This window comes from Lepisosteus platostomus, chromosome 3 (genome assembly GCF_059453375.1).
Source record: "Lepisosteus platostomus isolate fLepPlt1 chromosome 3, fLepPlt1.hap1, whole genome shotgun sequence".
NCBI classification, from domain to species: Eukaryota; Metazoa; Chordata; class Actinopteri; order Semionotiformes; family Lepisosteidae; genus Lepisosteus; species Lepisosteus platostomus.
The window spans coordinates 38,226,925-38,299,013 of NC_142613.1; positions in this window are offsets into that span (position 1 = coordinate 38,226,925).

The following is a 72,089-nucleotide window of genomic DNA, read 5'->3' on the forward strand; positions in this document are numbered from 1 at the left end:
CATAGGTGACTATTCATTGTTATTAAAATGACTTAAATTCGATCATGTTGTGATATTTAGAAATATAAATTTGTTTGGTGCGAGTGAGGTTTTATTTAATCTCTGACCAAGGGAATCGTTTCATTTTTTCAAAGAAATGTTTGTTAAAAAAAAGTCATGGTTCCACAGTGGGATTTGATCACAGACCGTGTGACATGGGAGTCAGGAACCTAACCCACAGCGCCACCGGCAAGGTCACATGCAGAGTGCTGAAAAAGCACTACAGAAACATTATCAACAGACAATGTACAGCGTGTACTATTCTTGTGTTGTGGTGCATGAATATAATTATATCGTTATTAATTTTTTTTAGATACGCGATTCCATATTATATTCCCTTTTAATCAAATTCTAAAAGTATGCTTGTTGACTCCGGTATCTCTTTAGTTAAAGACTTCGATGCTTAAAATGTTTAGGGAGAAATGGAATACTGGTGTGTATTTTTTCTTTAAAGTACCAAGGCCAGCCATATACTGTATGTTTATGTTCCAAAATTAATATTGTTTATGGCCTTCACACGCGTAACAGTATGCTCCTATTCTTTTATGCTCAGCTACTAAGATTTCCCTTCAGTGGTAAAATTCCATCTGAATATTCAATATTACAATGGGCACAGTAAAGACGTTTACTGTAAATCTTTCTACGACAGACCAATGGACCACGAGTGCCCCTGTCGGTCAACCAATCACGTACCGCGGTACCGCGTGTCATCGTGTGTCACAATTTGCGACGCCGTAGCCAATTACCTCCGGTATGTGTCTGTACCACGCACTTTGAATGGCTGCATCTGTAATACGTGTCAGCTCTTTTGCCAAAGGTAAATAAGGTTCTTCAAAAATAGTGTGGGGCTTACCTGCTTTAGCAATCCGCAAGCTTGCTTTTTTCCCTGTTTCTGTTTCAGAAGTTAAAAAAGCTTTTATTTCATGCGCATGGGAGTGAAACACAGAGACACTCTGTGTATTTTTCTCGAATTAACCTAGAACATTTCTTAAATATTTTTTTGTTATCTATCATGCTTTTCTGTGCTCACAAGATTACCAGTGTTCCTAGCATGCATTTCTATGTATTACTGTGTTTACAACATTGGCATTGTTCCAAAATCTCATACATTCTCCTACCTCTCTATTTGCTGGAGATAAGTTTTTTTTAAATACAATTGGTCACTTCGTAAGACACATTCCTATAGAGTGGTACAGAATTACATTGTAGCTCTGTGTCCACTTAAGTATTAGTACGCACTGTATCGTAGTACGTAGCCTGCATATTTGACATGTCTTAAAATAGAAAATATGAAAACCCATCCCGATTTTTCAGTGCACACAACAAAGTTCCAGGGTCATATGGCGTACCAGCTGGCGGCGCTCTGCGTACCACTGCTGGTACGCGTACCACAGTTTGAGAACCACTGCTCTTTAGAATGTGGATAGTATGGGGGGAGGTTTGCCCTTCTCAGTCGCCGCAGGAAGTGGAGATGTTGTTGTGCTTTTTTAGCTAGGGAGGTGGTGTTGATGGTCCAAGTGAGGTCATCTGTGATACAGATCCAGCCATTCAAAATGCGCGAAGTACGCTGCGTCAAAACGCGGTAGGTATGGCGCATCATAACGTTATGATAATAGTACCTGGAAGCACCTTGTAAAACTGCCAGGTGGAGCTAACAAAGCTTGACGTCTCATATACAGCATTTAAGGTGTCTCCAGAAAATGTCCAGTTTCGAATCCCGGTCACTGCTGAGGGACAATTTTTTTCCAATTAAGAATTTAATTTTAAACTGTGTATTACAGCACATTAATCATTAAACATTACAAAGTTGGTATATTTTATAAAAGCAAGATTGCTCTGTTGGACAAAAGTACACAATCTTCCACCTTCATCATAAATATTTTAATTATGCATGAAAAAAACCAAGGGAGGGGGGGTGCTCCCCTTGACAGCTGACATTCCTCCATACGCTTAAGTGAAAGATTTATAAAAACGCCAATGTAAACGTCATATTTACAATTTGTTGAAAATAAAAATGTAATGTTCTTTAAATCTTTCTCAGTCAAGTATGATAATTCACCTTGAGAGCTGTGTAAGCATGCATAGGCAGCAAAAGATCAGCTAAAGAGAGAAGAGAACACTTTCAAAGAAAACAATGTTTCAGGTGTGAAGGACACAGATCCCTAATTCAATTGCAGCCTAAACCTTTCCCACACACCCTGCCCCCACTGCGATTGGAATATACACAAACAAAGCACTGAAAGCTTTACAGTAGATGATAAGGTGTTTTGCAGTCATAGGGGATAGTATGTAATTCTGGCATTATGAACTCACACCTGGGATTCCATTAATTCAAAATAAGTTTTAAAAAAAACTGCAACAGGTACTAGATCTTGTTTATATTAAAGTCATATCACTGGGCAGTGGTGGTGGACGGTGTGCTATTTTGTCAGCAACCTGCTAATCTGCTTAACACCTGTAGAAAACATGATTTTATTTCTGTACAGAATGCATTTTGGATTTACAAAATTAAAGTGTTTCAAATGTTTAATAAAGAAGTAAAAAGAACTTACAGCTTACACAAAGACTCAAACTACAGTATGGAAAAATGAGTGTTAAGAAAAAACAGGACTTTTGATTGCTGGTTGCCTTATATTTATTTTAAAAAATGAAATAAAAAATAAGATACAATGACGTGTTCCTCCCTAACTCAAACATTGTGTGACTTTAAAAGCTGTAAAAAATGGTTTAGATAGCAGAAAGTCACCTTGCTCTTACAAGCAGATCTGTTAAGAAGAGTTTGTGTTAACTTTGTCAGTTAAAAAAATTACCGCGGGCACTTTTCCTTCCCCCCTATATTCTCATGTATGAGTAGAATAGGCAAACCTTCCAATGAAAGACAGGTTCTTTTCGTCCAAGACTGGCAGGAAACAGTCAAAATTTGCCACAACCAGACTGTTAACTCGATCAACCTTTTTTAATAGCCTTGCAAATGGGCTCACACTGTAGGATATGCACTCAACATGCCACAGGTGTCACATTTACTGTACATGTCAAACCAGTTGCTTTCCATTGAGATTTTTTTTCTCCATAGCCTCTGCTTTATCATTTATACAGTATGCCTATTCCAAAGACATTTTCATTGTCGATAACTATTTAGGGAGAGCATGTAGATTCCAAAACACTGTACGGCAGCAGAAGTGAGCAATTACCTGCTCAAAAACGAATGTGTTCCCAAAAACATATACTGTACAATTATTGCAACATTTGCAAACATTCCCGATACATAACCACGTTTGGTACACTACATTGTTCTATTTTGTCTGTCAGTGAAAAAAATGACCATGGGCACTTTTCCTTCCCCTCAGGTTGTTTTAAAAAAACTGGCTCTTTATTGGCTAATCATTCAGTCATTCTGTCTGATGTAGTACATCAGCTGGTCAGGTGACTGAGTGTGTCTGACATTTTTTGGAAACATTTTGACATGTTCCTTTTGACTACATTCTTGTCGATATTTTAGCAATAGACATAATGAAACACTGTAATATAGGGCGCTCTGAATGAGTTAAACTTCAATGCAAGACAAATAAATGTATTTCCCTCAAGCTATACTGCAGTAGCAGTACAGTAGCAGTTTGAAATTATTCATTGTTAATAATAAATCACTTAGCTTCCACAACATTGTGATATTTAGAAATATCAAAAATGTCAATATAGTGTCCATAATATTTGCTATTTTAGTTTTTCAAAGAAATGTTTACTTGTTAAAAGAAATCTTGTGGTGACAGCTGGGTTTGAACCCCCAACCTCTAGCATGCAAGGCACACGCCTAAGCCATTACACCACACACATAATCACAGGTGAATGAGTTAATCTGATGCAGACATTTACAAGAAAAGTGTACTACTGTGATAATTTGAGCTATATGAATATAATTATATCATTATAAATTTCTTTAGCTATGCAATTCCATATTATATTCCCTATAAATCAAATTCTTAAAAAGTAAGCATTTTTTTACTGCGATAACAAGCGTAAGTATTCACAGAAAAGGTTAAAACATTATAACTTTTTATGAAGTAAATAAACTTAATATAGTCAGAAGGAGCAGATAAAAAACATTTCCAAAATAACCACAGTATGTAACCAAATTAAAGACCTTTTTAGGATGAAAGTGGAATACTTGTGAGTATTTTTTATTTTAACTACCTATACCAGCCATATACATTTTACATAATATGTTTATGTTCCTAAATTAATATCATTTATGACCTTCAGATGTGTTATCCTCCTCTTCTTTTTATTCTCAGCTACTAAAATTTCCCTTTAGTTGTAAAATTCCATATAGATATTCAATATTAAGCGGATGCACAGTAAAGAGATTAAATGATTAAATGGTTTAACTAACAACCACAAGTGCCCCTGTCGGTCATTTAAGCCAGCCAATAATGTAATGCGTTACAATGCGGTGAACTGTAGATATTTTCGTGCACACCAAGAAACTTAATACTTCTAGCTGTCTCCACAGGGGAGCTGTTGATGTTCAGTGGGGAGTGATCAGCGCGGGCCCTCCTGAAGTCAATTATCATCACTTTTGTCTTATTGACATTCAGACAGATTGTTGTTCAAGCACTAGTCTGCTAGTTGCTCCACCTCCTCTCTGTATGGTGCCTCATCGTTGTTACTAATGAGGCCCACCACTGTCATGTCATCAACAAACTTGATGGTGTACTGTAATTTGCACTGTGCTTGGCAGTCATGAGTCATTAGCATGAACAGCAGTGGACTAACTGGATACAGCCCCGGGGGGTTCCAGTGTTCAGTATCATGGTACTAGAGATGTTGTTTCCAATCCGGACTGTCTGTCTCTTGGTCAGAAAGTCCAGAATCCAGTTACAGAGGGAGGTGTTAAGGTTCAGTAAGCTCAGTTCTTCTATGAGTTTCTGGGGGATGATTGTGTTGAATGCTGAACTGAAGTCAATGAACAGCATTCTAACATAAGTGTCCCTCTTATCTAGATGGGACAGGGCAAGGTGAAGAGTGAGGGATACAGCATCATCGGTAGACTAGTTGGGATGATACGCAAACTGGAGGAGGTCCAGAGAGGTGGGGAGTTTGGACTTAATGTGGTCCGTGACTAGCCTTATGAAGCGCACTTAATGACAATTGGTGTGAATGCCATGGGGCGATAGTCATTGAGACAGGACACAGTAGACATCTTCAAGCAATGTACATTAAGGTGTTCAATTAAGAACATTAAATTGCTGCAACAAACATTGCTGCAACTACACCAGTAGGTATGATATTCTTGGGATGAGTGTAGTGTTGCACTTATGCCAAACACAGTGCTAAGCACTGAGGCAAAAATCCTCTTCCAGGTGGTTTCGGATGTAGTCAAGATGTGATATCAGTTTTTTTCACTAATGGCTTTCATGAAGCCCAGATTTCTGAAGTACCCAGGCAATTGTTGTCTTATGGACAGTTTCTCCCTTGTCAGACGTAGAAGACTGCAGTTCCTCTCATAATCCTCTTGACAGACTCCCTGACTAGAGCCTTTCTTGCCCAGATACTCAGTTTTTGAGGATGCTTTGTTCTGCACAGATTCACAGTTGACACATTTTCTCAGTTTTTTTATAATGGACTTTACTGTTTCGTAGATGTTAATATTCCTGAGTAATTAGCCTTTTTGGAGTGTAATTTCTATGCTAGAAATATTTACTGTAAGTACGAGTATTCAGCTTTCAGAGTTTTCAGCTTTTCATCACCATCCACAGTAGGTTGCCTACTTTAAATTATCTTAAGATTCTTGAGCACAACATTTTGTAAAAAGTATTATTTTCTAAAATTGTATCCTCTCCTTATGACTGCCATTCAAAGGTATAGCACATCATTTCACTTTTCATTTTTTAGATAACCTTAAATTGTTTTTTTCTACGGTTATCACATTTATCAGATTGTTTAATTTGCTTATGTCAAAAGATTTTGTTAATAGGAATGTAGTGAAAGCTTCTTTCAAGCCTCATTACCTCTCGGTGTATTGCAGTTTATATTCACATGAAGCAAGTTTTAATTTTGTTTGTCATGAACAATGTACAATTTTTACATCACTTATTATGTGATATACCCAGATTTAGCTTTGAGCTAATTTACTTTGGCATTTAGCAGCTGCTATAGTTTGTTTAGGGTTTATACATCAATAAATTATTTCTAAAGTGACAATATATGATTTGAACAATCTGAAAGGCATTAATGTCTTAATTGGTATTTCACGCCTAATTTCAGTATACATAAGCACTCACTTACTGCACTCAAATCCAAAATGCCTCTTTCAACATTTACATATGTAAAACAAATTACACAGATGAAGCAAAGGTGGTTTAAGCACCTTAGCATTTTGAATATACTATCCAAGGTTTCCTGTGCAGGGATTTGGGAGATCAGACCTAACAGTGACATTGACATTGCCCATGAAACAAAGGATTGTTTCTTTTGCTATTCTTAACACTAGTTGCTAATAAATTATGATAATTTGTATGAAAGATGACTAAAATAAAATTGTAATTCCTGATCTGTTTTATAATAAAACATATTACACTTTAACTCTTTTAACTCACACTCCTTCACACTTCTTTATAAGAATATATAGAAGGTGTGATTGAGTATGGAAGTATTGGTGCCACCAAGGAAAGAAAATTCCCGAGTTGTCATGTAATTACGAGATAGTAAGTCTCATGCACTTTATAGGATCATGAGATAGCAGAATTATCATACAATACCTACATTATGATTATCTTTCGGTTTTAAGCAGTAGTATCGATTCCAGGGCACACTTGTTCTTGTTTGAAAATGTGTGTGAGTGTCCTCATAGTTAAAACTGTGTTTACATGAGGCACGAACTGTAACATTTTGTTATGAATAAACCAGAGGGGAAGGTAAATCTGGGCGCATTTTGCAGTTTTGCACATTGTCAGAAATACTAAGCCCACAGTCCCAGCAAACCTAACCATTGCAAAATGTAACAGGTTGTACAGTGAAATGATCATTGCTATCTCATAATAAAGAGATAATCTGCTATCTCGTAATTAAGAGATAATTTGCTATCTCATAATTTACGAGATGACTCAGAAATTGTCTTTCCTTTATGGTAGCAATGCGCTCCCATAAGAAAGGGTAAAGCGCTATTATAAGTGTAGCGGCAGGCTTATTAATAAGAAAGAATTAAGTGTTCTGAGCCTTCCCAAATGAGGCCCCATTTCTCTGTTCATCTCTGTGGTGCAGCCACAGAGAGACTATTCATGCAGGGTGATTTAAGATGTTTTCTCCTGATAAGGACAGCTCCCAAAGGGGGATGCACTTAGCTAAGCCTGGCTATCATGATCAATGGTCATCCATTGGCGCCTATCTGTCTAGGGAATGCCAGATGGACATCTGGACTGCATTACTAAGTGTCAGGAGTAAGTGACTCATATCTCACCTTGATCAACCAATCAGGGACTGGTAGGGCCGAGAAACCCACGTGGGACTCTGATGCCCATGGAACTTTCAGCCAATCAACGAGCTGAAGTTCCTCCAGGTAAAAACAGGCAACACAGAGAGCCTGAGAGATTCAGTGAGATTCAGTGGACTTTTCTAAAGGGAATTCAAAGGAGAATTCCAGGGCAGGACGGCCCAGGAGCAGAAGGCTCCCAAGGACAGGACATTCTCGCAGCGCGCCTCCTGACCATCCTGAGACTCAGCCCGGACAACCACGGAATGGCCAGTGTGTCCGAGTGCCAGAACTTTCCTTTGTTCTAAGAGTCTAGAGTGGAGGTTGCCAGAGAGTAACCAGCAGCAGGCCTCGTGAACAGGTCGAAACTGTGGACGTGAATCACTATTCAGAACTAGCTCTTCATCAGGAACGAACCGGTCCTCTTCCTGACTTGCTGGGACCCACAGTCATCTTTTCTCCTGTGCGCAACCTTTGCTAGTTAAAGCCAACACTAACTAGCCGGTCAGTGAGCATCTGCAGCGCACCGTCGCAAACCGCACAGCACAGCCTGGCACCGAGCCAGAGAGCGCGGATTGGACAGCAACAGCCTGCAACTGTTTCTTTGTGCCCGCAGGAGATCTGAATCCCCAGAAATTGGATGAGTATTCAACTTCAATGCATTACAGCTCGAGAATTCAATTGTTATCCCAACCAGTTGATATCAATTGAATTCCTAAGAGTTATGTACTTGTTTGAGTATCTAATGTAGAAGTTATAACCAAGTGCATTTACGAAACGGTCTAAATGAATGATATGCTGAACGTATGTCCTCTTGATATGTGTAACACTTTGTAACTGATTGAATATATACCTTTTGTATTCTGATAACCCTCTCGATAAGATCTGTTAGGTTTACATGCATATTCTATGTATTAATAAATGTATCCTCGTGTATTAGTACCTGTGTGTGTGCGTTGTTTGAGTTATGTCACATGGTTGGATTCTAAAGCCATCAAAAGAATCAAATTTGTGATTTACTGCTACAATTAATAATTGTCTCAGTAAATGCCCAAACCCTACAGAACTGGTGCCTTCAGAGAGCCACTACATTACATTTTGGCTATGGCAACGTTACATATTTGGCGTCCCTGAACGGCTATGAATCACTACATAAGTATCAGTAAAGTTTACATACATAAATTCTTTTTAAAAATCATTTAAAATTGTATTTTCTAATTTTGTGGTATACATACGCAACATCCTCATTAATTTTATGAATAATGGAAATTTTAAGGCTGCAGTAATTTATTATAGTACAAATGATTAAACAATATTACTTTATGTGCTCCTGTGCTTCATTTTAAGTCACAAAGCAAATATATGTTCCAACCACCTGTAAAGGTTCAGTATCCTATCCCAAAACAACACTTTTTTATGTAAACTATTTCCTTCTGAAAACTGTCAAGTGTTCTTGATGGCTTGAATGATGAATGGTGAGTGAACTTCTTCATGCTGGGTTTAATGTTGGCAGGTCTGTCTGCACTCTTAGCTCAACGAGAGTTTATGACAGCCAGCAACCTCTGCCTGCAATTGTAGGAGGGTATGTCTACAGCCTAGACCAAGGTCTTGGGGTTCCAATTGCAAAGTATCAATTTAGAATTCACATTTGTTTGGTAAGAACATAAGAAGAAAGATTACAAAGGAGCAGATCATTTGGCACAAATAGCCCATTTGGAAGTTAGTAGCTCCCTGGATCTCATCCACCCATTTCTTGAGAATAGCCAGAGGATCAGCTTTAACAGCACGGTGAGGCATCGTATTCCATACTCCCAGAAACCTTTATGTGAAGAAATGCTTCCTGTACTTTGCACTAAAAGTGCTGTCATGTCAGGTTCAGTAGCAGAGCTAGTGTCGGTGACCGATGTACAGTATAATCCTCCTCGTTCTCAACAGGTGTTTGTGATCTATTGGAGCTGGCATCAGTACTCTTGACGTCTATTCCTTTCAGCCATGATATAATACTTGATTTTTGCGAGGTATTTTCGAATCAATTGTTCTGTTGGCGAATGTGACGCTGTTGGAGAAATTTTTCCCCGTTTCCCCTTAAAAGACAGTCAGGAGTCCATCTCAGAAGTTAAAAGAAGTGAAATGAACAAAGATGCATGGTGTATTTTTCTCAAAGTAATTAACCTTGAACAGTCCTTAAATATTTTTCTGTTATCTATCATGCTTTTTTTTGTGTTTACAAGATTGGCAGTGTTCCAAAATCATGGCCATCCTCCTACCTTCCTATTTGCTAAAGATAACTTCTTTTAATACAATTGGTCACTTAGTAGCAAGCAAGTATTAACCCACGCTGTATCCATGCAGCTACAGTAAGTATGTACGCTGCATATTTGATAGAAAATATGAAAACCTGTCTCAAGCTTTCTGAAACCAATTAAATAAATTACAGATGGAAAATGTACATAATTTTTAATTATTCAATTCCCAATTTTTCAGTGCACACAACAAATTTACAGGGTCATCTGGCATACCACCTGGGGGCGCGTACCACAGTTTGAGAACCACTGCTCTAGATAATTAATTATTGAATCATATCAAGCCCTTTACCATTGTGTGACACTTTACAATTATATTACACATGGTGTTATACTTAACTTCTTGTGGAGTGTGTATGAAAAAGATTCCAAATAAATAAATTAGAAATAATCTAGAATTCTTAAACGTGTGCCATACCTCTGCATGCAAAAATGTATACAACCAAAAAAGACAATGTGTGGTAAATTGACCTAAGCTGTGTACACATTATAATCCATTGTATCATGGGGGTTTCATTTACTTTTGAATGTGCAATTTGGAATTATTCTGGGCATGGGTATAGCATGAGATACTTAATTCTATATTTCACACAGATAACGGTCAATCCATTATCTTGTCTGACTTCTTCAGGCAGTTCTGAGATGGCATCTGTTAATTAAAGGATGGCTTTGGGATTCTGAGGATGAACAAGATTTCACCTATGATTGTTATAGTTGAAGTAGGCTTAGGGTTCTAATTTAGCTAATTTCAGAGATAATGTGTGGTTGTTCATTGTATCATTTCACCATAAGTGCCTCTGAATTAATTCCTGTGAGAGGTTATTACTGAGCAAGCTGTATAAAGCAAGAATATGATTACTTTTTAACTCTTTAGCAGCATTTTGGATTGAAGTAATCAGCTCCTCCATATTTAGATTTTTGTTTCTTATTGGAAAGCTTTATAGTAGGGCCATTAAAATTTTTAGTTGAAAAAGTTGAATAAAATATTCTGTGATTTACTATTATTTTTCTAAAAATGACAAATACATTACATAATAGTGATAATAATGACTATTTATTTATAAAAAATAACCTTATTTATCCAGAGGGATCCCATATAAAGCACTTTACATATACAAAGGGACCTAGTGAAACATCATCTTGGATGATCTTTCTAAACTAGCAGCTCAAAACACATCATGCTTAATTTAGGAGGAAATTTAGATTTCAACATTGAAGATTATATGAAAATGAGATTACAGACTGAAGTGGTATTTAATATAGACACTGCCTGTTTTTACATCCCACCTCCTATTGATACTACCATGAAATCACAAATGACCACAAATAGTCAACTGAAGAATGACAGAACACTGGGACATGGATATTGGATATTTCACTTCTTAATCTCTTTTCCTACAACATGGATTCCCCAAAAGTGAATGGGAATCAATTCCCCTGTTCTATAAATGAAACATCACACTAGGATAGAATGATTTAATTAAATAATTCCACATTAAAAATAAGAATAAGAATAAGAATTTTCTGAAATAAATAACATGGCAAGCTCTTTATAACAATGTTCAGATTTTAAACCCAGCATGCGGTCTTTAAAACTGATCAGAACAAGTGTTTCTCTCAAGCAGCTCAAGACTGGAGGAAGAGAAGAATTTTGTTGATATTTCATTTCTGTCTCCTACTTTGTGTATCCTGTCTATTCTGCTATGGTTGATAACTGTAATAACAATAACAATGGTTATTCTAAAATATGGTGGCCCTAATGATTCACAATAATGAATCAGGCAAATGTTAATTTGCCTGAGTATTGTAGCGGTGAGGCTTATTAATAAGGCAGAATCAAGTGTTTCTGAGCTTCCCAAATGAGGCCCCATTTCTCTGTTCATCTCTGTGGTGCAGCCACAGAGAAACCATTCATGCAAGATGTTTTCTTTTGATAAGGACAGCTCCCAAAGGGGGATGCACTTAGCTAAGCCTGGCTATCATGATCAATGGTCATCCATTGGCGCCTATCTGTTTAGGGAGTGCCAGTTGGACATCTGGACTGCATTCCTAAGTGTTAGGAGTAAGCGACTCATATCTCACCTTGATCAACCAATCAGGGACTGGTAGGGCCGAGTAACCCACGTGGGACTCTGATGCCCATGGAACTTTCAGCCAATCAATGAGCTGAAGTTCCTCCAGGTAAAAACAGGCAACACAGAGAGCCTGTTAGATTCAGACAAGATTCAGAAGGGATTCTGGAGAGGATTCTGTGGACTGTTCTAAAGGGAATTCAAAGGAGAATTCCAGGGCAGGACGGCCCAGGAGCAGAAGGCTCCCAAGGGCAGGACATCCTCGCAGCGCGCCTCCTGACCATCCTGAGACTCAGCCCGGACAACCACGGAACGGCCAGTGTGTCCGAGTGCCAGAACTTTCCTTTGTTCTAAGAGTCTAGAGTGGAGGTTGCCAGAGAGTAACCAGCAGCAGGCCTCGTGAACAGGTCGGAACTGTGGACAGCTGAATCACTATTCAGAACTAGCTCTTCATTAGGAACGAACCGGTCCTCTTCCTGACTTGCTGGGACCCACAGTCATCTTTTCTCCTGTGCACAAACTTTGCTAGTTAAAGCCAACACTAACTAGCCGGTCAGTGAGCATCAGCAGCGCACCGTCGCAAACCGCACAGCACAGCCTGGCACCGAGCCAGAGAGCGCGGATTGGACAGCAACAGCCTGCAACTGTTTCTTTGTGCCCGCAGGAGATCTGAATCCCCAAAGATTGGATGAGTATTCAACTTCAATGCATTACAGCTCGAGAATTCAATTGTTATCCCAACCAGTTGATATCAATTTAATTCCTAAGGGTTATGTACTTGTTTCGAGTATCTAATGTAGAAGTTATAACCAAGTTCATTTACGAAACGGTCTAAATGAATGATATACTGAACGTATGTCCTCTTGATATGTGTAACTCTTTGTAACTGACTGAATATATACCTTTTGTATTCTGATAACCCTCTCGATAAGATCTGTTAGGTTTAATGCATATTCTATGTATTAATAAATGTATCCTCGTGTATTAGTACCTGTGTGTGCGCGTTGTTTGAGTTATGTCGCATGGTTGGATTCTAAAGCCATCAAAAGAATCAACTTTGTGATTTACTGCTACAATTAATAATTGTCTCAGTAAATGCCCAAACCCTACAGAACTGGTGCCTTCAGAGAGCCAGTTTTCTTACATATTTGGCGTCCCTGAACGGCTATGAATCACTACAGTATATAATGAGAAACCTTTTGATCATCTGAGTTTGCTTGATGCAAAGTCTAGAGCTTGTGAATTAGATGCATTGACAATAGAGTAACTACTGTTATACTAAATGTAATATTCACAATTTCCAGTACTAAAATTTCTCTAGCATCTACTGCATTATATTTTTGTGGCAGGGGGAGGCTGGGTTTCAGATGGGATTATCTTGTTTTCACTTCCCAGGTTGAATACTCTATCAATGAAGTTTTGAAAAAAAAAGAATTTTGCTTGCTGTTATTTAAATGTTAGCCAAATGTCAATACAAGTAAACAGAACAAATGTACAGAAAATCAAGATCTTATAATTAAATTATGTTAATTAACTGTACAGTTAATCATTAAGACATTCATATTAAATAATAAGTATTCAACAGTGAATGAACCTTTCAAATGAAGTCATTAAGCCACATGAGCATAAGAGCAGACATACAGGTTAAGAGAAGCAAGAAATGGGAGGAAGGTGATCATTATCATGTATTACCTTATTCACAGTAACTTCTGTGAGCGTTACCTCTTTTGAAATCAGACTTGAAATAAAATTCTGTCCATGTAATCAGAATGCTGAAAGAAAACAGGAGTCTGAAATATAGAAGAAAGGTTGCTGTCTTGTTTATTTTTACAAATTTTGATTTCCTGTTCTGTGGAATACCCGGGAATATCTCTCCAATTTGCTTGTGCTACAGTACCTTTGTATAGAATAATGAAATTAGTTCCCATTCATTTCTGAGTATCTGTTTAGAAAAGGGTTTGGTCCTGGGTTGGGTCCATCACATTTATAAAGATGCAGGCTCTCTTTTTGGCTTCAATTGTATTTTGATTATAATGATAGAATTTTGGGTTTACTATGTCTATAGAAGGAAGGACACTGGAACTAACTGACATTTAATTATTTGTTTATAGTAACTGTTACAGTATATTTTCTGTTATGGAACTAGTAAAGCTTTATTCCATGCTGAAAAGAGAAGAAGGCTGAGGAGCCTTCTTTGGGTGTGAAACGTTGTGTTTCTTTTTTTCTCTTTTCAGCATGAAATAACCCTTTACTTCCTTTGCAGCTACCTACTTGAACTATTTTCTGTTATGTTGCATTAGCATTATTTATTATTGATAAATATTTGTCCTATTTAAGTCTGGGTTTGGTTCCAATTCTATTATCAGGCTGTGTAGGGCATGTGCAATATAATGCTTATTATGCCAAACTTTGTTAAGGGTGAAGTTATTAATCTATATGATTTCCTTGAATAGCAAGCTGCTGTCAAGACCTAATTCTTATATTTTATCATTTTAACACCCCCCTTTTCATAATGAATATGTAACCTACTTAGCATTCATTATCACATCATGCAACATTGTCCTTGATTACTCCATAATAATGCTATCATGCTATGCCACAGTGACAGCACACTATGTAGGCCTTTGATACCCATTTGTGGTTAAGTTGGAAACAAAAAGAAACACACAATGTCCTTATTTAGGTTTGTACCACTGGTGGACCTCAGCCAATGGCAGAAATCACCAAGGGCCTTCATTTTTCAAAATTTCAGATATTATACCACCTGCAATGACATAATTATTTCATGATTTATACAGTAGGTGTCAGCCCTCCTATTGGAGGAAACAGAACATGCTATAAATACCTACTATTTATAGAATAAAAAAGTATTTAAAGAATATTTAAGAATAAAATATGAAATATTTATTAATAAGTAGCACTTAAATAGCAGTATACAGTGTACTGTATATGGTTACAAGTATTATGTATATTATATACATATACTGTAGCATACATCCACAGTAAATACACTGCCATACACTGCCTTTTGAACACTTGCTGCCTGAAATCGTCTGATAAGAGTAGGCCTAAACTCTCACCAGGCATTCCAGCTGTTAGCCCTATTAGGGTTTAAGTTTGCAAGATTTGGCGAGCACTAAAAGTAAAGAATCTGGCTTTCTCATTTGACTCACAACACAGAAAACAAAGTCAGACATCATGCTGCTGCAGCAGTAAGTTGTGGTTTGGTCTGGGCTTAACAGATGTCTATTATGGATGAAGAGGGCACCTTGTGGGATAAAAACGTGACACATAAAGTTAGTGGATCTATTCGTTTTAATATTCTCTCTGTATACGCCATATATGGACCCCTGAATAAGACGCGGGGGTGATGGGCGACCACCGCTTCCTGCTCCCTGCGACGTTGGGGAGCCACGAGGGGGAAATGGTGGAACGGTTGCAGAAGAGAGATGTGAAAGGACGGGTGGATTCTGAAGGTGGGGGGAGGCGCCAGATGATAAGTGACCAGGGTGATCCGAGAGAGAATCCGGAAGGGACCAATGTACCTAGGACCGAGCTTCTTGGAAGACAGGTGTAGAGGTGTAGGTTCCTAGTGGATAACCAGACAAACTGTCCTCTCTGAAAATGGGTCACTGGTCTGCGATGCCGGTTAGTGAATCTGGCCTGACGCTGGGTTGACTTGGGGAGAGCTGTCCTAGCCATTCTCCAGGACCTCAGCTGCTTGGAAATATATTGTTGCACTAAAGGCACAGCTGTATATGGAGGGGTGTTGTGAATGAGAGTGGGTTGATATCCTAATGAACAGAGGAAGGGAGAGAGACCTGTAGAGGAAGTAAGTGAGTTGTGGGCATACTCTGCCCAGGGAAGCAGTGATGACCAGTTATCCTGTGAAGTGGAGGTGAAGGCTCTCAGAAAGGTAAGGAGGCTTTGGTTAGTCCTTTCCACCTGTCCATTGGCCTCAGGATGATATCCAGAAGTTAAAGATACATGGGTCCCATGAGCTTGACAAAAGGCTCATGGGACCCATGCGTTTTCCAAAAGGCAGAGATAAATTGAGGGCCCCTGTTGGAGACCACGCTGAACAAACAGTGACACCATTTCCTGGGCTGTGGGCAGTGCTGGGAGGGGTACAAAATGGACAGATTTGGAAAAGCGATCGGAGACCACCATGATTACTGTATTCCCTTGGCTGTTAGGGAGATCCATGATAAAGTCAACCGCAACATGGGACCAAGGGTGGTGGGGGATCGGAAGGGGGTGAAGGGGGACGACTTTCCTAGCACATGGAGTCTTGGTCCTGGCACAGATTGGATATGCCCGAATATAATCGGCAACATCAACTCTCATGGAAGGCCACCAGAAGTCCCTGGTCAGGAGGTCCAGAGTGCGTCTGACACCGGGATGATTCCCGAACCAGGAGTCGTGAAACCACTGCAAGACCACCGAGTGCAAGTGATCCGCCACAAAAAGTCTATTTGGGTGACAGTGTAGAGGGACCGTAGTTTTGTCCAGGGTGCGTCTGACATGGTCCTCGATGGAGCAGCAAATTGCCGCCACGATTCTGTTGGACGAGATGATTGGTTCAGGTGTGCAGTCCAGGTCCGGGGGGTCATGGAGCCGGGAGAATGCATAAGCCCTCCCACTCTTGGAGCCAGGCCTATAGGTGATAACAAAATTGAAATGGGAAAAGAAAAGGGACCAACGGGCCTGACGCGAGTTGAGGCGTTTGGTTGATTGAATGTAAGACAGACTCCTGTGGTCTGTGATAATAACAAAGGGGTGGTGAGCCCCCTCTAATGGGTGTCTCTATTCCTCGAGGGCCAGCTTAATAGCGAGTTCATAATTACCCACTTCATAATTAATTTCGGCGGGAGAGAGCTTCTTAGAAAAGAAGGCGCAGGGATGTACTGTAGAATGTGCCCTTCTCCATGGCACTGGGAGAGGACTGCATCAACCCCATAGGCAGAAGTGTCAACCTCAACAACGAAAGGCCGGGAGGGATCTGGGTGATGGAGGAGTGTAGTTGAGCTGAAGAGTTGCTTCAGGAGTAAGAATGCCTTGTTAGCCTCCTGGTTCCATTTACCAAGGCCGGGTCTGTTGTGGGTCAAGGCTGTGATGGGCGCCACGACAGAGCTAAAGTTCCGAATGAATCACTTGTAAAAGTTGGCAAAGCCTAGGTAGTGTTGGATGTGTTTCAAATTGTGGGGGACTGGCCAGTTATTAATAGCTGCAACCTTAGCTGAGTCCATTTCCACTCCAAGGGGAGAAATTATGTAGCCCGAAAGTGAATCTTAGAAGCGTGAAAAACGCACTTCTCGAGCTTAGCGTAGAGTTTAGTGTCAATAAGTCTGGACAACACCTCCTGGACATGATGGACATGTTCCTGAGGGTTGGTGGAAAAAATGAGAATGTCGTCCAGATATACTGAACAAAATTTCCGATAATGTCCCTAAAAATGTCATTCATGATGACCGCTGGGGCATTAACGAGGCCAAAGGGCATAACTTGATATTCATAATGCCCGTGTGTGGTCAAAAAGGCCGTCTTCTACTCATCCCCTTCGCGTATCCTGATTAAATTATAAGCCCCACGTAGGTCTCATTTCGAGAAGATGGAGGCTCCACGTAAGGACTCCAGAACAGCTGGGATTAAAGGCAGGGGGTAGTGATATCTGACCGTAATGGAATTCAGCCCTCTGTAGCCAATACACAGCCGCAAGGAGCCATCCTTCTTCCCTATGAAAAAATCCGGCACAGGCTGGAGATGAAGAGGGAAGAATAAAACCTGAATCCAGAGCCTCCTTAATATAATCTTGCAGGGCTTGATTCTCTGTCTGAGTGAGAGAGTAGATCCGTCCTTTGGGTGGGAGGGTTCCCGCAAGCAATTTTATTGCACAGTCGCAGGTGCGGTGAGGGGGAAGCGAAAAGGCTTGTTTCAGATGCGCATATTGGGGCGGAATGGTAGACTGCTCTTCCAGGGGAATTACTGTAGCAGAAACCTTGATATGCAGGCGACAACAATTGTAACGACAGGAGTGGCTCCAGGCAATAATCTTATTCTTGGCCCAGGAGATGTGGGGATCATGCTTCCTGAGCCAGGGAAGACCCAGGATTAGTGGTGAATCCAGGAGTAGGAATGAAATATTCTCGAAATGCGTAGCACCGACCGTTAGAGATAGGGGAATGGTTTGCCAGGTAATCCGAAAAGGAGTGAGCGGTGATCCATCCAATGCTTGAATGCCCAATAAGGGTTACACCGGAGCCAGAGGAATATTCCACTTCTTAGCAAAATTGGCGTCTACAAAGTTCCCCTCTGCACCTGAGTCAACAAAAACCGAAAGGGGAAGGTGAGTATCAGTCCTTGATATCTCCGCCGGGAATAGAGACCCAGAAGAGGCTTGAGAAAAAACAGCGCTTCTGACCTTAGCGGTAGGCTGCGGGAGGGCTCGAGGTGGGTCTTGAAGGACAAGCAGTGAGCAGGTGATCTGAGGCAGCGCAGTATAGGCACTGTCCTTCCCAACGGCGCCTTTACTTTTCCTGCGAGGAAAAGGGGGCATGTGGCAGAGCAGGCACCGAAGGGAGAGAGCCCTTGGGATTCACAGGTCTGCTTCCTCAGTGTCTCTCTGCTCTCCGAATCTTAATGCAGGTGTCCAATTCAACCACCTGAGCGATCGCAACCTTATCACCCTTACCAATAATAATAATAATAATAATAATTGCTTACACTTATATAGTGCTTTTCTGGACACTCCACTCAAAGCGCTTTACAGGTAATGGGGACTCCCCTCCACCACCACCAATGTGCAGCATCCACCTGGATGATGCGACGGCAGCCATAGTGCGCCAGAACGCTCACCACACATCAGTGGGGAGGAGAGCAGAGTAATGTAGCCAATTCATAGAAGGGGATTATTAGGAGGTCATGATTGGTAAGGGCCAATTGGAAATTTGGCCAGGACACCGGGGTTATACCCCTACTCTTTTCGAGAAGCGCCCTGGGATTTTTAATGACCACAGAGAGTCAGGACCTCGGTTTTACGTCTCATCCGAAGGACGGCGCCTGTTTACAGTATAGTGTCCCCATCACTATACTGGGGCATTAGGACCCACATGGACCACAGGGTGAGCGCCCCCTGCTGGCCCCACTAACACCTCTTCCAGCAGCAACCTTAGTTTTTCCCAGGAGGTCTCCATCCAGGTACTGACCAGGCTCACACCTGCTTAGCTTCAGTGGGTTGCCAGTTGTGAGTTGCAGGGTGATATGGCTGCTGATAGACTGGGTGTGAAATGGCTTAAGCACCAGATGGTCCTTCAACTCCTCTGAGAGACCCTTACAGAAGAGGCAAACCAGGGCTCTGTGGTTCCAGGCAGAGTCCACGGCGAGGTTTTGGAATTTCACCACGTAATCTTGCAGTGGTCTGTCACTCTGGTGAAGCTGGAGGTGAGTCAGGTACGGGTTGTTTTGAGAGAAGCACGCCTGGAGCTGGTCTGCAAAAAGATGAGAATCGGAAAACTGTGACTCTCCCCTAGCCAGCAACACTGCTGCCAAATCCAATGCCTTGCCTGTGAGCAAGGAAAATGCAAATCCGATCTGCTCCCGGGGGGTAGGAAAACAATCTGGATGCAACTGGAATGCCAAGTAGCATTGAGCAATAAAGCCTCTGCAGCCTGCTGGATTACCATCATATTTCTCCGGGAGAACAAATGGTAAGGTTAGGGGAGTGGTGGGAGGGGCTGTGGGGGTCGGGGCAGGTGCTTGGGGTGAAAGACATTGCAGGAGATGATGCAGGAGCTGGAGAGACGGGGGGAGACACAAGCCAGGCCACGTGGTTAGTGAGATGGTGGAGTGACGATTGAAGCTGGCTGAGGGCTTGGGAATGGTGACTGAGGAGGGAGTGAAAAGATTGAGCGTCCATGGGATCCATGATAATAATGAAACAGGAGTACAATTCAAAGCGTCAGGTGAGTTCGTGGTTGAAAGGCAAAAGGAAGTTCAGAAGCCGGGAGAAGTATCGCAAGAGGGGTTCAAACAAAGGCGAGGCAGGAGCTCTCTAGGAGAGGAATCAATACCAAGCAGTGGGAAGCAAGTTTAGATGGTTTAAATAGCGCTGCCTGCCGCATGGTAGTGCGTGTGCTGATGGATTAACACGTGTGGCGGCGCTTGTTATTATTAATCCGCTGTTGGCACTGGTTAGCTCTTTTGTGGGTTGATCTCTGCTGGCTGGTGGTTGTGACAGCTTTATTTGCTGCAGCTGTTCCAGAGACACCATCTTCAAACCTGAAAGTGTTTTAACTTGGGATAGCGCAGGAGAAAGCTACAAAATGCTACAAGTATGTTTCTTAGGTTAAATAAAGGTACATAATTCCTGGTATCTGGTTCCTGGTATCTATTTATTTACAGTACTTCTTTATTTTTTCTAACACAAGACATTAATTTGAATCACAATTCTGTACCTTCCCTTTGACTATGGACACCTGTTGAGTTCAGAGTCATAAAGATTGTACTTTTTACATCGGCACATAATTAATTTTTTCCAATATAATAGGGTAAAATAGTACCTTCTGCACGTTGGCATATTTACAACACTAATCACAATGATGTCCTTGTGAATACTTTTGATAGACATCGCATATTTGATATTTCTAAGAAATATATTATGCATATACTTATGTGCATATTCATTCAGGAAATAAATAGACAGATTAAGATATGAGGGCAGAAAATCAAAACCTTTCTGTGGTTGCTTGTGGCTTTACAGAATTGAACTCTCAAAAACCCTAATAATCTCACAAACCCTCAGCAAAAGCATCCTAATTTGGCTGTGTCCAGTATAGACGTCCAGTCATGCACAATTGTGTTTTTTCATGTATGTTTGCTTTTTTAGCACATTTTCAGAAATTATGCAAAGCACAATGTACTGTACAGTCAGGATGCGCTCGCCTGTTATCTTATCATTGAAGTTTAGATAATCCTTATTCACCCTATTAACTGTGAGAATGTGACATTGATATTGGTATTGATAAAAGGGAAAGCTAAAGCCTTTAATTTTACTTCACATAACTCTTGTATTGATCAAAAGCTCTGTTTTACAACCTTGTTTTCCTCCATACATTTGTGGGTTATTTAGATATTTTTAGGAGTTTTGTTCACTTCTTCGTCCCTGTGAAAGCCTCTTGAACAATAACACAGAGCAGCCTTGGAGTGCTTTCTCCTACAATATTGTCTCATTAATGTGTTATTTGTATCCAAAGGCAGAATTATACCTACAAGATAATGTGTAAACCATTCTAAATGTTGACAAGTTCAAACAATATAACAAATATAATGCAACTAATTTTTATGTATGCTTGTATATATATTTATAATCAGGATGGCCAACTAAAAGAAAATTGACATACATTTTAAATATTGTGACATAACAGGATCTTTAAAAACAGGTGTGTCCAGGCTACCACACACAGCTCAAAGGTTCAAAATCACCAGGGCAATTTATTTACAGTGCAAGGAATAAAACAAAAGCCACAAAACAAACATACACATAAACACAAGCTGAAATCTCCTTTTTGAGCAACTGACTATATTTCTCCTTGAAGAAACCTAACTAGCATAACAAAGCAGGTAAGCCTCCAAATAAACAAGATCTCTCTGTCTCTGAGACTTTTCACCATATGAGCATGTTAAAAAATGTTCACTAATACCATGGTCCATGGTCAGTCCTTCTACCACCTGTGAAAAGTGCACGGAGAGCTGAGGATAGCAGATAGCAGACATCCACTGACTGATACCTGATTTAATACAGTCATCGAAACTAACTGTATTTTCTGCAATTGGTCAGGTGACTGAAAGCAGCAGCTCATTCCCCTAGCGGGTTTTTGCAGAAATTTGGTGTGATAGAACTGTTCTCTCACAGCATGTAATAATGATAAATTCATGATGTCTTCCCTTAATAGCTGTTTACTGGGATCTAATTTTCCTGACACCCAATTTTGTACATTCATTTTCATGTAAGGTTTTTCTGAACTTTCATGAGGAAGACAGGAATTGTTTCTGTTCTCTGTGTGGTTATTGAGTCACTTTGCTAAAAAATAAATATATTTAAGCAACAGGCCTTAGTTAATGGAAAGACAAACAAAACATCTTCACCTTGTTAAGCATTGCTCACACAGACAAAGTGTCAGAGCTGCTCTCCTGCAAGGTGTTATTTTGGAATATAATTATATGGTCTGAAGACAGCAAGCTCTTTAAAGCATATTTAATTATACCCAGGGAAACTATTATGTCTGTCTATTAAAAACAGCTCAATTACCCTCTACTTTCAAGCATGAATTGAACAATGGCAAATCTATACATGGTATGTGACTAATATCTCTGGCCTTTAAAACAAGATTGCAAAATTATTATAGTCAATAAATAATAAAAGCAACCTAAAAGAATTATTGTACTCCATGAATATAATAGTTTTATTTATAGACTGTTTTGTTAGTGCAACAATAATCACCCTAAAGCTGTCTCGATGGTCTGCATTATCAGTCACAGAAAAATATAAATTTGCAAATACACTATCCAGTTCGTTTACAAGACGTGGTGAATTTGTTAAAAGCTAACTTAGCAAGTATCATTTTACCCTTCTTAACCCTTATGTGAATTTGATTTCAGTTTAATTTATATGGTAATAGGTCTCAAAATTATGTCTCATATGTCATTAAAATCCAAAACATGTCCATGATCTTTGAAGTCATGCTGTATATCAAAGGACCACAGTTCACAAAAGAAGTCTAAAAAATAATCTTATAAATTATATTATCAAATACAGAGTTTTTCTATTGACCTATTAAAAGCTTATTTTTCTCCTTCACGAAAAATGTTATTGTTATGTTATCTGGACTCTGAAAACTTCAACCCTGCACTTGTAATCTCACTTTGTTTGACCTTGGACTCCCCAGTGTAAATAATTAAATAAGTATTTTCTGCTCTATCCAACCATAATTTTAATATAGTATGATAACTATTGGAGTCTTCTATGAAAATAAAAAAATGGGGTATATCATTTGTTAAAATAAACTTTTTTGCATGAAGTTCACATTACTATTTTATGACTAGATTTAAGGAGGTGGATCAGAATGGAAGTACACAGTGACTAAATGGAACAGATTTTTTCTGAAGATTTACTGTGATTACACACAACTGTAGAAAAAAAAAACATCCTATGGAAAGAAGAAAGAAAGAATTGCTAAAGGCCAAAAGAAAGCCAAAAGAAAAATACATTCCTTTGTTTCTTTCTCAGAAATGACACTATTGTCAGTTGAGCCCCTGGACAAATGCATCTTATATATCCAAATATCCAATACAAGTTAAAAAAAAGTACAATTTTTGGTAGTCAATACTTAAGTGATGTGTTGAAAAGATACATCAGGTGATAGCTAAGCTGAAAATGCATTGACCTGTGATTGCAACTGTTACAACCTTGGCTTCTCGAACTTCCTCTTTAAGGAGGCATAGACCTCACCACACCACCTAACCTTTCACCCTACTTGCTCAATCACCATACCTCCCAGCACTTCCGCATTCCACTAGTTGCTCAGTATTTTGTATATTCTCTCCTGATACTCTGCATTCTCTTCTCGGATAGTGTTTTTCTGGATTCTGGACCTTTTTCACTTGACTATGCTCTTTGGATTTAGTTTGTGGCTAAATGCTTTGGTTTTTTTGACTACACTGGTTTTCGGACTTAACTGTTTACTTCGGCCTATGGTTTACGACTTTTGGATTATGTTTCTGGATAGTTTTTTAGGGTTATTACGGGACTTTTGGCTATAGTTTTCTGGTCTACGGGTTTTGCATTCTGTTTTTCATCTTTGCATTGGATCCCTGACTATAGTTTCAAACATGACATAATACTGAGCCAAAAGAATGGATCCCGCGGAGTTGGAAAATATGCGATATCTTTTAGGATAACATTTGCAAGCCTTGATACAGGTCCAAGCTTCATTGAGGCAAATATCCACTTGTCTGGGTAACCTCCCTGGTGAGTCTACTACTCCGCCTCTTCCACCAGCTGATACCATCACCCACTACTCCTCTGCGTTTGGCGCCGAAAGGTATGACGGAAATCCTGCTGAATGCCAGGGGTTTCTTAACACAATGCTCGCTTACTTTTGATCTTCACCCTGAGAGTTTCCCTACATCTAAAGAAAAGGTGGCATTTTTAATGTCCTTAACTGAGAGAGCTTTAATTTGGGCTACAGTCCTGCTGAAACAGGGAGCTCCTGAAACAAGAGACTACCCAGTGGGCAGTGATTCGTCGAATATACGTATATTCACGGCGAAAATATGGTTATACGTATATATACGTCGCCGCAACGTATAATCAACGTCGAATTGCAACCGTAAAATCGACAACATTAATAAACGATTATATAACATCGAAAACATATCTAACACAGTGCCTGAGGCTTTTTACTGTATATATCGTGTGTGCCGCAACTAGGAGTATACGGCACTCTGCACAGTGTACAAAGTAAATTATTTTCGCAGTAATTAATTTATTTACACGTGTATAATAAATATAGTAATAAATATAATAAATTAATTAATTACTGCGAAAATAATTTACTTCGTACATTGTGCAGAGTGCCGTTTACTCCTAGTTGCGGCACACACGATATATACAGTATAAAGCCTCAGGCACTGTGTTAGATGTGTTTTCGATGTTATATATGCGTTTATTAATGTCGTCGATTTTACGGTTGCAATTCGACATTGATTATAAGTCGCGGCAATGTATTTATACGTATAGCCGTATTTTCACCGTGAATAATTATACGAATCACTGCCCACTGGGACAGCTTGGCATACAAGGGTTTTGCGGAGGGGGTCTTGCCACCTACCTGAAAAAAACAGTAAAATGTTTGAGTGCCTATAGATTTTCTATTTTTATTTTCTTGATAAAAGTGGATACCATTTCCTGGACACCCTGTCCCCCATCAGTGCGCCTAGCCCGGGGAAAGTCTGTAGGGGGGCGTCTGAAATTCTGAGGGGGGTTGATATTTCGGTTGAAACGGAGCTGTACGGTGCAGCTATCCAAATGGAATCTCGCAGCTATGCCATTGATTAGTGCTTCATGATAGAATATAACGACTAGCAATCTGGTCTTTGCAATGAAGTTCAGTTTCACATTTTTCGTCACTCTCGTGGTTTGTATTGCCTTGAGCGAAAAGTACCACAAGCGTTAATTTTTGCAGCTACATCGATGGAGGTTTTGAATCGTTACGAAAAAATAGTTGTAAAACCAACAGAAAGCACAGACTGCTATAACTAGTCCTGGTTATATAACGATTTTAAGTATAAGATTCTTACTGCAAGGAATCGGTCCACCTGAGCAAACAGGATCGTAATGTTGACACTCAATAACGACACTGATATGTGCCGTTCCTGGATGGAGAGCCCTCCTGCACATCAAACAGTCCGAATGACTGTTAGTGTCAATTAGTGTTGTCTGACCATTGACAAAGTACAACTATTTTTTTAGGATGCAAATTAAGTTAGGGAAATCCTTTTGCCCAAAACTAAAGGGGCGACACTCCTCCCTCCCCCTGTGATGCCAGGCCTGTCCCCATCCTATTCCATAATGTCATTTTATATAATACCATACAACAGTGACCGATTCTTACTAACTGTATGCATTAAAATTGCACATCAGCACATAGCAGGGGGCACATAGCCGCGATGTATTATCAATGTTAAATTTTAACCATAATATCGACAACATTAATAAACGAATACGTTGAGAAAATATCGAACCCAGCATATTTTCCGGTTATATACCACAATGCATTGCTAGTATTCGTTGGTCACCATTTTGGACACGTTTTTCAAACGTAAAAGATTGAAGTATTTATCCGCAGATATCTCAGCAATCCTCTTTTGACGAGTAAGTATAAATAATAATAATACTATCTGAATACATACAGATCTTTCTTAATATTATTTTGATTAAAATAGTACGTGAATAAGCAAAAAATGGCACATAAAAATAGTGTGAATGGGGAAGATGACACAAAATCTTTTTGCCGTTTCTCTAATTATTCTTATTCTATGTTGTACTTTCAAACTTTGGGTACTCTTTAATTAGGACAGACTTTACAGACTTTATTGCTCAACTGCTATGATGCAAGCCAAATTGTATATGTTTATTTCAGCTTTGAGCTTAGTAAACCGTTCATTTTTGAGATTATACTAAAGAAGATATTAATCATCATTTATTTGGGTAGTAATATTATATAATTTTCTCCTAGCTGCGGTGCTGAAATCCCACCCTACATCGACAGAAAAAGAAATAAAGGAGCATGCAATGCGTTACTTGAAGAATGCATATGCAAGGCAGGGGACCAGGAGATCTGGACACTGAAAATAATAGGTTTTTGGTTCTAACTGTTAGGACAATTAGACAGGGTTTGCAAATGGTGGACAAAAATCGTCTTAACTTCCATTGTAATATTTTTTTTCTTGGAAATATAGAAGTTGTACATTTTAAAATTTATATTTGAATCAAAATGTGGTTTTGAGTTAGTGTGTTAATGTAATTAGTTTGTGTTTGTCATTACTATACTGTATATTGCCATGTTACCAGAATTTGTAGCTGAAGTTTAAGACTAGTTGTGTTTTTTATGATTATTGCCCATATGTTGATTGTTGATTGATTGTATACAATGTATAATTTGAAATGCATATTTTTCAGGTGTGAATGTGTATTTTCAGAATAAATTTCGAAACCAAATCATTGGCTTGATTTACTACTTTCTACACCTGTAAAACCTATCTTTGATGTATAATAGACCTCTACCCATATACGTATAATAGTCCTCTAAAGTTATTCGTATAATAGACTTCTAACCATATGCGTATAATAGTCCTCTAAAGTTATCTGTATAATAGACCTCTAACCATATACGTATAATAGTCCTCTAAAGTTATCCGGAACTCCAACCATATATGTATAATAGTCCTCTAAATTTATCCGTATAATAGAACTCCAACCATTTATGTATAATGAACATCTAATCATAGCCGTATAATTGACGTATAACAATAGACGTATATTAGAATTTCATTCTAGACGAATTGCGGACCACATTTAGACGTCTAAGGTATGCGTTTAATAGACGTATATTATACGTCTTTTGCCCACTGGGTATGTTTTATTCCAAGACCAATTGAAAGCTGTATTTGATCGCCCCGATCCAGGACAATTTGCAGCTACTTGTTTGTCATCTCTTCGTCAGGGGAGACACTCCGCTCAAGAATATTCTATAGAGTTTTGTTCTTTGGCGGCAGAACTTACATGGGACCAGGAGGTGCTTATTTTCCAATTCTGGCAATGGGTTATCCTAGGAAATCAAGGATCATCAGACTGTGTTCCCTTTAGAAGGCAAGACCTTGGATAAAATGATAACTCAGGTACTGAGATTAGATACAGATGCAGCCATTCAAAATGGGTGAGGTATTTCGCGGCATACCCCGGTGGGCGTGTCACAGTATCATGCATTTCACGTGTGTCACGTGACTAACTATCCGGCGTCGCCTTGTAAAACCGCCAGGGGGAGCTTAACCTCTCATGTACAGCATTTGAGCCTTTAATTTTGAACTGTGTATTACAGCATGTTAATCATCAGTCATTAAAATGTTGGTATATTTTATGAAAGCAAGATTGCTCAGTTGGACAAAAGTACACAACCTACCTTTATCAGAAATATTTATGCATCAAAGCCTTTACTGAAGATATTACTAATAGTATTAATAATGGATGACTTTGGACAAGCTGTATACTCAAAGTATAATTTCTTTAGCACATTTGTACAAGCACTTGGAATCTGTCCAAGCCATACTTTGTCAGGCATTTTGTTTTACTTCAACGGGGCATAAAAACTTCCTTGCTTTTAACAGGGCATTTCATAATTTCTAGCTACGAAAATGATTTAAAATGCGACACCTATCATTCAACTAGAGCTTAAAATATCACAAGGAAAAATACACACCGGTATTCCATTTCTCCCTAAACATTTTAAGCTTCGAAGTCTTTAACTAACGTGATACCGGAGTCAACAAGCATACTTTTAGAATTTGATTAAAAGGGAATATAATATGGAATCGCGTATCTCAAGAAATTAATAACGGTATGATTATATCCGTGTACTGCGGCAGGGCTGTGTAGGGCTGTTTCGCCTGCCTGATCATGCGAGCTCTCTTTTAGCCTACTGGTCTAGGTGCGTGACTACCAACTGGCAGGTTGTGTGTTCGAATCCAGCTGGTGCTGGACTTTTATTTTAACAAACATTTCTTCGAAAAAATAGGTAAGCGATATTATGGACAATCAATTGACTTTTATATTTCAAAATATCGCAACATGATCGATATTTGCGATATTTTGAACATATCTTCCCTTCTGACAGCGGTTCCTGCTTCTATTGTGTGTGTGTGTGGAACAGTAACTTTTTATAGAGAAATGGAGGCTGGACAGTATGCGTTACAATATAAACATTTATATTGATTTAAATCGTGTTCTGATTTAAATCGCAAACGCGTGTTTAATTATGTGTTTTTTAATCATGATCAGGCCAATGCATTTCTACATTTTCTGTATGAACCAGCTTAGAGGTTCATACAGAAAGACAGCTTGTGTTTAAATTGAGTGTAAGGTAATTTATGCTTCTAAACTCATGGTCAGTATTGTTGTACTGTGCTGTACTGTGTCACATTATTTTATAGCGTTTTTATTGCGTTATTAAATCCGGTGGCGCTGTGTTAGTTTCCTGACTCACATTATTTAAACTGCGACACTGATCATTCATCTCTAAATAAACTTTATTTTATATAGCGTTTTAAGCGAATAGGTAATTAGATTGCTCATAAACCTAATCACTTTTTCTACATAAACACAGCGTGATTGCTCTCTGAAAATGCTTTTCCTTTATTTTTAAAGTAGGCTCAGATTTCAACTATAGATCGTATTATTATAAACTTTCTTGGAAAAATGTATTTTATGTAAACCATGTTTGCTATTAATTCATTTAGGGCTAAAATACGTTCATTGTCTTCTAATCAAGTCGAGTTGACATTGGAAGCCTGCCACACCCGGACCGTTAAACCAATGCATTAGCACGTCAAAGCCCATTGAGCCAGTATTGGCTTTAGTATTACCCCCTTCTCCCCTCAATTCAATTCAATTCAAGGTGTTTTATTTGCATGACAGATGGGTACAAGCAGTGTTGGGTACTGTATGTATATTGTAACGCTTACGGCAGACAGGCACTGTGTAGGAGCCGACGCACCAGAGCAGCGCCTGCAATTTTTATATTTATAACTTAGTTTTTAAAATTAGTCAAGCAATACGAAGCATCTCCTTTTACTTAGTGCCTGAGCATACTGCAACGCGTGTGAAGCCCATAAACGATATTAATTTTGGAACTTAAACATGTATATGGCTGGTCTCGGTACTTTAAAGAAAACATACACACCAGTATTCCATTTCTCCCTAAACATTTTAAGCATCGAAAAGACTTTAACTAACGCGATACCGGAGTCAACAAGCATACTTTTAGAATTTGATTAAAAGGGAATATAATATGGAATCGCGTATCTCCAGAATTTAAAGACCAGACAATCGCAAACTCGTTTTCAATAAAATTATTTTATTCATTCAGCAGTTTGTGAGAGGGACATCCAGCAGGGAGAGACACACACACCGGTTTTCATTGACAACATTGTTTTTTTTTTCAATTCCTCTTGTCTAACAGGAATGTTTTGTTTGTGGACAGACTGTTAGACAAGAGGAAAAGACCGCCTCCTCCTACGAAGCATTTCGTTGATCCGATCACGAATTCTTTTCCAGTCGTACGCAGCAAGGGTTGAGAATCTCCGATTCACCATCGTACTAATGGTTTCCCGGAGATTGCAAGGCAAGGCACTTTTGCCTCTGGACCCATCGAAATTTACAGACGTGGTCCACCTCCAGTAAATTTCAAAAGTCACAAGATTTCGAAACACGAGGGCAGCGTAGCGGTCGGCTCTTGCTTTCCCGTCTATGCCGATGCACTGCAAGTACAACCCCCCCTCCATCTCCTGGGTGATGGGTAGCAGTTGGACATCTGGGAGAATTATTCGTCCCACTGGCATCTGTGAATTCCGCTGTGCTTCCTGGGGGGAGATAGCCGGCGGGGACAGCATCAACAAATTCCTGCGCGGTGGTGAACTGAGAGGCCGGGATGGAGTGTCCTGAGGCGGTGTGTGCTCTGCGGGGGGCAGAGCTTCCGCCAGGCATTGCAGCCTGCGCGGCGGGGAGAGGCACTTTTCGGGAGACAGCTGCTCAACTGTTTGACTGCTGGAACTCTAGCCTCCCAATCCTCCCCAGTAATGCATCGTAATGCTCCCGCTGCTGCCGAAATGTCTCCATACAGGTGCTGCTTCTACAGGTTGGCACCCTGGCCAGTGGCCGAGAGCAGAGACCCACGGCCTGTGGCAAAATAACATAATTCATGTAAGAAATAAAGTCACACAGTAGTATTCATCAGTCGCGGAACAGAAGTCAAAATAAACTTTTCTTTTTTTCCGTCTTACCGCTTTCTTTTTTACTGTCCTGGTGGTAGATCGTTTCGCCCGTGCGGTGTTTTCTTGAAGAACAGGCTACGAAGAAATAATTATAATTGAATTTAAAATTCAAAACGGCAATAATACCTTGAAATATGCGCTGTAATCGCGTATTTCAGATGAAGTCTGCTGTATTTGCTTACCCTTCGCTCTTTGGAAGCTGGGGCGGCAGAAGCACCCCGTCTCTTCCCGTAAAACGCCTTGGTCTCCATACTGTACTATGGTCGCTGTAGTGCAGGTTCGCAGTTTTTTTTTTTGTGATGGGAGCTCACCCAATCCTTTGGTGTCTTTTATGCGTCACACATACTGTATTTCAGCGCCATATATTTCATGGATATTATGGAATATAATGGATGGATATCTTAGTTATCTTTCTAGTTCACAGGTTTGCATGCATAATTTAATTTTGAAAGCCACTGAGACATCAGGTACTACTGTTGTATTTATGAAAAAGAAACAAAACAAAAAACATACTAACAACTGTGCCATCCTACTCCTTAGTTAATACATTTTATTATTCATAAACAGTTAACATTGTTAGCAAAATATTTTGAATTATATTTAACCCTATTTTTTCTTTAGTTTTGTATTTAACTTATTATATGATAGTCAGACTTAATGTATATTTGAACAATGAAAATATATTTTTACAAGATTTTACATTAAGCACTTAAAATTAATATGGTTAATAATAGTAAACTGTAACATGCTGTAACAAGATCGGTTAAACTGCGAAGAAAATGCTTTCAGAGAAAATGTTTCAACCAAACCTGTTCCCACACACCCCGCCCCCACTACCATTAGAATATACACAAACATTTTAGCGTTTCATTCTGAGCAGAAGACCCTCACACCTGAAGAGTGCTGGCTGTGACGAATTAAACCGGTTTTACAGGTTTCAATCACAGACCATGTGACATGGGACTCAGTAAACTACAGTAACACCGTATTTGATAACGCTTTAAAAACCCTATAAAATAATGTGACTTGGCACAGAACAAGTTTACAGCACAGTACAAAGATAAATGCTGACCATGACTTTAGAAGCATAAATTGCCTTACACTCAATTTAAACACAAGCTGTCTTTAGCCCTCTAAGCTGGTTCATACAGAAATGTAGAGATCTAGGCTCAGAACACACAGCTTCATTAGCGAATACATATGCAGGACAACTAGAGAAGACGTTTTACAGAGGATGGATTTTTAGAAACATCCCATCAGACATCCCATCATATTCACAACGTGAAATCTAGAAAATAATATTACGTAACCAAAATCCGCAATATGGAAACAGAACCTGTGTAATTGTTGATAGATGATGTACTCGTAACATTTTTTCAAGACGAACTACAACATTTAAAAAATGACTTGTATGTACTTGATATCTCTAATCAATCCACGGGTCCCAGCACAAAACGAAAGTAAAACGCATACCGTTTCGCGCTTCTTATTAGTTGCTCAAAAGTAATTTGACCGTATGAAATGCATAATATACACCTAGAAACATATACGTGAGCAGTACTTAAGCACTGTAGTATCGGTGTTAAGACATACCTCTCAAATACTGTAAATCAAGTTAAAAATATCTCAAGACCGATTATGGTCGTAATGAAACCATGCAAGGGAGTTTTTATGTCCGTTGCAGTTCTTTTGCAACATGAATATAATTATATCGTTATTAATTTCTTGAGATACGCGATTCCATATTATATTCCCTTTTAATCAAATTCTAAAAGTATGCTTGTTGACTCCGGTATCACGTTAGTTAAAGACTTCGAAGCTTACAATGTTTAGGGAGAAATGGAATACCGGTGTGTATTTTTTTCTTTAAAGTACCGAGACCAGCCATATACTGTATGTTTATGTTAAGATTTCCCTTCAGTGGTAAAATTAGATATGAATATTCAATACTTAAAAGGGCACAGTTAAGACATTAAATATACATATACATATTGTATACAGTACAGTTTGCATACGGTAATATGTTTATGTTACGCGATTAAAAAATAAATAAATAAAACTGGAAGGTCCAGCACCACCATTATGTTTATATGGTTGTTTTTGTTGGTTGGTTGTTATTATGGTTATTAATAATACGATCTATAGTTGAAATCTGAGCCTAAATAAAAAGAAAAAGCAAGTGATTAGGTTTATGAGCAATCTAATTACTTATTCGTTTAAAACGCTATATAAAATAAAGTTTATTATTAATTTGCTGGACAGAGCGGTGAACATTATTATGCATAAGACAAAGATAACAATCCTGATCAGTTTAGAAATCTGTGTACGCTGTAAGGTTTTTACTTCTTAAACTTTTAAAATACACGTTTTGAATAGAAAGAAATCCTCTTCCTGGTAGTGTGTATAGCACACCAGCACGTCTTTTTTCTCCAATCAGAGGGGTGTCAGATAGTGTCAGCCAATCACCATTCTGCGTTGGGTAGCAATGGGTGACTGTTCTCAGGCGGAAGATGTAAACAGCTTAATGTTCGTGTTAAATAATTTTTTTTTAATTCAATTAAACGGGCACAGTTAAGACATTAAATATACATATACATACTGTATACAGTACAGTTTGCATACGGTAATATGTTTATGTTACGCGATTAAAAAATAAATAAATAAAAATGAAAAGTCCAGCACCAGCTGGATTCGAACACACAACCTGCGAGTTGGTAGTCACGCACCTAGACCAGTAGGCTACAAGACAGCTCGCATGATCAGGTAGGCGAAACAGCCCTACACAGCCCTGCCGCAGTACACGGATATAATCATACCGTTATTAAATTCTTTAGATACGTGATTCCATATTATATACAGCCCTACACAGCCCTGCCGCAGTACACGGATATAATAATACCGTTATTAATTTCTTGAGATACGCGATAACATATTATATTCCCTTTTAATCAAATTCTAAAAGTATGCTTGTTGACTCCGGTATCACGTTAGTTAAAGACTTCGAAGCTTACAATGTTTAGGGAGAAATGGAATACTGGTGTGTATTTTTTTCTTTAAAGTACCAAGACCAGCTATATACTGTATGTTTACGTTCCAAAATTAATATCGTTTATGGCCTTCACACGCGTTACAGTATGCTCCTATTCTTTTTATGCTCAGCTACTAAGATTTCCCTTCAGTGGTAAAATTCAATATCTACAATGGGCACAGTAAAGACGTTTACAGTAAGTCTTTCTACGACAGACCAACGGACCACGAGTGCCCCTGTCGGTCAACCAATCACGCACCGCGGTATCGCGTGTCATCATACCTGCGGTATCTGTACCGCGGTGTCTGTACCGCGCACTTTGAATGGCTGCATCTGTAACTGGATCCGCGAAAGACACAGGGAAAGATCACGAGGAAGAATTTGGACATCTCAACCAGCAGCATCAGAGCAACCCATGGCAATAAGACATTCCTGGCTCACCACTGCGGAGAGAGATAGACAGAAAAGAGAAGGTCGCTGCCTTTACTGTGGCAAATTAGGTCATCTTCTGCTCTCCTGTCCTGTCTGACCCAGAAGATCTCAGAGTGCCCTAGCACCCACTTCCACAGGAGTAAGTGCATCCTCCTCTTCCACTAAGCAATGCTTGGGACTTTTCCTACCAGCCGCAGTCTTGGGACAATAACCATCTACATTTCTCTGCTTTTGTAGACTCGGGAGCAGCAGAGAACTTTGTAGACACCTAACTTGCCAAGGCTTGGAAAATTCCTCTGCTACCTGTCAACCCTCCACTTCGGGTTTAAACCCTAGATGGTTCCCCTATGGCTTCAGGTCCCATTATTTGGCAAATGGCAGCACTTTCTCTTCAGATTGGCTCCACCCATGTGAACAAGTTCAACTATATCTCTTGGATTCACCTTCCCATTCGCTCGTTTCTCTAGGTCACGGATTGAACTCTTGACCTGGGGGTCTCAATATCAATCCGTGTTGCCAACTACCCTTGAAAGTCGCCCACATGTATCTGACACCTTCTGAAATATCTAAGATACCATCACAGTATAGAGATCTGTTAGAAGTTTTTAGTGAACAGAAGGCTCTGACTCTTCCCCCTCATCGACCTTATGACTGTCCTAAAGACCTTCTTACTGGCACTCTTCCTCCGAAAGGTAAGATTTATTCAGTCTCTCACACTGAAACAGTGGCTCTAGAGAAATATAACCAGGACTCTCTCAAGGCCAGGATAATCCGCCCCTACCTCCCCAGCGTAACTCTAGTTTTGTTTATTGAAAAAAAGGATGGGGGACTTAGACCCTGTATTGACTACCAGGGGCCTTAATGAGGTAACTGTGAAGAACAGATACCCATTGCCTTTGAATACGTCCGCTCTAGAGTCTGTACACGGTGCCACAATATTTTCAATATTTGGAGCAAATGGCCAGGCGGAACTAATTATTTAAGACCTGCAGACATTTCTGAGGGCATACGTTTCTTCCACACAGGGTGATTGGCTCTCTCTCACCGAATATGCCCATAATTCATTAACAACCTCCACTACTGGATTATCTCTGTTCCAAAGCGCACTTCGATATCATCCTGCTCTTATCCTGGATTCTGCCCCTGATACCTCCATTCCTTCAGTTAATGAATACATATCAAATCTTCAACAAGTTTGGTCCAAGGTTAGATCCTGTCTTACCACACTGCTGAGAGACAGAGGAAAACTGCTAATAGACTTCGACACAAGGCACCACTTTACCGATGAGGACAATTGGTTTGGTTATTTACTCGCAACATTTTCCTACCACAATCTTCTTGCAAGCTGGATTCTTGATACATTGGCCCTTTCCGTATCCTGGAATGAATTACTCACGTTTCTTATTGTCTGGCGCTCCCTCCTACTCTCAAACTCCATCCCACTTTCCATGTTTCTTTACTTAAGCCATTTCACATATCCACCCTTCCACAACCTCAATCTTGACCCCCCGCACCTCGTCTCATAGCTGGTTTACCCACTTATACTGTTAATAGAATCCTGGATTCTCGCTGGCATCATGAGTCTCTGCATTACTAGGTCGATTAGGAAGGTTATAGGCCAGAGGAAAGATCCTAGGTTCCAGAAAGGGATATTTTGGACAGGACTCTCATCTACGATTTTCATTGCAGGTTCCCCAATTGCCTGTCCAAGGTGTCAGGAGCCTCCCTTTGGTGGGTGGGGAATGTTACAACCTCAGCTTCTTGAACTTCTGCTTGAAGGTGGAGAAAACCTCACCTAACCTCCTTACCTTTCACCCTACCCGACCAATCACCACATTTCCCAGCACTTCCTGTTTTAGGACGCTTCTGCAATCCACTAGTTGCATTGTATTTTGGATATTCTCTCCTGATACTCGGCATTCTCTTCTCAGATGGTGTTTTTCTGGATTCTGAACCTTTTTCCCTTGACTACGCTCTTTTGGATTTCGTTTGTCACTAAATGCTTTGTTTTTTTTTTTACTACACTGGTTTTCGGACTTCACTGTTTACTTGGCCTCTGGTTGATGACTTTTGGATAATGTTTCTGGATAGTTTTTTCAGGTTATTTTAGACTTCAGATTTTCCTGGACTTTTTAGCTATAGTTTGCTGGTCTATGGGTTTTAGATTCTGTTTTCCATCTCTGCATTGGATCCCTGAATACAGTCTCAAACGTAACAGCAAGTCTAGTTTACACAATTATATTATTACACCTTAGCTTATAACATCTGCTGTGTTATCTGCCCCCAACTAGCATGAAAAAGGTCATTCTTATCATTGAGATAAGTAAAGTTCATCTTGGAATTTATATACCATCTGCTTGGAATCAAAATATGTGACCTTAATAAGTTTTACAGCAACTTTGTGAGAAAGATAAAAAGAAAACCTTTAAATAGGTGATATAAAAAGTAATTTACAGCTAGTTCCACAGGCTTCTAGAAGTGATAGTTGTGATAGTCATATAATTTTTTGCTTGAAATAACATTTATTTAAAATGGAATTTTATTAATAGAGATTTTCTTATGGGGAAGAGCTATAATACGCTGATAGATCAACTGGTCACATTTTGCATAAAATACCTAGCAAAAAGCTTTAAGAAAACTCAGCTGATAAATTCATCCATATCATATTCTACGTTGGGATAAGAAATTGTTATGGGGGTCCAGATTTCCTCATGGCATTTTTAAATAACAGCACTCATTTAGAATATACTGTAATGCAGTATTACTAGTTAATGTGATGAGTGCAGTACTAGTAAATGTCTACAGTACTTAGTAATTTGTGAAGATGGAAAGTAAAGAATTAATTAAAAGATCTAGTGACTTGTACAAAGAGAGCCAAGTAAGGTGCAACCAGGAAGGAAGAGGTCAGTTCAGTCTTCCCAGAGACGGGAATAACATGAAAGAGCTAGGATCCCAGAGGGGGTCTGAAAGATAAAACCAGATCTCATAAAACATGAAAAACTAAGGTGACATGCTGTTAGTGGTTCTTATGTGTGTCAGCAGTTGTCACAAACCCATTCTTCATGCTAACTCTGCTCCCTATTCAAACTTTTGCCTGACCTTCTCTAGTCAGACTTGCTGAGACTCTTTCTCACTGGATAGAGCCCAGAAAACAGGTGAGGGCTGTGGTGGTGGTGGGGGGAGGGCAAAAATATATCACGATAGATTGCTACAAAAAGCTATAAAACATACCTTGTGTTCACTGGATGTTTGTTTCTTAATTAACAAATAAGTGTAAGTCTTGCCTGGCAGTGTGATAACGGATGGAGTAAAGGAATTGAAGTGGCATGTGGAAGATTAAATATTTGGGAAAAAAACATTTACTCTCCACAACTTAACTTCACCAGTTTTCTTACAGTTTTTTCAAAGCACAAAACTTTTCATATGACTATGAATACATGGCAAAGCAATATACTGTACAGTACTCTTTCTCTTTAGATCTGAAATTTGTACTACAGTTTCTTTTGACAATGGATAACAGGAACTGTTGGTATTTGTGTTTTAAACATAATAAAATGAATGATTGTATATACTCTATTGCTCCAAAATGAAGAATGGACAGAATTTAAAAAGTTTATTATTTTTTAAAATAAAATAGCATCATCTAACATTAGTGATACCAAGTCTACATTAGTTGACCTTCAGCACTGAGCTTCTAACTCACCTGTTATCCTAGGCATTTTACAAAATTAGTTCTAGATGCAGTGGGACTCTGAATCAATGTGAAAGCAGCATGTTGTCTTATATCAGACACTTCTGGGTCAAACCAACCACAAAGATAAATGCTAAAAAGACTGAAACGCATTTTGAAAATGAAGTGCTACAGTATGTACAGAAGATTGATACAAGACTAATACTAAGTGAGTTAGAGATAGAAACTTAAAAACCGCTTTATAAAAAATGTAAATTTAATTTTTTAATTACCAAATGAATTGTTTTGTTTTTATACCTTTTAGTGGAATTAATATTTTTAGATACAATAGACTAAATAGGTATTATACTATTTTATATAGTCACTCTATTTTTTATAGGCATTTGATGCTGACGAATGGCTAGTTTCCAGTTGTTAGGGCACTAGATTAAATAAATATCAGAAATAACAGTTTCACAAAGAAATTATATCGTAGTTAAATACTCTAATGCACAATAAGGACGTTCCTTCATGTATTTTCTATATTTCTTTGTGTGTACTAAGTTCCAGCAGATGCTACCAATTAAAGCAAATCTTTTCTACTGTATATATTGTACCTATAATACATTCTGTATAGGTACAATATGTTGTGTAGTTTTGCAGCGCTGGGTTTGGAAGAGACCTACAGTATTAAAGTTAGAAATCAGGCATATGATGGAAGAGGGTAGGTTAGAATGAGTGCTTTGGATAAGACGACAGGAGAGATAGACACAATGCGAAGGAGTCAAAGAGAGGAAGATACAGTACTTGGGTCAATATAGTATGTGGCCCGTGGAGACCAACAAAATATAATTCCTGCTCCTCCAGTAGATGATGTCCTACCATGTCCCACAAACCTTGTTACTGTTCCTGGAGGCTAAAAGAATATCCAATCTGCACACATTGAGAGTGGAACACTTAGAACATATCCTGTCAATGTGTAGAATGGCAGTAGTAGAGGCATAATACTACTGGAGACATGATAAAGTCCTTACATCATTGGTGGGTAACCTTGAGGAATCTATATGGAAATGCATAAAGATCCGGAAAGATCCCACCTTCATCCAGTTTGTCAGAAGCAGGGAATATAGAGTAACATTATATCTCAGAAGAAAGCAAGAAAATATTTAGGTGATTTTTCAGTACATGTCATGTATCCGCCACACACATCAGATGTGCAGTTTCTTCAAGATGTACAATAGATGGCAGATACGACTCCGACGCAGATGACATCACCCTAACAAACAGGTGCTTATTTTTTCTATAAGTAAGAAAAATTGAATCCTTTATTGGTATCCCTAAAGACAGTAAATGAAAGCAAAAATTTTCATGGTGATATTAGGTATTGAATAAACACCCCCAGAATTCTTCTTTTGTCACTATGTAGTCTGATGATGAAACATATCAAATTGTCAGTTTAAAAACTGAATTTGTTTCAATTTAGTTTCAGTAGTCAGATATATAATAGACTGGGACCCATTAACTGAGCATGGGATATTTTGACCATGATTTGGGTGTGTACAGTTTATGGAAGTTTTTGTGAGAAGCCAAAAACAGTCATTATACAGTAAATAAGAAGAAGCAAAACAGTCTAAAGGACTTCCTCTTTGTATGTTTAAATTCAAAATTAGAATGGCACTTCTTTTTTACTGTATAATAGGGAGACTAATAGAGCCATATACAGTACAGTGTATGTACTGTATTCATCCTGTGTTTTCAAGAGATGTACCAAGGCCTGTGAGAGTGTATTTGTTTTAACCCACTTTAAAAGCTTAGATACATACATTTAATTGATTTAATTATATTCTTGTCAAAAGCAAGTAAATTTTCTCTTGTAAATGGACATGCCATAGAGATTGGATGTGGACTAGCACTTACACATCACTCTCACACATCTAACTTCATGAAAATTATTTGCACTACACATACTAGAAAAAAGATTAGACCTTGGTGTAAGAATATGAAGAGTACTTCACTCTCATTATGCCATCTTTTAATCACTGAACATACCTTGTTATGTATTGATTTGCAACTGCAAACTCTTTCTCTTAATGGTCTGAAAAGTCTGGAGTAAAGGTCAAAATCCAATCAAAGGAAATAAAGTCAAAAATAAATTTAACACGCAATATGATACAAATGAAAATTTTCTGCGTGGTTTCCAAAATACAAAAATCAATAAATGTCTAGTCACATTCTTAAGAATGTTTCTATTAACTTGAAAAGATGGTTGAAATAAAATTCAATATTTATAAAAAAACACAAAAGAAATGCATTACTCTTTACATGTATGTTTTTTTTAAATAAAGTATGAAGACTTTGGATGTTGACTCAGTGCTTTTGGAGTCATTTTGAACTTATAATTAATGACTGAGGTCTTTCTACTCAATTGAAACTGACCATTGCTTATGTCCTCTTTAGTGAGAGAGTTGATTTGGTTCAGGTAATTAGATTATTTAACTTGTTGAATGTCACGGCCGTTAAAATTAACAAATAAAAAAGCAAGAAAGGCATTGGACTGCCCTACATATTAAGTGAAAAATGCCTTTGTACAATTGGACCAGCTATGAATCCTCATCTTCTTTATCAAAGTTTTTTATATACAGTAGGCCACTCTGATGGACTTCGATGAGTGTGGAGCAGACATGCAGTGATACACTGCTTGTTATGTTCTACAGAACAATTGATAGAGAGGTTCCAGTGTGATAGTTTGGGCAGGAATGTCTAGTTGCTACAGAAGACTTGCTGTGATTCATGGCAACCTGACTGCATAGTGCAGTGATCATGTCCAAGGGCCTCAGGTAACAATGGTTTTCTTGTGAGATGAGAGTGTGACAGTCATGATGTAGATTCTGTACTCCTCAGATTTAAAACCTACTGAATATTTGTGGAATGAGCTGGAGATATGTGGCAGCAGAGACCTATTAAAAGTGACACAATTATCCAGGCTCTTCAAGAACAATGAGATAGAATCCCACATGCTAGCATCTGTAAATTAGTGCAAAGCATGAGTCACAGATGTACAATTTACATTGCTTCCAGCAGTGGCCACTCAGGGTAGTACCCAGGGCCTTTCACAAATGACTCCCTCCCTGTTAATCACCTCCGCTCATAACAAAATTAATTAAAATATTGATTTTACCTACTGTATGCCATGTCTGTTCAATGAAAAGTCGGTATCTGTCATAATATTTTGCTTTTATTCTTGATAATAGCTTTAGAATCTGTTGTAATTTTAAGTACTAAAATTATTTTACCATACCAAAAGGTGCAACATCCATTCACCCATTACTTCATCCAGTTCAGGAATGTGAGGGATCATTGCAAGCAGTGAGCACAGGACCTGAACAACATGCCAGTGCATTGAAGGGCTTATACAGACACAGGCACAGCCACCGACTCTCACATCAGAGCCACAGACACTCACATCAGGGCCAGTTTTCCCAGACGCTAATTTATCTAATATCTGCTAATTTTTAACAAGTACAAAAATAGTGGGCATGTTGCTTAAATGTGAAGTTGAAACAAACACAGAAGAGCAGATTCTGGATTATTGAAAATCAGATTGACAGAAACGTAGGTGGTAATAATACAAACGTATTAATATAAAATGTAAGTTACAAAAAATAACGTACATAAAAAAATAAAAGGGAAAATCAAAACAACAGGATCGGTACAATTTATTTATATTTCCTAAAAGACTAGTGGCCCTATATATGAGACTGTGCATTTTTTTGCTATATTTGGAAATAACTTATTATTGCTTTCTAATATTCAGCAACAGTCAAGGTCATTAACATCAATCAAGGTAGAAAATACATTATTTTGAATAGAAGGCTGAAAATATAGCTGATGAAGTGAGGTTTTGTGCTGGTTCCTGTTCAAACAGAAAAGCAAACCATGCGCAAGGAAGTCCCTAGACACCTATTATCTTCATGGTAGGAGAATTAGGAATAAGAAATTATTTTGTAAATACAATATTACAGTAGTCACAGAAATCTGGCATCCAGCAAGTCATAGTGTTGGTTGAGTATTTTATTAATGCCTATGTAATGTTCTGGGACACAATAGGTCAGAACACAGAGGTGAAGTGGTATTAACATATACCAAAAATAAAATAGAGATAGAAGAACTTAAACTAGATGGTACAAATTTCTCAGAGTTTTACGGATCAAACCAGGGAATCAAAGTTCAAGATGTTTAGTGATGCTTCAATTCAGACCAATCTATGCCATCGGATCTGTGTATAGCTAAGAACAAATGAAGTGGAGCATAACAAATGTTTTTTTTCTCTCATACAGATTGGGAACTTTACTTTCTAATACAATTTGGGTGCCAAAAACAGAAAATATTTATTTTGATCCAGCATTTCAAATAAGAAAGAGAGAAGGACTGAAGTAAGAACACTGGATAATTGTGACCATGTCACTATTGACTTATGTATCAAAGCGCTCCCCTCCAAAAACATAATCATGAGTGCTCACAAGGTGGTTCCAAGATAAAAGAAAAACTCTCAGGCCAAGAAGTCAGTTTTCTAGCAGAATATATTCTTGCTATTATTCTTGTGTTAAAGGGAAAAAAAATAAAACTTGTGCCTGTTCGGGGCGGTGCGGTGGTGCCTGTGGCTAGAAGGTTGCTGGTTCGTATCCCGTGGCTGGCAAAGGAATCATACTCTGTTGAGTAGGCCCTGAGCAAGGCCCTTAACCCAACTGCTCCAGGGGCGCTGTACAATGGTAGACCCTGCGCTCTGACCCCAGGCTCTCTCCCTGTCTGTGTGTCTCTGTGTCTCATGGAGAGCAAGCTGGGGTATGTGAAAAGATAATTCCTAATGCAAGAAATTGTAAAGGGATAATAAATAATGTTAAAAAAACAAGGCCCTTAACCCCAACTGCTCCAGGGGCACTGTATAAATGGCTGACCCTGTGCTCTGACCCCAAGCTTCTCTTCCTGTCTGTGTGTCTCATGGAGAGCAAGTTGGGTATGGGAAAAGACAAATTCCTAATACAAGAAATTGTATATGGCCAATAAAGTGATCGTACAGTATCTTAATCTATTCTTGTTCCTGTACTTGGATTTTTTTTTCAGTGGGTTCAAACAAACTTCTTAGAAGAATGGGTCTAGTACAAGCCTGGTAAAACTACTAGAAAACTAGTGGTTTAAGTGGTTTTGTTCAATATGACTTATTTTAGTTTTTGATTATTCTTTGCAATTTTCCTGATATTAAATTCTCACACATAAATGTGATTAGATTTTGATTAACAATATGCACTGTACTGTGTACAGTATGTAAAACACAAACAACTAAATAAGCATAAAATGCATGCTAAAGCATAATAACACAGAAAATCAACAACTAGAAAAAAGACAGTAGTAATAATTTTACATCGGAAATGTAATTACTGTTCATCAAATTAGAGTTAGGACCAGGTTCTCAAAATGTTGCTCCTCTTTGATTGGATCTCTAAGCCAATTTTAATGGTGGAATAAACAGACTATGGGTCTGCTATGTTGGTTTATATTTCCAAATTTTGTGTGATAATATTATTATAATTTAGATACTGTATAAAACAATAGAATCCACAAAATGCAGTGTTTAAAAACCCAATGAATAAACATGTAATTCTTAAATTTTCCTTCTGTGTCATCTACCTTTTGAAAACTGAATCCAAGTAAAACATTGAATCAATAATCACATTTTTACTAAATCAGTCCTGATACACAGGATTAAATACTGAATATAGGGCTGCAATGAAAGATTGGAGTTGCATGAGTAGACATTTAGACAGACTTTATAGTATATCAGTGTTTTCATCTTTAATTTTGAAAAACACATAAGCTGAGATAAGCATTACCACAATTCTTCAAGGTTCAATTCACTTTCATAATGAACCTCCCTTTTCTTGCATTTTAGAGATTAAACTGAAATTTGCGTTCATGCTCCAATGTTGACTATTTTCAAAGAGATGTTTGTATTGTTTTCGTATTGTATTGTATTGTATTGTATTGTTTTGTGTATAATATTAGGGACAGTGAATGCGTTTAAATACCATTGAAAGATGTTTTGAATGAAAAATATGTTATTGTTATTTCAAATATATTAGATATAGTTTAGATATTTATTTGCCTATTTACAAAATAAATAAATTTAAAATATATAATATAATATATTTTATGTTGAAATTAAAAAAAAATTATCTGAAAAATTTTATGTATTTAACTTTAAATGTAATGTACTAGGTTTGTTGCATTACTCCACATTTCTATATTTAATGATCCAATTACATCCATACACTTGCTACTGTATTCAGATATTTGGATAAAGAATTTGTCAATGGAGGGGAAACAGAATGGTCAAACTGTGGTGTTGTAATTAGTGTAAACTGCTCTGGCAGAGCGGTGGCTTTGTGCCTAAGGATCTGTGCCTGTGGCTGGAAGATTGCCGGTTCGAATCCTGCAGCTGGCAGAGAAATCCTACTCTGTTGGGCCCCTTAACCCCAACTGCTCCAGCGGTGCTGTACAATGGCTGACCCTACTCTCTGACCCCAAGCTTCTCTCCCTGTCTGTGTCTCATGGAGAGCAAGCTGGGGTATGTGAAAAGATGAATTCCTAATGCAAGAAATTGTATAGGGCTAATAAAGCAACATTATCATTATTATCAAAAAGTACCACGGGGATCTGTGTTAGAACCATTACTCTAGTAAGCTAGTAAAGTACTCAGATTACAGAAAACTGGGGGAGCTAGCAAACACTGTAGCAAAGCATAAGAGAAAATTCAAAAGGACCTAGACCAATTTCAGTAGCAGGCAAATACTGTACCTGGCAGATGATGTAGACAATTACAGGGTATTGCATGCAGTTGGTAAAACAAGCTGCAAACGCAAAATGGGAAAGCTGAATTTGAAGAGGCTACTTACAGTATGAGACAGATATGAGAGCTTTATGTAGAAATATTATTTGAATCTTCCATGTAAAGTACAAAAGTGCTAAAATGGGTAAATGGAACATTAGTTAAACAGTATATAACTAAAATAGTACAATTTAAGTCAGACGACTTAGAATATACTCATTTAGAATATACTGTACTGTACAATTTTGGCTACAAAGTTACAAGAAAAGTACTGCTCTTGAAGCAGTAATAAGGACTCCTCCTAACTGCCTGAAACCTTTGCAGGTTTTAGTTTTAATTGACCTGTCATAGACATTTGTTTTAGTGCTGTTTGTGTTAGCACCTGAATTTATCTGGGTTTTTTTCCAGAACATCTTCCACCTTGCTGTTTTCAGTTACAGTTGATCTAACTAGTTTTTCATGACTCATGATTTTATGATCACCTGTATTGCTCTGCAATTCAAATTAATGTAACAGTATCACTATCATAGAGTATGTGTTTTCACCCACTGTTGTCTTTTGCTGAAGATGTGTTTCCCACAGAGGTCCTTCTGACATAATCTTAGACATGGAATGTTATTGTTAGTATGCTTAATTACGCATACCTTTGCCACACCTGTGTGAAAGTCCTTGCTTTCAATAAACTTGGTGTCTCTCATTTACCCAGGTGTTTCCATTTTCTGCCGACATCCTGTACTATTCAACAACACTGGCTTTCCTACAAGACAAGGCTAAACACTTCCAGACATTGAACATTTTATTTGTGGAGGATCTGTCCTCCTTTTCTATTTATTTAAGTTTAAACTAAAATGTGCCTAGTTTATGTGCTTCTACTTTCATCAAGCTACAGATCTAAAATCAAGAACTTGGCTTATCCTTAAGTCTTGGAGCTAACCATAATGTTCTTCCTGTGAAACCTCAGAAATTAGCACTATAGGCTCTGCATCTGTAAAGTTATTGTGTGAGAAAGATAAGAGAAAGATAACATCAAATAACAAAGTAGTCTATTCACAAAAAGATATTAGTACAGGAAATAGTAAAATATTATTTTTAAAGAATGTTACTTTGTATTCATTTCACCTTCACAGCAACTAAGCTTTCTTTGCCTTTTAATAACAAACATCTGAGACCAGGCTGTGAGCATCCACAGCAATTACATGGTTCCAAGAGCAGGAGCAATGAGGTTATCTATTCTAATTCTTTTTATATACGCAGCAGAGTAGAACACTGTAGTAAGGTGGCATTCTACCTTAAATTCAAGATATAGGATTGTGACTATGATTTTTAAATAATTCTGCTGCATATATTGTTACTTTTACTATGTATGTATGACAAAATCCATATTGGGAGTTGGTTGGCAAGGGAATTATTACTTTTTTGCAGTTTTCTTTAGAATAGGTCATAATAATCCTTGTACCACTGTGGCCACACCCAGAACAATTAACAGTTATACAGTATCTTTTGTCGACAATATTATTTCTCCTGCAGTCAGGCTTGTGCTTGAAGGTCACATAGCAGGGCAGAAACTGACAACAATTACTTGAAACAATAAATACTATTACCAAATAGTTTTAAAATCTTTACTAAGTGTCATTTGAAGAGCAAAATGCAACATCACACATTTTAGTTGTTGAGTTTACATTTGTATCAAGGCATATCATTAAGATTACTGGTTAAATGACATATTATATATTATCCAAATATGGCTATATATTATTTCAAAACTTTAGCACAATGATTTGGAAACATATTTCCATTGACTACAACATATTGTAGCTTTTAAATTTCCTTTAATTTTAAAAATAAGAATAGTGTTGTAGCAAATGCAGACAACATTTTTGGCACAATCATGGTCAAGGAAAATTATTTTCTAAAAACCTTCCTCCTGTCTTTTTACAACTATTGTAGGTGCCAAATGAGGTGTCATTTTACTCAGCAGGTTTCAACTGCAAAAAGGAAAGACATATACGGTAAGCACACAAACACTGAGCTTTACATATACAGTAAGATGTCTTGGGAAAACCATTGTATAGCTATGGACCCCTTGAAAATATTTAATTTGCTTCAATATTAAAAAAAGAATACTCATATTGGAAATGGTACGGTGGTGCATTGCTGCTTCACAACGGTGGGATCCTGGGTTCAGTTCCTGGGGTACTTTTAGTAAGGTTTCTATGGGGTAGCCATGTTCAAGCGGGTTTTTCTGGATGTTGTGGTTCCCTCCCACATTCCAATGACATGTAGACTGGTAGGTTAATTGGTGTCTGAGAAAATTGACCCTGATGTGATTGTGTGAGTGTCTGTGGCTGCATCAGTCTCTGTTTGAGCCCAGCGATAGACTGGTGTCTCATCCAAGGTGTACCCTACTTTGCGCCCATTACTTGCCGAGATCACTGAATTGGATGAAGCAGTTAGGGATTGGGTGGATGGATGATGGACCTCTTGTTTGAATGAAAACTCACAACACTTAGGTTTTCTTTGAATATGCCAATTTGTATGTTTAGCATTGCTAAATTTAATGTTAATTTTACATGTTGGATGTGTCTGTAGTTAGAGTAGAGTTGGTGGAAAAAAGTTTGTGAATTAAAGCAGACGCCTGCACAGGGAAATAAAGGAGAATTCAATTCTCCCCCCTGTCCTTCTGTGGTCCGAAAGAGGCAGACCTCCTCTCCAGGTCTCAGTTAAAAAGGGCTCTAGACAAGCAAATACTAAAGCTTCTGCAAGCCAGGTCTGAGCGTCTCAGTCCATCCATTAGTAAAGTATCTTTGATTTCATAGTTAGAAATGAATTTGTGTCTCCAGACGTTTCTGTTAAATGCTTCACAGGAGCCAGATTTCTCTCTGTAAAGGCTAGGAAAGATTAATTGCCATGCAATAAAGTTTTGAATTTTTCCTGGCATAAATGATATACAATATAGATATATATGATTTATTGAGGGGATGAATCCTTCAAAGGGGTTTTCCTCTCTGAACAGATAGCTGACAATCATCATGCCTCGGCTCCCACCCACTCCCACAATGTTGCAAAAGATATACTGGTAGGTTAATTGGCATCTAGGAAAAATGAGTCTGGTGTGAGTGTGTGCATGTTTTTATCTTGTGAGACCTGGGATTGACTGACATCCCGTCCAGGTTTTATCCTGCTTTGCGTCTGTTTTTTATTGGGATAGGCGAAGGGCCAGCCCAAGCATTTTGGGGGTCCCAGACAAGCTCTTGGAAAGGGGCCCCTCCAGATCACCTTCTTACGGCGAAGATGAGTCATTCACTACAGTGAAATTAACTGCTATATTTAAATTTACACTAGTAATATGGTAATTTATAACTAACAAACTTTAAGAGGCAAGATTAGCACAGCAGCAACAGAAAGAGCCACTGAGGACAATGTTTAGCTCAAATTTGAATGTGCCAATAAAAAAAAAATGTTGTTGCACATTGAGGGGGCTCCCTGGTGGCCTTGGGGCCCAAGGCAGTTGCCTACTTCGCCTGTGCCAAGGGTCAGCCTTGACTGTGTGCCCTGCAATAGACTGGTGTCCCCCAACGATCCTGTATTGGATAAAATGGTTAGAAAATTGATGTAGAGAACACCTCCATTGGCAAGAGATTCCCATCTTTTCTTGTCGCAGTAGATTTCGCTCAGCAAGTCTTAAAACCTATACACTGTCATAAGCATACACTCAATCCAGTCATTATGTTTGGCAGTACTATTCAGCATCTAATTATTCTGCCTTAGAACAGGATATGCTGTCACCAGGAATTAGCTGGATTCATTTCCAAAAACATGTGAGAACCTGTAGCTTAGATCCCATACGAATAACTAGAGTATTAAAATGTATTATTATTATTAATAATTGCAGCATCCACCTGGCTGATACAACAGCAGCGATAGTGCGCCACTACGCTCACCGCTCTATCAGTGGGGAAGAGAACAGAGTGATGATTTCATAGATGGGAATTATTAGGAGGCCATGATTGGTAAAGGCCAATGGGAAATCTCGCCAGGAGGCTGGGGTAACACCCCTACTCTTTTTGAGAAACACCATGGGATTTTTAATGACATGACATCACATGATTGCCTGTCATCAAATTCTATTTATATTCGTCTGTCTTCAGACACTGATAATGTCAACATTCTTGTCCTTTTAGATACACTCAAATTGCAAATTAGATACAATCTAATTGCTGCTTTCCACACCATCAATCATTAGATATCAATTAATCATTTATAAATCTTAATCAACCTTTAACATCTTGGTTCACACCAGGCCAACAGATCATAGTACACAATTAATGGCAATAAACGAGTAAGTTACATGCTTTCACTAGGTGACATCAAGAATAACAATATAATTTTTCACTGTAACGCTGTTATATCTGTACATATCTATACTGTATTTGTCAAAGAATTCCCATGATACCTCAGTGATAAACAATTTGCTTTCCATCCTTGCTGACATTATCAAATGGATGGTAAGTAGCTTTCTTTATTTAAATTAAGATAAAATGGAGATCTCACTATTCGGAAAGAAGAGGCTGAAGTTCTAAACATCAGTGGCTATAGTCTTAGCCCCAGTAGGTCAATAAGTAATTATGGTGTAGGCCTTGACCAGTAATTATTTTTTTGGATTAATTGCAAAATACATTTTTCACATATCTCCCAGTTTGCTATAGGACAGATTTTAATGTACTCTTTCTGATGTACAATGCAGTAAATATTTAATGTAATGTAGTTTAATGCATCATAGCGCAAGTGTTACAGGACGTGGATGCACTTGAATTTAAATGTCAGCTGGAATGATGGCATTTTCTAATTCTGTTTGATAAAATCATAAATGTTTCACTCTTATATGCTCTTTGCTAGAATATTTCAAAGCTTAAGTAGGATAAGACTTGGATATTTACTAATTCTATGCCTATTGTGATGGCACAGGAAATTCAGACAAGATGTAAGCTGTAAACTGTGCTAAGCTGCTGTCCTGAGTCACCTGACCAGCTGCTGCAGGCTCCCAGGATCAGTCTTTCTGTTGTCTGAGGAAATAGGGCAGATCCTATGCAGCACAAACTTACAGACGAAGAAGACGTAGCTTACGGTACCAAGAAACCGTGAATGGAATATTTTGGGAAGAGAGAGTTTTTTTAAAGAACCTCAGATAAAGCTTAGCTGCCTGGCTATGGAAAAGTGAGTTAGCAGCTCAAAGAAGTTAGTTTTTTATTTGTTTCCCTTGCACTGCAAATGAAAGCTCCAGCTGTGTTTGTGTTTGTTTTCCTGGATCTGCCTATTTCCAAGATCCCATTATGATATACCAGCCCCTAATGTAACGAACAGTTCTTTCCGGACCCTATGCGGACGACACAATCCGACGAAGTGGGGGAACACTGGGGAAACGTCATGCAGGAAAACGGGGCTGAAGACAGGGGGGCGTGTCCAAGGTGCGCTGGTGCACGGGGGAGGTGTGGCCGAGGCGAACAATCCAAGAGTAATCCTTAGGGAAAATCCAAAAACACACGAGAAAGTCCAAAACCAGGAGATCCATCAGAACAAGAATTAAAAACCACGAAGACCGGGTCGGAACCGGCGGACAGGGACAAGGAACAAGGGTTAAAACCTTAACGGGACCAGGCACTTCCTGGTCCCGGACTCGCACGATATGGAAATCAGATGCAGAGCCCGGAAGAGCGTCAGCGCCTGGCTTTTAAGGTGGGCAGGGAATGGGAAACAGGTGCAGAGAATGAAGTCTTTAGTGAAAGGGCTGGAGCACCCTTAAGGAGGGGGGACTATAGTCGTGACACCTAATTTAAAGAAGGTTAGCAGATCAGATTTCCCCATGATCGGGAAAACATTTTCAAGGATTTAGAAATAGTAACTCTTCTTTGATAAACTATGCTGTTTATCTGTGAGCAAATTATATTAACATGGATACTAGTAAAGGCTTTAATGTGATATACAGTACTCAATATTTAAGAAAGCCTTTGATACAGTTAAACATCAAAGGTTAATTCTTAAATTGAAAGCCAGAGGGATCCAAGGTAAAGTATGTACATGGACTGAGAACTTGTTAAGAGACAGAAAACAAATAGTTAAGGGAAATAAAGTCTAACTGGGCTGAGGTAATTAGTGCTGTATCACATGTCCTCTGCTCATATTGATTTAGACAAATTATCTAGATTCCAGGCAGCAACCTTCCACAATTTGCAGATGACACAGAAACAGGTGGGGTAATTTGTATATTCAATTTGACCTAGCAAAGACATTACAGAATGACAAAGAATACCATCCAGGATTGGGCAGGCACTCAGCAAATGAGATTTATTATAGACAAGTGCAAATTATCTAATGCAATTCATGTACAATTAAAATATGACAATCTAAAGCCTTTATTCCACGCTATGAGAATAGGGCCCTCTAACACTTTTGATTTAGTACAATTTGTGTGGAATAGGGTATTTATAATATTCCATTTGTGTCTATCATAAAATTAGCACAAAATGTAGTCTTAAGTCACACTGAACAATGTGTTAAAAGGAAAAAAAAAGTTATTTTAAAGGAATTATTTTAAGTGTGTATTTTTATCTTACATTTTAAGATGTTGAGTCATAACCTGTTAAAAACTAAATATTAAAATTGAGATATTGAACAAATAAAAGCTGTAGCTACATATTTATAGTCTATTTCTACAGTATATGCCCTGAACTAAATATAGATTGAAATGAATCATCACCTTACTTTGGAAAAAAGCTGTCAGTCTAATTCCTTGTTGAAGTTTAAATTATTTAGTTTGTAGTTTGTGTATTTGTTTTTAAATTTAAAAGTTTCAAGGTCTTGCACATTAATATAATGTTTTATGTTGACTTTGAATATCAGTTTATTTGTTGGTTTGTATCCAAACACTTATTTGATGATGCAAAGTTGCTGAGCTGGGTCAGCGAGTTGAGTTTAGCAAAGTGATACTGCTAAACTGGCCGGACAATATACAGTAGCCAGCAATGGAATAGGGGCAAAAGTTTTTCATTTGGTTGAGTACTATTGTTCCTTACTAGCTTTCTCTAACAGAATACTTTATGCCAGGTGCTCAGTGTATTTATGACAAGCTATAATTGTACAATTGAGCTGACTATAAATCTGTATATACATTCAAAAATGTGACTTAATTTTACATGAAAATAGTTAAAGATGTGATTATCCCCATTTGTAAAATGAATCACCTAGTTGCTATCAGGTTGAATGAAAATACCTTCTGTGTGGGTAACCAGAAAACTTGTAGGGGACAGGCCACATCTTGTAAGGCAAAGGGCTATCTCTGCCTTTCAGACTGTAGTGGCTATGGCAGAAGAAATGCCTGCAGAATGACTGTTGCTCAGTCTCTATGTCTGTATGAAAATGATCTGCATACCTGGAGGTTAATCAGGAGTAGCAACTGAGAGACTTACTGTAATTGCCATCTTCTGTGAGAAACCTGAACTGTGCAAGTACGGTACTTTATAAGTGATGAGAAATGACATTGTAGTTACATAATAACTCAGTCTGGAAGTCTTCTAATCCTTTGGGGTTGAGTCACATATACTGTATGTTCTATTTGTACAGTATCTAATTACTGCTGTTATTTATAATAATAATAAACTTTATTTTATATACTGTAGCACCTTTAAAGGTGGCTTCTCAAAGCGCTTCACAGAATGACAACAACAATAAATATAAAGATTACACAAGATAAAACACAATTATAATACACAGAGGAGACCGTGGATGGTGGAGCTAAGTATAGTAGTAGCACAGGTTTAAAGAATGGAACCAGTTAAGTAAAGGAGTTAAGAGAAGGTGGCTCTCTGATATCCTTGGGGAGAGAGTTCCTGTAATGAAGCTTGGTTCTGGACCCTATGCAGATGGTATAATCCGGAAGTAAGTGGAAAAGGACGACGGGGAGGAGACGACGAGGATCAGGAGGGGTTGACAGACAGGTGGGCGTGATGATGGTGAACTGGTGCTCGGGGGGTGTAGCCAGGGAGAACAAGTCCAAGTAGTCCGGGGGGAAAATCCAGGGTGAAGTCCAAAAGTCCAAAACCGGGAGATCCAATCGACAGGACAAAACAGAGTTAAAAGCCGGAACGAGGCCAGGTGCTCTGAACCCCAGACTCAGCTGGGTCAGGACGCCGATAGGAGGCCTATGCCCTCAAGCCGCGGACAAAGGGCAACTTGATGGTAGGCGGGCGTCCGGGCATCTGTCTTCCAGGCGAGATCACCTGGATTAAAAAGGAGAGGCAGGATTGGAGGCAGTTGCATGAAATCATCGAAAATGTGAAAAAGCCAGAGCGCCCTTAAGAGGAGGAATTACAGTAGTGGCAGTTCCAGAGCTTGGGGGCACAACAGGAGAAGGCCCTATCACCCAAAGAATCCGGGCTTGAGAGTAGACAAAAGAGCAAAGGTTGTGAGGTGGGGAGTAGGGTGATAATAGTACAGACAGGTTTGAAGACAATATTTGTTCAAATCACTCTAAGAGATTAGTTAAGGACCTTCCTTTCATAAATTCCCTTAATTCAGTCCTACTGTCATGCCGATGATTCTCTTCTTTAGTTCTTATTATTTCCATAATCTTACTTTTAATAGAACACAGAGTAACCATCTATAATTACTGATTCAGGCTTGTTATCCTTTTTATGGATAAGTGCTACATTAATGTTTTTCAGTCAAAGTGTACTGCTGCTGTCCTGAGTGACTAATGGAATAATTCAATTAAGAAGCTCTATGAAGGTCTTTAATACTGTACTTCTCTGTCTTGATTCTTATCCTGTTTTACCTGTGTTTGCAATTTATTATATGATTACAAACAAAAGGAGGCCATTAAGCCCATCTAGCCCATTAAGTAGTTAGTAGCTGAATAACTCAAGAATAACTCAAGCCACTTCTTGAACATGGCAATGAAAGTTTGTTCCATTGTCACACCCATACTTACAATTTGCATAAATAAGAGTTTTCAGTTTTAAATTCTGTACTGTATGTAGATTCTAAAGAAGCTAGATCATTGATACACTTTAGAAAGAACATTGTGTTTAGTATAAATTCCTGTCGCATTCCCCTAATTATTTTAAGCCAATTTGAGCATTTACCCCTTGTTGCTACTCTCTAGTTTCTATGATCTTTTTAATAATCCAAACAAAGTTTCCTAAATCAATTTTGTTACTCCTTATACTTTTCTTTTTTGATTTGTCAAACCATTTGGCTACAGATTTCTCTCCTTGATAGTGAAATACTGTATTTAAGGGAGGAATATATTCAGAAGCCTACCTTATTAATAGTATATAATAAGAAAATATTCATGTGGTTTCTATTTTGTGAATATGCTCTTGACTTGTTGCATCCTATTTTCTATCTGTGCCAACTAACCCTGGGTGGAAATTGTGTTGTATAAAAGGTAGTATTAGGTTCTATGGTCTGTGTGTGTGATTAGGTGTGAGCTTGTGCCATGTGCTGTGACTTTTAAGTTGCTGAGGTTGTACATGGAGAGCATGTCCAATAAACTATTTGTACTGTAGTTGTGTAATTGCCAACGCTTGTTGTACCATGCAAGTATTTCTATTACTACTAATAACACTACTGCTAATAATTAGATATCTATTATAATACTGACCTGTCTCTATCTAGATTAAGTTTATACTTTTTATGGGATTGAGGTGTGTACACTTGATTTTGGATTTATTGAAGTGCTTATATTTAAAATATATTTAAAGTAGACTGAAAAATAAATTAAGAGTGCCTGCAGAATGAAAGACATTTCCAGTGGTAGTAGAGTCATGATGCATTGAACATGAATATTTAAAAAAAATATTTTAAAATAATTCACCTATCCATCATTTTTCTAACCGCTTCATTTAATTCAGGGTTGCATGATACACCCTGGAGGTACACTAGTCCATTACAGGGCACAGAAGCATGAACACTCACTCTCACACCAGGGCCAATTTTCCCAGAAGCCAATTAACCTACCAGTATGTCTTTGGACAGTGGGAGGAAACCGAAGCACTCAGAGGAAACATGGGGAGAACATAAAAACTCAATGCAAATAGCACCCCAGGTCTGGAATTGGGCACAGGACCCCAGTGCTGCAAGGCAGCAATGTTAACCATTGCACCACCATGTCACCCATTAATAACCCAAATTTAATAAACTCATTTTAAGTCATAATGTAAAGTAAAAAAAAGAAAGAAGTATATACTGTACATGAATAATATGAAAAATTGGAAAAGTCACAATTACATTAGTAACACTAACCTTTCCTGTGGCAAAGCTAAATTAATGTAGGCGCACAATATTAACTTAGAGAGTCATACAATTAGTTGAGTGAGCTCTGTGTGCAATATTTCACATGAAAGTGGAGTATGGAGTATGAACATGATTTCAGAATAAATCCATCTATCTCTATATGGCTGCTTGAATTTCAAGCAAAGATCCAACCATGAAGACCAAAGAGCTTTCAAAACAGTTCAGGGACAAAGTAGTATAAAGGCACAGATCAAGAGAAGATCAAGATCAAGAGAAGGTTATAAACCTTTCAAAGACCATTTACAGTATATCTGTTTGTGGATGGTGTAATTTATCATTAAAAAGTGGAAGGCACCCAAACTGCCTAGATCAGGCTGTTTGTCAAAACTGAGCAGCCAAGGAAGGAGGAGAAAATTGTTTAGGGATGCCACTGTAAGGCCAACAGTAACTGAGTTCAGTGGTAGAGATGGGAGGAAATATCCATGGGTCAACAATAACACGATCCCTCCATTAAGGAGGCTTGTACTGTGTGTGGAGGACTAACTTGGGTATGTCACTAGGTGGCGCTGTGTTTTGGGAGGCAATCACATGCCTCCATTGCTGGGTGTTTGTGGTCAGAGTTCTCTGTGCTTTTTTGAAAGTAAGGTTGTCTAGAAAGTCTTACAATTTGTTTAAAATCTTTTTTGCAAAGTTCCTATCCATTTGTTTAAATTATATTTACTCACGCGTTATTGTTGTTATATATTTTTGTGGATTATATGTGATTCTGTTAATATTTAGTTAAAATATCTAAGACGTCTACTGTATGCAGTCTGAACACATAGTATGAAATATCACTTTTGTTTGTTTTTATCACTTTTTTTGTATTTGATTTACAAGAAAACACCTAAGCAATACATCAAACACGTGGCAAAAAAAAATTGTATTTAGAGTAGAAAAACCTAGAACTTTTTGGGCTGTCACAAACACAACATAGCATATCATTCAGTAAATGCCATTCCTGCTTTTAAACATGTTGGTGTCAGCATTATGCTAAAGTTAGGCTTCTCATCATCAGGGACTGGGAAGCTTGTCAAGAGTGATGGGAATATAGATGGAAAAAAATCTCTCAAATCATAGAGGAAAACGTGCTTCAGACCTAAAGCTGGGAAAAAGTTACCTTTTTAGCAAGATAATGATCCGAAGCTACAGTCAAAGTCCTGATTTGAATCTTGTTCAGAATCTTGTGAAATATTTGAAACCTGATGCCTGTAAGTGATTCCCAAGCAACCGGAGAGAGTGTGAGCACCTCTGCTAATAAGATGGTACGGGACTGTTTTACTACATTTTTGTGCTTATTACAGTATTATTCATGTAAATAATGTCACTGATCAATAGATGAGAAATTATCTCACATTAAAGATGTGAAAATGATTCTCATCAAAATTACTGCATTTTATTGTTTAAAATGCAATCTGCATTTTAAAGGAGACTTTAGCTCGTTTGATGACAACTTAAGAGCTGTTTTAACAATGATTTGCTATAAACTTAGACTGTTTTACCATTAGGCAATCTAGTACTAATGCTAATTAAGCTCCTGAAATAAGTGTTGACATGGTCAAAATAGCATGTCATATCTTAATGTTTGTATGTTAACACAGATTGCATCAGTTTTGATTATTATAATGGTTTGCTAATAATTATGTGGAGTATGGAAGTAGTAACTAAAAAGAGAAGGTATAGAAAAAAAGAAGCATCCTGTCCATAAACAGCTGGGCAAACAGGTTTGAATTTAATAATATCGTATATACAGTAACAATGTTCTGCCCCACTCTTGTTTTCATGTAATTAAATTATTTAAATTATAGTACTACATTTGAATAATTTGAATGATTTAAAAAAATTAAGCTAGGTATTATTATATATTTTGTAAGTACCTCAGATAAGGGTGTCTGCAAAGGAAGTAAATAATAGATACAGTAGTAGATGAAGCAGAACTGCTGAAAATTTAGAATCAATATTTGAAATGTGAACTTCAGTATTTATGCTATACTACTGTATATAGGTTTGAATATTGCTTAAATGGTTTTGGTGTTATTTTAATTGATTAATCATTTGTGACTGACCGTGATAAATGCATGTGACTTTGATCATTGCATAGTCACTATACAAAAGGGATTATAGAGATTAGAGAGAGTTCATAGGGCACAGATGAAGATATTTGCATACACTTTATATCGATCTGAATCTCAGCATTCTAAATAACCTTTTCAAGGGTATATTCAGTGACAGTCAAATCCTTTGAACACTTTTTGTGTTTAGTCTTTTACTGTATACTATACTGTAAGTATAGTATGTGTCTATGCTTAGATTCCTTTAAAGATTTTATGGTATTTTGAAAACAGTTCCTAATATTATTCCAGAAATATTTTGCCATTTAATCAACACACAGCTTTGCGTTTTATTGTTTTTTTTTCTTGCAACAGCAACCTTGAATTTAATTCACAACATCTCTATGAGATTAACTTCTTAGTACTTAGATGGCCAATTCACTGTACTCTTTGACTTTTGTAAGATTGCTTGGGGGGCTGTGATGAATGCTTGGGATTGTTGTCCTGTTCAAGTACAAGTGCCTTCCCTATGAATTTTTTTAACACTGGGTAATGTATGACAATATACATTTGCTGGATGTTTTTTTTCAGTTATAATTGTTTCTTCAAAATACAATGGTATTAATATTGTGGTATCACAATACTTGGTGCTCTCACCATATTTAGGTCTGGGCACAGGGAACTTTTCTTATTCTCCAAACGTATTGATTCTTTCTTGGTAGAGGAATAGTTCTTTTTAGTTTAGTTTCATCTAACCATAAAATTTACTTGAAGAATCCATCAAGTATCTTGCTGGCAACTCCAATCATTTTATTGTGTTTCCATTTAATTGGTATTCATAAGACAAGTACAGGAGCCTCCAAATCCTGACACCTCTGGATATATATTATAATCTGAAGTCCATTCATTCCCAGTGTTTATTGTGCTGACTCCTCCGTTCCACTCACCACCTCTAATGCAGCACCCCCTTGGTTGTGAGGGAGGTGGTGGATAGCCCTCTGTTGTACATTGTCCATCGTAGAACATTCTTGTCCCTCCATCAAAAATCCATGCTCATTTCCTTCAAATGATTTAAGTGAGTCCTAACTCATGATTAATGATTAAGATGACATAAATATCAACAGGTTATTCATTCATCTTCTAACTCTTCTTCCAATTCAGGGTCACAGGGTAGCCAGAGCCTATCCCAGCATGCAACGGGCACAAAGCAGGGTACACCCTTGACGTGACATTAGTCCATCATGGGGCAGATAGACACAAACACAGATACACACTCGCACCAGACCCAGGTTTTACAGAAGCCAATTAACCTACCACTTTGTTTTTGGACAAGAGAGGAAAATGGAGCACCGGTTCCAAAAAATTCCATAAAGATAGCGCCCCAGGGTTCAAAATTGAACCCAAGGCCCTGGTGTTGTCACCCTTAACAGGTTATTTCATATTGAAATTATTTACTGCCTTGTAATGCAAACGTTTGGGAAGAACTTTTTATTTTAGAAGTGGATTTAATTGAACCCTATACTGGGCGATTATTAACTGGGAACCCTTGAACTGACCAATCATGCTGACTTAAACCAAATCAATGTAATTGTGTATGTGCAATACTAAATGCAGATTGCCATGTCAAACCTTTACAAAAATGTCTGGCCATGGTCCTTTTTTTAATTATGCACAGGAATTATGACAGGAAAGCATTCCATTCAATATTATTGTAGACTAGGCGGACACTTTTGTGATGGTGTGACTTTATTAGTAATGGTTGTAGCAACCAAACAATAGTAATGTGATAATATCTGATGAGGGTGGAATCAGCAGAGAGTTACAGCATGGAGCTGGGAGTAGAATAGATAGAAATTTAGAGGGAATCTTTAGTGATCTTAGAGAGGGGATTTGTGGAAGAGTGAGTAGGATGCGCTGCTCACTTTGTTATCTCTGTGGCCTATCCCTTGACCAAGCAGCTAATCCTCACACAACATTGTCATTGTATCAAGAAAATGCACTGCTGCATTGTTTCAATTTTTTGCTGTTGAACAAAGGTTTTTATCATGGATTTCACTTTTCATCTGATCATTACCAGAGTCTTAAGCAATAACTACATTTCATGAAACAAGAATAAAATCTGTTATTGTGTCATTTCATTTGTACTAATCTGAAGTATATGCTGGCCGGCTCAAATGTTACTTCATCCTCAATTTGCAGTCATTCATACCTGAAGCTTGTCAAAGTTGTACATGTTCTCATATGTTTGTCAATAATACAGTAATGGCAAATAGTTCTTTTCAGCAAACAACCAATTCTGTAATTTTCTGGTAGCTTATTCTTCTTCATTTAGACCTAGAACTGTCATTTGTGAGATTGCAGCTGCACTCAAGTTCAGTCACCTTGATGTTTTGCTGAATCACAGTTTTCAAATGCATTTTTGAATACTTAAAGAGTATGCCTTATTATTACACTGATTGTTTTAGGCATGACAATTGTAAATAATTGGCAAAACAATGGATTTTATATCAAATTACTCTTTGTATTAATATAAGGAATGTGTTTTTACATTACTTATACAGTATATAGTGTGCATACATAATTCATATATTAAATACCTGTACACATTGGCTTCTGACTATCCAAAATTTGCCTGTAAACCTGGCATTAAATCATTACATTTATAGTGTCATTGATGTAAAATAAATAAATTTTAAATTTCAAAAACAGACAGATAAAGATTACTTTTTTCAGAGATCACATTTAGTTATATTGTACCATTTTACTTTTTTCCAGAGGCTTCTCTATTCAATATACAGTACACCCAGAGATGACAGTTGTTTTATTTTGTAGAGGAAAAAGCATTTAATGAATTGAAACACTAATTCATTGTGTAAAAATGTTACAAAAATACAAATAACATATAATATTTCAGAGGAAATCTGCTTAAGAATATAATAATTGCTGTTCTAGTAAACTGCAATCCACAAAAAGTTTCAGCCAAAATGCAAAATGTGTGTGTTACTGTTCCTTACTTTATATAGTATTTCTTATCTGCTCTATAAAAAAATCAAAAATAAAGTTCCTCATCTAAAATTTTAATTGTGCTCTTGTGAGAGTTTATAAATAAACAATTGTGTTACAGAAATAAACCATTTCACCTAGTTGATTCTTGGAATTTCTTTAATATTTTAGTTTCTAAGTGATTCAGTAATTATATATCCATGTTTAGAGTCTAGGCTGGATAAGCTAGGTTCCGGTTCCGGTCGAGAGGGAACGCTGGCGCATTTGGCTGCCGCTCCTCTCACCAATTTTTCATTTCTATCTACTTATTTATGTTTTTTTTCCCTTTTTCTCCTCGATTGCACTGATTTCTAGTTTATCTATTTTCATCCGCTTCACGTTACAAGTTCACGGGTGCGACTTCCACTGCATTGTGAACTTACTCAACTGAAGACTTTCACCTCTTGCTACCGCCTTCTCTGGATTTCCTTCCCGTCTCGTTTCATCAATCATGTCTCTGAGGTACACTGCACTGCAACTTCTTCAACTAAAACAAAGCTACTTCCTGGTCAAAGACACATTCGATTACTGCCGTTTTACTGGGATTTTACGACCGACTCGCTACATCCATCGCAGCACAGGACGCCGTTCTCTACGTTCGTCTGCCTGCGGAGTCTCTATCCCTGCCTTTCGCCGCACGTCTGTAAGTCCATCACGTACCGGCGCCGATCTAAAAAATCTCCTCTCACTACCGCACCTGGACCGCACTCCGCTTCCCCCCGCATCCCCGAGACTGGCCAGATCAGCGCTACTCAACACCCGCTCCGTTAACAGCAAGGCTCTTCTTTTATGTGACATTATCAAAGAAAAACAACTGGACCTTCTGTGCTTAACCGAAACATGGCACAAACAAAACGATGGACTCCTGTTCAACCAACTAGTTCCTCCTGGATATGGTTTCTTTGACCTTCCGCGTCTTTCAGGCAGAGGCGGGGGCATCATTGTTATTTACAACCTTTTTTACAGTCTAAGTCCTATAGCTATACCTCCTCCCTCTTCTTTTGAGTGTCTTGTTTTAAATGTTTCTATCCCCCAATCTACTATTATTGCCACAGTTTACAGACCACCCAAACCCAGTGGAGTCTTCTTAGGTGAGTTTGCTGATTTTCTCTCATTCTTATCCCTTACATTTAAAAGGATCCTTATTCTAGGGGACTTTAATATACACATTGATTCAACTTCCTCCAGTCTGGCTAAAGACTTCCTTTCTCTTTTGGGATGCTTTGACCTTGCTCAGTTTGTTTGTACCCCTACACATAACAAAGGACACACCTTAGATCTAATTATTGCAAATGACTCCTTTGTCTCCCACTGCTCCCCCCTTGATCTAGGCCTCTCTGACCACTTAGCCATTCTCTTCAATCTGGAATTACCTGTTTCTAACACTTCCCCCTCACGCTCTGTAAATTTCCGCAACTGGCGATCAATTGATCACCCAAGGTTTGCAAATTCTGTTCTGTCCTCCTTATCCTGTTTCTCTTCCTCTGACCCTCTAGAGGACAAAATACAGTTACTTGACAATGCTCTTTTATCTACCCTCGACACCTTTGCTCCTTTAAAAACTCGAACCATCTCCTTCTCTCGCCCTGCCCCCTGGTACAATGACCATCTGCGTTTCATGAAGGCAGCCTCTCGCAAACTTGAGCGTAGGTGGCGTCTTTCCGGCCTAAATGTACATTATCAGGCCTGGAGAGATTACTTATCTGATTATAAGGTTACTATAGAGTCTGCTAGATCCACCTACTTCTCTCACATCATTGAAAATCACCAAAACAATCCTAGACATCTTTTCTCCACCATCAACAGACTTCTCAAGCCAAACTGCCCCACCACATTACCTGCCTCATCACAACTTTGCAACACATTCTTAGATTTCTTTAGTTCTAAGATTGACAACATCCGGCATCACATTCTCTCCACTACGGATATAATTTCCACACCTCCTCCCTCCTCATCCAACTTCTCTGGTTCCCGTCTCTCCAGCTTCTCTCTTCTTGACTCAGCATCCCTAAACAAACTAGTTACGCGCATGAAACCCACCACATCTATTTTAGATCCCATTCCCACCACTTTATTCCAGTCCTGTTTCTCTTCTCTCTGTCCCATTGTCCTCAATATAATACATGAATCCTTGAGCACCGGCATTGTACCAACGGTCCTCAAAACTGCTGCTATTACCCCAGTGCCAAAGAAGCCTAACATGACTCTCGACAATCTTAACAACTTTCGCCCCATCTCCAACTTACCCTTTCTCTCTAAAATTCTAGAACGTGCTGTCACACTTCAGTTACATAACCACCTCATGACAAACAACCTTTTCGAACCCCTCCAATCTGGCTTCCGTCAACTTCACAGCACAGAAACCGCCCTAGTCAAAGTCACCAACGATCTCCTAATAGCTTCTGATTCTGGTTCTCTTTCCATACTCATCCTTCTTGATCTCAGTGCTGCCTTTGACACTGTTGACCATAACATCTTGCTTTCTCGTCTCGAGACTGTGTTTGGAGTCTCTGACACTGCCCTCAAATGGTTTAAGTCTTACCTCACTGATCGCTGTCACTTTGTCTCTCTCAATGGGTACAGGTCTGAAATTGGTCTTGTCAAGTCTGGTGTCCCTCAGGGCTCAATACTGGGCCCCTTGCTCTTCAGCATTTACATGTTCCCACTTGGTCAGCTTTTAAGATCACATGGCCTCAGCTTTCATTTTTACGCTGACGATTCTCAAATATACATCCATACCAAACCCGACACTGATGTGGCTGTCTCTATTCTATCTAATTGCATCTCTGACATAAAAATTTGGATGACTCAAAACTTCCTTCATCTTAACTGTGACAAGACTGAAGTCATGCTTATTGGTACCCCCCATCAACTTCGCAAAGCCAGTCCTGTAACCCTGTCTGTAGATGGCTCTGTACTTGAGCTCCAATCAAAATTGAAAAACCTTGGGGTTATATTCGATTCTGGCTTAACATTCGACCCACATGTACAGCATACTGTCAAAACATCTTTTTTTCACCTTAGAAATATCGCAAGACTACGCCCTATGCTATCATTAACTGTGGCTGAAAAGCTGATCAACATATTTGTATTCTCTCGAATTGACTACTGCAATGCTCTGCTCCCTGGGGTATCTAAATCTACTCTGAACAAGCTGCAGTATGTCCAAAATTCAGCAGCCAGAATCCTGACCAGATCTAGTGCAAGTGTTCACATTACTCCTATCCTGGAGTCCTTGCACTGGCTTCCGGTCAAATTCCGCGTAGACTTTAAAATCCTCATGCTCACCTACAAGGCTTTACATGGCTTGGCACCTCAATACCTGTCTGAACTTTTATCGCCCTACTCCCCACCTCGCAACCTCCGCTCTTCAAATTCTGCCCTCCTTACTGTCCCCCAAGCCCGTCTACATTGTATGGGCGACAGGGCCTTCTCCTGCTATGCCCCCAAGCTCTGGAACTCCTTGCCCAAGGATATTAGAGAGTCACCTTCTCTAAACTCCTTCAAATCCAGACTCAAAACCCTCCTTTTCAGAAAAGCCTTTACTTAACTGGTTCCATTCTTCACCCCTCTGCTCTTCTTAATACCATCTTCCACGGTCTCCTCTATTGTTATTGTTGTATTGCTGTAATTATAATTGTGTCCTGTCTTGTGAAATTTTTCTTATTTATTGTTGTAGTCTTCTTATTTATTGTTATTGTCATCCTGTAAAGCGCTTTGAGAAGCCACCTTTAAAGGCGCTATATAAAATAAAATTTATTATTATTATTATTATAAGCTGCTTTCTTTTACATTTTTTCTTTTTGGACCCCTTAATTTTTATTTATTTCAAATTGTCACAAAATAGAAGAAGGAAGGGGTCAGGGAAATGGAGAATAAAATGGTTGAATAAAAATGTACCCAAGTGGAAGATAAAATCTGGGTTCTTTATGTCATCTAGTCCAAATGTAGTGAGTAAATCAGAGGCTACCTTAGAATGCTAGCTATAGTATGTAACCTGAAACACTGTGACATGCCTAAAGAGGTCAAGATAAAAAACAAACCCTGTGTCTCCCTTCCTATAACATGGATGCCCAAAGTGAATGGGAATCAATCTCACAAAATTAGGAGAGAACATCTTTAGCCTGAGGATTCCACAGTAAAGGAAATCAAATAGGACAGCAAGCTCACTTAAATAAGGAAGATTCTGGTCTCCAAGACTCATCAGAACACGGCTCCTCACATTGTATAATCCTAAAACATGAAATGGGTGATGTTCCTTCTTCTCTTTGTGTCTTCTGTTTTTCTCTTCCTCATGCTTCCTACCTTCTTCCTTCTTTTCGATTTTTATTTTCCTCCATTCAGCCTTTATCTGTGTCTTTTTATGCTGTGTTCTGCAATCTGTTCAATGTCTATCTTTTATTATGATTAACCAGAGTAATTCACCAGAAAACCTCCTTTGTCTTTCTACCTGCCTCTGAGCTCCAGGCAGGCAGGCAAACATGTCACATTCTCTCTGAATTAGGTCTTGCATAGTAAACTGCAAATTATATACCCCTCTATCTCATAAAACCCATCCATCCATTTTTTAACTTCTTCAATCAATGCAGGGAGCCAGAGCCTATCCTGGCAAGAAAAGGACACGAGACAGGTTACACCCTTAATGCAACACCAGTTAATTGTAGGGCAAATACCCAGACATGCACACACTTACATCATAGATAATTTTTCCCAGTTTCCAGTTAATATACCAGTATGTTTTTGGACTGAGGGAGGAAACCAGAGCACCATGAGGAAATCTACAGTATGTGAACACAGAGAGAACATCCAAACTCTACTCAGGTCCAGAATTGAAACAAGGAACCCAGCACTGCAAAGCAGCAATGCTAACCATTGTAACACAATGCTGCCCTATCACATACCAATATCAAGATTTATAATTAATTTAGTATGGAAGAATAAGTGAATGCCAGAGGAAGGCATTTTATAGTGAAATTTCTTTGTCAACAAACTTACAGTACTGTCTATGTTTAATTAATTAATATCGATCAGTTCTTTCCGGGCCTATGCAGACGACACGATCCGGAAGGGAGTGAGGAAACGCTGGGAAAAAGTCATGCAGGAGAGGGAATGGAGACACGGGGTGTGTCCAAGGGGTGCAGGTGTCCAGGGAGAGTGAATCCGGGGCGAACTATCTATAAGAAAATTCAAACGGTTATCCAAGACAGAAGGTAGAGTCCAAGGCCAGGGGATCCATCCAGGGAATAAAACCATGAACCGGGTCAGGACTGGCGGGACGGGGAATCAGGAACAGAAAGTTAAAAACATAACGGAGCCAGACACAGCAGGACCCTGGGTTCTCACGAAACAGAATTCAATGAGGAACCTCGAGTGACGTCTGCGTCTGGTTTTTAAGGGGGAACGAAAATAGGAAACAGGTGCAGATAATGGGGCAGAACAAGGAAGGGCTGGAGCGCCCTTAAGAGGAGGAGTAGCGATCGTGACACTATGTTCTTGTTATAACTTCCTGTCTGTCAAGCAGCACTAAAACTCCTTAGCACTGTGCAACATCCCAGCATGTAATTATTAATGTTTTTTGTAGGTTTATGCTTATGTTATGTTTAAGTCTTTGCATCATTAATGGATTTGATTTTAAATCACTTTGGAGTGTGTAAAATGAATAAATGCAAATGCCCTGTTACTTAAAAAAAATTACTTGAAGTATCGTTCTAGAAATCTAGCTGAATTAAAAGTACACAATTATTATCTGTAAGTACCAGAAGTAGTCATCCTTAAATTCTTCCCCTGCAAATGTGATGTTACCCTGAACTACACTCCATTTATATGCATTGAAAGGCACCACTATTTTACACATAGCCATGGCCGCAACTAAATCATAAATCTAAATTCTAGTCACAGCCTTTATCTATACATATTCTTGCTGCTTTTCCACACTCAAAAGCATTATATTTTTATTGTTTTGGCAAATTCTAATCCTAAAATCTCTTGTTATGCTCCTGCAGTTGTATTTCAAAAGAGTACAGTCTTACTCTACTTGGACTGCAAAAGAGTACAGAGGTAAACCTTCTCACAGGCAGCTCAGGCAGGAAGAGGCATGTTAGACGTGGTGAATACCTCCTAGATTATGGAGAAGGACCTCGGTTAACCCATATTGTCTCCTAAGCAGGGAAATACCTTTAAAGCTGTTGGCACTTAAATTCAGGCAGACATCATATAAGCAAAAACATCCTCTGCTTCGGAAGAAAATATCTGTTGCTCAACAGGGTCCAATAAGAGCCCCATCTGCTGCCTGTTATAGCCCACACCATTATAGGGAGATAAATTGTATCCTTAATGAAAACAGGAATACAATAATGTTGCTGCACACATACTGTACACACTTGGTAAGAAGATCATTATGAAAAGAACAATTAGTTTTCTGATCTCAACAAACTGTAGCACTTTTTTCATATTTTTACAAATGGAAGTTTATCCTTTAATTTCCATCTCGGCAATAATGCAGTTGTTTTTTTTCTTGAACAAAGAGTAAGTTCATTGTATACTGTGAGGAAGAACCAGTAGCATTTCTTGTGTTTGTAATGTATCTCAATACTCACTAATTCCCTTTGATTATTATTAGCATGAACAAAAAGAAATCACATCTACTATTTTCATCAACAGATATGAAGATTAACTCACATATCAGTAAAATGACTTTAGCTCCTTGTATGAAAATGATCTGTTGTTCAGAGGTCATTCATGTGTAACATACAGATGCAGCCATTCAAAGTGTGCGGTACAGACACGTACCGCAGGTAAGATGACACGGGGTACCGCGGTGCGTGATTGGTTGACCGACAGGGGCACTCGTGATCCGTTGGTCTGTCGTAGAAAGACTTACTGTAAACGTCTTTACTGTGCCCATTGTAGATATTGAATTTTACCACTGAAGGGAAATCTTAGTAGCTGAGCATAAAAAGAATAGGAGCATACTGTAACGCGTGTGAAGGCCATAAACGATATTAATTTTGGAATGTAAACATACAGTATATAGCTGGTCTCGGTACTTTAAAGAAAAAAATACACACCAGTATTCCATTTCTCCCTAAACATTGTAAGCTTTGAAGTCTTTAACTAACGTGATATCGGAGTCAACAAGCATACTTTTAGAATTTGATTAAAAGGGAATATAATATGGAATCGCGTATCTCAAGAATTTAATAACGGTATGATTACATCCGTGTGCTGCGACAGGGCTGTGTAGGGCTGTTTCGCCTGCCTGGTCATGCGAGCTGTCTTGTAGCCTACTGGTCTAGGTGCGTGACTACCAACTGGCAGGTTGTGTGTTCAAATCCAGCTGGTGCTGGACTTTTCATTTTTATTTATTTATTTTTTAATCGCGTAACATAAACATATTACCGTATGCAAACTGTACTGTATACAGTATGTATATGTATATTTAATGTCTTAACTGTGCCCGTTTAATTGAATTTAAAAAAATTATTTAACACGAACATTAAGCTGTTTACATCTTCCGCCTGAGAACAGTCACCCGTTGCTACCCAACGCAGAATGGTGATTGGCTGACACCATCTGACACCCCTCTGATTGGAGAAAAAAGACGTGCTGGTTTGCTATACATACTGTACCAGGAAGAGGATTTCTTTCTATTCAAAACGTGTATTTTAAAAGTTTAAGAAGTAAAAACCTTACAGCGTACACAGATTTCTAAATTGATCAGGATCGTTATCTTTGTCTTATGCATAATAATGTTCACCGCTCTGTCCAGCAAATTAATAATAAACTTTATTTTATATAGTGTTTTAAACGAATAAGTAATTAGATTGATCATAAACCTAATCACTTGCTTTTTCTTTTTATTTAGGCTCAGATTTCAACTATAGATCGTATTATTAATAACCATAATAACAACCAACCAACAAAAACAACCATATAAACATAATACCAACCAAAAACATAGATAACAACCACAATACAAAATCAAATATATCAAACCATTTTACTCTCGCAAAGTCCTCCAATTATCATAATCCCGCCCCTTATGCAAAACCAAACCTTCCTCCCATCCCAGTTTATCCTGTTTATCATAAACAAAATCCACCTCAATTTTCAACATAAAGCATTACACAAAATCAATACCTCAACACTCCATACTCAACAACGATAATTCACAAACAGCCAGAACATGTAACTACACATTCCCAAACAGACCTAATTTCCATAGCCCCGCCCCTTATGCAAAACCAACATCCCTCCCCTGTTCTCTCTCTCCCCTGGCGGGGGATAAATAAATAAACATAAACGTTATATTAAATTTATTATATTTATAATAAAATAAATTTATTATTTATTAATACGGGATAAATAAATAAACAACGGGTTTAGAAATGAGTTATTTCAAGATGAAAAAGAAAACATACACAAAACATGGTTTCATTACGACCAGAATCGGTCTTGAGATATTTTTAACTTGATTTACAGTATTTGAGAGGTATGTCTTAACACCGATACTACAGTGCTTAAGTACTGCTCACGTATATGTTTCTACGTTTATATTATTCATTTCATACGGTCAAATTACTTTTGAGCAACTAATAAGAAGCGCGAAACGGTATGCGTTTTAGTTTCGTTTTGTGCTGGAACCCGTGGATTGATTAGACATATCAAGTACATACAAGTCATTTTTTAAATGTTGTAGTTCGTCTTGAAAAAATGTTACGAGTACATCATCTATCAACAATTACACAGGTTCTGTTTCCATATTGCGGATTTTGGTTAGGTATTATCAAATCCAGTGGCGCTGTGTTTTAGTTTACTGAGTCCCATGTCACATGGTCTGTGATTGAAACCTGTAAAACCGGTTTAATTCGTCACAGCCAGCACTCTTCAGGTGTGAGGGTCTTCTGCTCAGAATGAAACGCTAAAATGTTTGTGTATATTCTAATGGTAGTGGGGGCAGGGTGTGTGGGAACAGGTTTGGTTGAAATTGCATTGGAGATCTATGTTCTTCACACCTGAAACATTTTCTCTGAAAGTATTTTCTTCGCAGTTTAACCAATCTTGTTACAGCATGTTACAGTTTACTATTATTAACCATATTAATTTTAAGTGCTTAATGTAAAATCTTGTAAAAATATATTTTCATTGTTCAAATATACATTAAGTCTGACTATCATATAATCAGTTAAATACAAAACTAAAGAAAAAATAGGGTTAAATATAATTCAAAATATTTTGCTAACAATGTTAACTGTTTATGAATAATAAAATGTATTAACTAAGGAGTAGGATGGCACAGTTGTTAGTATGTTTTTTGTTTTGTTTCTTTTTCATAAATACAACAGTAGTACCTGATGTCTCAGTGGCTTTCAAAATTAAATTATGCATGCAAACCTGTGAACTAGAAAGATAACTAAGATATCCATCCATTATATTCCATAATATCCATGAAATATATGGCGCTGAAATACAGTATGTGTGACGCATAAAAGACACCAAAGGATTGGGTGAGCTCCCATCACAAAAAAAAAAACTGCGAACCTGCACTACAGCGACCATAGTACAGTATGGAGACCAAGGCGTTTTACGGGAAGAGACGGGGTGCTTCTGCCGCCCCAGCTTCCAAAGAGCGAAGGGTAAGCAAATACAGCAGACTTCATCTGAAATACGCGATTACAGCGCATATTACAAGGTATTATTGCCGTTTTGAATTTTAAATTCAATTATAATTATTTCTTCGTAGCCTGTTCTTCAAGAAAACACCGCACGGGCGAAACGATCTACCACCAGGACAGTAAAAAAGAAAGCGGTAAGACGGAAAAAAAGAAAAGTTTATTTTGACTTCTGTTCCGCGACTGATGAATACTACTGTGTGACTTTATTTCTTACATGAATTATGTTATTTTGCCACAGGCCGTGGGTCTCTGCTCTCGGCCACTGGCCAGGGTGCCAACCTGTAGAAGCAGCACCTGTATGGAGACATTTCGGCAGCAGCGGGAGCATTACGATGCATTACTGGGGAGGATTGGGAGGCTAGAGTTCCAGCAGTCAAACAGTTGAGCAGCTGTCTCCCGAAAAGTGCCTCTCCCCGCCGCGCAGGCTGCAATGCCTGGCGGAAGCTCTGCCCCCCGCAGAGCACACACCGCCTCAGGACACTCCATCCCGGTTCACCACCGCGCAGGAATCTGTTGATGCTGTCCCCGCCGGCTATCTCCCCCCAGGAAGCACAGCGGAATTCACAGATGCCAGTGGGACGAATAATTCTCCCAGATGTCCAACTGCTACCCATCACCCAGGAGATGGAGGGGGGGTTGTACTTGCAGTGCATCGGCATAGACGGGAAAGCAAGAGCCGATCGATGGGTCCAGGGGCAAAAGTGCCTTGCCTTGCAATCTCCGGGAAACCATTAGTACGATGGTGAATCGGAGATTCTCAACCCTTGCTGCGTACGACTGGAAAAGAATTCGTGATCGGATCAACGAAATGCTTCGTAGGAGGAGGCGGTCTTTTCCTCTTGTCTAACAGTCTGTCCACAAACAAAACATTCCTGTTAGACAAGAGGAATTGAAAAAAAACAATTTTGTCAATGAAAACCGGTGTGTGTGTGTCTCCCTGCTGGATGTCCCTCTCACAAACTGCTGAATGAATAAAATAATTTTATTGAAAACGAGTTTGCGATTGTCTGGTCTTTAAATTCTTGAGATACGTGATTCCATATTATATTCCCTTTTAATCAAATTCTAAAAGTATGCTTGTTGACTCCGGTATCGCGTTAGTTAAAGACTTCGATGCTTAAAATGTTTAGGGAGAAATGGAATACTGGTGTGTATGTTTTCTTTAAAGTACCGAGACCAGCCATATACTGTATGTTTAAGTTCCAAAATTAATATCGTTTATGGGCTTCACACGCGTTGCAGTATGCTCAGGCACTAAGTAAAAGGAGATGCTTCGTATTGCTTGACTAATTTTAAAAACTAAGTTATAAATATAAAAATTGCAGGCGCTGCTCTGGTGCGTCGGCTCCTACACAGTGCCTGTCTGCCGTAAGCGTTACAATATACATACAGTACCCAACACTGCTTGTACACATCTGTCATGCAAATAAAACACCTTGAATTGAATTGAATTGAGGGGAGAAGGGGGTAATACTAAAGCCAATACTGGCTCAATGGGCTTTGACGTGCTAATGCGTTGGTTTAACAGTCCGGGTGTGGCAGGCTTCCAATGTCAACTCGACTCGATTGGAAGACAATGAACGTATTTTAGCCCTAAATGAATTAATAGCAAACATGGTTTACATAAAATACATTTTTCCAAGAAAGTTTATAATAATACGATCTATAGTTGAAATCTGAGCCTACTTTAAAAATAAAGGAAAAGCATTTTCAGAGAGCAATCACGCTGTGTTTATGTAGAAAAAGCGATTAGGTTTATGAGCAATCTAATTACCTATTCGCTTAAAACGCTATATAAAATAAAGTTTATTTAGAGATGAATGATCAGTGTCTCAGTTTAAATAATGTGAGTCAGGAAACTAACACAGCGCCACCGGATTTAATAACGCAATAAAAACGCTATAAAATAATGTGACACAGTACAGCACAGTACAATAATACTGACCATGACTTTAGAAGCATAAATTACCTTACACTCAATTTAAACACAAGCTGTCTTTCTGTATGAACCTCTAAGCTGGTTCATACAGAAAATGTAGAAATGCATTAGCCTGATTATGATTAAAAAACACATAATTAAACACGCGTTTGCGATTTAAATCAGAACACGATTTAAATCAATATAAATGTTTATATTGTAGCGCATACTGTCCAGCCTCCATTTCTCTATAAAAATTTACTGTTGCACACACACACACAATAGAAGCAGGAACCGCTGTCAGAAGGGAAGATATGTTCAAAATATCGCAAATATCGATCATGTTGCGATATTTTGAAATATAAAAGTCAATTGATTGTCCATAATATCGCTTACCTATTTTTTCGAAGAAATGTTTGTTAAAATAAAAGTCCAGCACCAGCTGGATTCGAACACACAACCTGCCAGTTGGTAGTCACACACCTAGACCAGTAGGCTACAAGACAGCTCGCATGATCAGGCAGGCGAAACAGCCCTACACAGCCCTGTCGCAGTACACGGATATAATCATACCGTTATT